This window comes from Fulvia fulva, chromosome 11 (genome assembly GCF_020509005.1).
Source record: "Fulvia fulva chromosome 11, complete sequence".
NCBI lineage: Eukaryota > Fungi > Ascomycota > Dothideomycetes > Mycosphaerellales > Mycosphaerellaceae > Fulvia > Fulvia fulva.
This window is the reverse complement of record NC_063022.1, coordinates 2,795,220-2,850,599: the sequence shown is the minus strand read 5'-3', so window position 1 is coordinate 2,850,599 and position 55,380 is coordinate 2,795,220. Positions and strand designations below refer to the sequence as shown.

At 47.4% G+C, this 55,380-nt stretch overlaps 12 protein-coding genes across 12 annotated transcripts; 6 read left to right on the top strand and 6 right to left on the bottom strand.

Annotated features, from left to right (window-relative positions):
- Positions 1–21,252: 21,252 nt before the first annotated feature.
- Positions 21,253–22,480, bottom strand: CLAFUR5_13231 (NADH-ubiquinone oxidoreductase; the record flags this gene model as incomplete). Its single annotated transcript, XM_047912379.1, has 2 exons — positions 21,253–21,351; positions 21,404–22,480. 2 exons carry the CDS (start codon positions 22,478–22,480, stop codon positions 21,253–21,255), a joined length of 1,176 nt encoding a protein of 391 aa, XP_047768309.1.
- A 301-nt stretch (positions 22,481–22,781) lies between these two features.
- Positions 22,782–23,985, top strand: CLAFUR5_13230 (putative 26S proteasome regulatory subunit rpn9; the record flags this gene model as incomplete). The annotated part of the gene is made up of 2 exons (XM_047912378.1): positions 22,782–23,058; positions 23,108–23,985. The coding sequence occupies 2 exons, from the start codon at positions 22,782–22,784 to the stop codon at positions 23,983–23,985; spliced, it is 1,155 nt and encodes a 384-aa protein (XP_047768310.1).
- A 577-nt stretch (positions 23,986–24,562) lies between these two features.
- CLAFUR5_13229 (Nuclear import protein MOG1) lies at positions 24,563–25,197 on the top strand (the record flags this gene model as incomplete). The annotated part of the gene is made up of 2 exons (XM_047912377.1): positions 24,563–24,645; positions 24,702–25,197. 2 exons carry the CDS (start codon positions 24,563–24,565, stop codon positions 25,195–25,197), a joined length of 579 nt encoding a protein of 192 aa, XP_047767956.1.
- A 498-nt stretch (positions 25,198–25,695) lies between these two features.
- CLAFUR5_13228 (Endo-1,4-beta-xylanase A) lies at positions 25,696–26,203 on the bottom strand (the record flags this gene model as incomplete). Its single annotated transcript, XM_047912376.1, has 2 exons — positions 25,696–25,786; positions 25,842–26,203. 2 exons carry the CDS (start codon positions 26,201–26,203, stop codon positions 25,696–25,698), a joined length of 453 nt encoding a protein of 150 aa, XP_047767955.1.
- A 591-nt stretch (positions 26,204–26,794) lies between these two features.
- CLAFUR5_13227 (Acetylxylan esterase 2) lies at positions 26,795–27,581 on the top strand (the record flags this gene model as incomplete). The annotated part of the gene is made up of 3 exons (XM_047912375.1): positions 26,795–27,307; positions 27,361–27,433; positions 27,481–27,581. 3 exons carry the CDS (start codon positions 26,795–26,797, stop codon positions 27,579–27,581), a joined length of 687 nt encoding a protein of 228 aa, XP_047767958.1.
- A 444-nt stretch (positions 27,582–28,025) lies between these two features.
- CLAFUR5_13226 (uncharacterized protein) lies at positions 28,026–28,908 on the bottom strand (the record flags this gene model as incomplete). Its single annotated transcript, XM_047912374.1, has 2 exons — positions 28,026–28,492; positions 28,542–28,908. The coding sequence occupies 2 exons, from the start codon at positions 28,906–28,908 to the stop codon at positions 28,026–28,028; spliced, it is 834 nt and encodes a 277-aa protein (XP_047767957.1).
- A 544-nt stretch (positions 28,909–29,452) lies between these two features.
- Positions 29,453–30,673, bottom strand: CLAFUR5_13225 (tRNA (guanine(9)-N1)-methyltransferase; the record flags this gene model as incomplete). Its single annotated transcript, XM_047912373.1, has 1 exon — positions 29,453–30,673. One exon carries the CDS (start codon positions 30,671–30,673, stop codon positions 29,453–29,455), a length of 1,221 nt encoding a protein of 406 aa, XP_047767960.1.
- A 245-nt stretch (positions 30,674–30,918) lies between these two features.
- Positions 30,919–32,550, top strand: CLAFUR5_13224 (T-complex protein 1 subunit zeta; the record flags this gene model as incomplete). Its single annotated transcript, XM_047912372.1, has 1 exon — positions 30,919–32,550. One exon carries the CDS (start codon positions 30,919–30,921, stop codon positions 32,548–32,550), a length of 1,632 nt encoding a protein of 543 aa, XP_047767959.1.
- A 716-nt stretch (positions 32,551–33,266) lies between these two features.
- Positions 33,267–34,049, top strand: CLAFUR5_13223 (uncharacterized protein; the record flags this gene model as incomplete). Its single annotated transcript, XM_047912371.1, has 1 exon — positions 33,267–34,049. One exon carries the CDS (start codon positions 33,267–33,269, stop codon positions 34,047–34,049), a length of 783 nt encoding a protein of 260 aa, XP_047767962.1.
- Positions 34,050–34,169: 120 nt separating this feature from the next.
- Positions 34,170–35,714, top strand: CLAFUR5_13222 (Altered inheritance of mitochondria protein 6; the record flags this gene model as incomplete). The annotated part of the gene is made up of 4 exons (XM_047912370.1): positions 34,170–34,328; positions 34,376–34,643; positions 34,702–34,749; positions 34,801–35,714. The coding sequence occupies 4 exons, from the start codon at positions 34,170–34,172 to the stop codon at positions 35,712–35,714; spliced, it is 1,389 nt and encodes a 462-aa protein (XP_047767961.1).
- A 411-nt stretch (positions 35,715–36,125) lies between these two features.
- On the bottom strand, positions 36,126–37,595 carry CLAFUR5_13221 (DNA-directed RNA polymerase II subunit RPB1; the record flags this gene model as incomplete). The annotated part of the gene is made up of 1 exon (XM_047912369.1): positions 36,126–37,595. The coding sequence occupies one exon, from the start codon at positions 37,593–37,595 to the stop codon at positions 36,126–36,128; it is 1,470 nt and encodes a 489-aa protein (XP_047767964.1).
- Positions 37,596–38,472: 877 nt separating this feature from the next.
- CLAFUR5_13220 (uncharacterized protein) lies at positions 38,473–40,169 on the bottom strand (the record flags this gene model as incomplete). The annotated part of the gene is made up of 3 exons (XM_047912368.1): positions 38,473–39,394; positions 39,952–39,984; positions 40,084–40,169. 3 exons carry the CDS (start codon positions 40,167–40,169, stop codon positions 38,473–38,475), a joined length of 1,041 nt encoding a protein of 346 aa, XP_047767963.1.
- Between the last annotated feature and the right edge of the window lie 15,211 nt (positions 40,170–55,380).

The following is a 55,380-nucleotide window of genomic DNA, read 5'->3' as shown; positions in this document are numbered from 1 at the left end:
GATAGATAACCTAATAACGGTAAGCGCTTTATTTTTAATTTCTTTATCGTCCGTAATAGGCTCCTCTATAGCCTTATTTAGGCCTTCTTTTATAAGGTACGCTTTTATCCTTAGGGCCTAAAATTGATAATTAGATTGGCCCCTTAGACGCGTAATATTAAATGTCTTATCGTTTAAAGACATCTTGAAAAAAGCGTCCTTTAGAAAGTAAAGAGCTTTATTTCAAAATCGCCCTTTCCTTTTATAGAGAGATAGGCACAATACTTTCGCTACTTTTGCAGGCTCCCGCCCTCAGATTTCGCTATTTTTCGTCCTAGCGTATTAGTATACGGATTGCTAGTAGGTTCCTCGTAAGGATTTTATACTACTAGTAACGCTGAAATTCCTAATTACTTAGGATAGCGCTCCGAAGGAACTTTGTAACGCTATAGGCTCTCTATAGTTAGATTTGTCGTATATTCCCGATCCGGAAACAGGTTGGTTTGAATTTTGAGGTCGTAGGGTTGTCGAGTTATCGAATTTACGAAGTTGTAATAATTATAGTAGGTCACAATCCTCGTAGCTTCGAAATGCGGGGTACTTCCGTAAACGGAAGGTTTGCCGAGACTAGCGCTGATTTTTCGCCGGGATGTTAGGATATCCGGGGTGTTTCCCTTTTTAGTATAGCCCGCTTATTTATAACGCGGGGAATCCCTGTCCGTGTCGGACCTTCTAGTAGATTCGCGCGATTTTGGCCGTTTCTCGTTTGTTTCCTCGGGTTTCTCGGTCGCTACGCCGCTTGTCGTATATATAGGGCGTAGTTATCGTTCCTAATCGGTAGGGGCGACTAGGTTCCGTAGGCTAAGAGCTAATCCGGGCTCATAACCTATTAAAAGGTGTTCGTAGCGGAAGCTAGCCTTAGGATATTCGTAGACAGCCGTAATGAGTCGAGTATAATAGTCGAGGTTATAGTAGTTAAAAGTAGTAGACTTGCTTTGTTGCTTATCCTATCTAGAGGGCTTATTCTACTCTTATTTATATTCGATTATAGACTCCTAGAACCTTCTATACTACGTAATCTATTACGTAGTATATCTATAATAAGAAGCGGATTTGTAAGAAGTTATATCTCGTAGATTCTATTAAATTCTATAGCTTGTCTTCTAGACTACCTAGAGTGTTCTAGAAGAATACGCCGAAAAGAAATAGTACGTAGCTACGGATAGAGAAAAGCTCTTAATATAGATAGATAGATTTGTCATTCCCCTGTTCTAGGACCCTATCCGGCCTATATAGGTATATATCTATTGTTATGTACAAAGGGAAACCCGAATAGGTGAAAACCCTTCCCGCCCCCGACTACTCCTTGTCTAGATTAGCTTTCCCTCTAAACGTACGTAGTCTATATCACTACCCCGTTAGCCCCCGCTCCTAGCCGGTCTCGTCGCGCTACGTCGTGTCCTCTCTTCCTATACTACTCCTACTAGGCGGTACTATTCTAGCTAGCCCTTCTCTAGTATCTAGTTCGTAATGCGCCGTAGGTCTTTAGCGTTGTTAAGAAGTGCCCTAATCGTCCGGTTCCTCGCCTTTACTATCTACTCCCCCCTTCCTAGCGACCACCTCGGACAGACGAGGAGTACGTACCGTACGTTCTAGGAGCGATAGCCGTAGGGGTAGCTAGTATTCGTGTATCCTAGAACCTTCCTCTATAATAGGTACCCCTAGAGGCCGATATATTCGCTTCGTAGTTAGGTTGCTATACTACTCTATACCCTCGTAAGGCGGTAGTAGATAAGCTTCGGGGGGTGCTTAACCGTAGATTTTATAGCTAACTATTCCTTAGGTTGTCCCGCTAGCTAAGGGCGTCTACTATGCCCTACAACCTAGTTGTTCTACCTCTCTTTCTATAGTTACTCTATAAACGATTTCTTACCTTCCTATTATATTACTAGCTGTTCGTCCCTTACCCGGTAGTTCGGCTCGTTTCCGGGTCGAATGCCCTTATACGCTAGTACTAATTCGCGGGCCCTTACGACTATACTAGCGATGACCTTCTATACTAGGTACTGTGCCGACTTGCCTATATAGGAGGTCCGTAGTCCCTAGATATATAGGTCGATCGGCGGTATAGCGGTCTCGTGCTTAAGCATCCTCGTTAGTATCGACTTATATACCCCGGTAACCTTCCTTAGGCATTAGTTTTAGATCTTTGCTAGCGGCGCGACGAGTCCCTTCGATAGGTAGGCCCTCTCGCCTAAGGACTACACTTAGCTACTATAGGTAAGGACTGGCCGTATAATAGCCGTATATAGAAGTCGTAACTACCGGAAGTCCGCCCCCTATATAGACGTAGTAAGCCTCTAGTATAATGCTATATTCTGTTTAGCTTTCCGTAGTATTACCTATACGTGCTTCCTCTACCGTAGCGCCGGGTCTACCTATAGTCCGAGGATCCTAAGCTGATTTACCGGGTTAGTCGTATACCCCTATATCTAGATAGAAGCTTATATATTATAGAACCGTAGCCGGCGCGTAAAGTATATCAGATTATACTTTTCTAGGGCAAACCGAGCCCCGTACCTCCTAGCCTAGTCCTCGTAGATTTTGTGCTTCTCTTCTAGTAGCCTATAGTTCTCCTTAGTCGAGGAAGACTACGCTAGGATGTTTATGTCGTCTACGAAGCCGCTCGTAGCGGTGTTCTAGGATTCTAGGGCTAGGAGTAGCGTCGCTATAAAGAAGAGGAACAGAATAGGTACTAGCGTTAAGCCTTACGGGATTCTAGTATAGACTACTTGAAATGGGCTTCTATACTAGCCGACTAGGATCGACGTACTACGGTTTTAGAGGTAGGACCGTACGAAGTTAATAAGCTACTTAGGGAGTCCTTTCGACCTTAGGATATAGAGAAGCCGCGGGTATAATACGTAGTCGAAGGCTCCCGATATGTCTAGGCTAAGTAAGGAAGCCACCTTGTCCCTATTCTTATACTAGATGGCCTTTACCTAAGAGGTGATAAGTTCTATCGCGGATAGCGTCGATCGCTATAGGCGCGTACCTATCTAGGTGTCCGGGAGTAGGGAGTGTTCCTCTACCGCCTCGGAGAGTCTCGTTATAACTAGCTTCTTAAGCGCCTTCCTAAGAGTGTTAAGGAGCGCAATTAGGCGGTACGACTTCACCTACGTATAGTCTTCCTTCTACGGCTTACGTAGGACTACTATCGTCGATTGTTTAAAAGCTATCGGGTAGTATCCGGTCTATAGGCAGGCGTTAAAGATCGCTATAACTACTAGGGCTAGTTAATCTCTATACTTCTTTAGTAGCTCGTTTAGGATCCTATCCGGCCCCGGGGCTTTCTTCGCCGGTAACTTCCTTAGTATAGCGGTAACTTCTCCCTCGGACACCTCCTATTAGACCGCGATACTAGGGGCTAGGGGAGTAGAGCTGTTTATGTCGCTTAGATTAGCCTCGACTAGGGGTAGGAGGAACTTGCTAGCTAGTAGACGCGCCTTAGCCTCGGGGTCGCTAACCGGGCTACTAGGCGATTATAGCGCTAGGATAGAGCTCTGAATATATTTACGTATATTCGAAAGACAAACCGCCGGAGAGCTCCGAAAGGAGATAGGGAAGATAGAAGCTAAAAGGGTAACTATAAGTACCTTCTTCTAAATCAAAATCGGACACGGCTATATCTAAAGCTACCTCTAAAGATTCGGCCTTACGATAATAGATAGATACCGCTACGGGTAGCGCAAATCCCCTAAATACCTTCTCCTTTACTACGAGAAATAGATAGATAGATTTGTTATTCCTCTATTCTAGGACCCTATTCGGCCTATATAGGTATATATCTATTGTTATATATAAAGGGAAACCCGACTAGGTAAAAACTCTTCCCGCCCCCGACTTCTCCTTATCTAGATTAGCTTTCCCTCTAAACGTACGTAGTCTATGTTACTACCCCGTTAGCCCCCGCTCCTAGCCGGTCTCGTCGCGCTACGCCGTATCCTCTCTTTCTATACTACTCCTACTAGGCGGTACTATTCTAGCTAGCCCTTCTCTAGTATCTAGTTTGTAATACGCTATAGGTCCTTAGCGTTATTAAGAAGTGCCCTAATTGTCCGGTTCCTCGCCTTTACTATCTACTCCCCCCTTCCTAGTAACTACCTCGGATAGGCGAGGAGTACGTACCGTATATTCTAGGAGTAATAGCCGTAGGGGCAGCTAGTATTCGTATATTCTAGAACCTTCCTCTATAATAGGTACCCCTAGAGGCCGATATATTTGCTTCCTAGTTAGGTTACTATACTACTCTATACCCTCGTAAGGCGGTAGTAGATAAGCCTCGGGGGGTACTTAACCGCGGATTTTATAGCTAACTATTCCTTAGGTTGTCCTACTAGCTAAGGGCGTCTACTATACCCTATACCCTAGTTGTTCTACCTCTCTTTCTATAGTTGCTCTATAAACGACTTCTTACCTTCCTATCGTATTACTAGCTATTCGTCCCTTACCCGGTAGTTCGGCTCGTTTCCGGGTCGAATGCCCTTATACGCTAGTACTAATTCGTAGGCCCTTACGACTATACTAGCGATAACCTTCTATACTAGGTACTATACCGACTTACCTAAGTAGGAGGTCCGTAGTCCCTAGATATATAGGTCGATCGGCGGTATAGCGGTCTCGTACTTAAGTATCCTTATTAGTATCGACTTATATACCCCGGTAACCTTCCTTAGGCATTAGTTTTAGATCTTCGCTAACGGCGCGACGAGTCCCTTCGATAGGCAGGCCCTCTCGCCTAAGGACTATACTTGGCTACTATAGGTAAGGACTGGCCGTATAATAGCCGTATATAGAAGTCGTAACTACCGGAAGTCCGCCCCCTATATAGACGTAGTGAGCCTCTAGTATAATGCTATATTCTGTTTAGCTTTCCGTAATATTGCCTATACGTACTTCCTCTACCGTAGCGCCGGGTCTACCTATAGTCCGAGGATCCTAAGCTGATTTACCGGGTTAGTCGTATACCCCTATATCTAGATAGAAGCTTACATATTATAGAACCATAGCCGGCGCGTAAAGTGTATTAGATTGTACTTTTCTAGGGTAAACCGAGCCCTATAATTCCTAGCCTAGTCCTCGTAGATCTTGTACTTCTCTTCTAGTAGCCTATAGTTCTCCTTAGTCGAGGAAGACTACGCTAGGATGTTCGTATTGTCTACGAAGCCGCTCGTAGCGGTGTTCTAGGATTCTAGGGCTAGGAGTAGCGTCGCTATAAAGAAGAGGAATAGGATAGGTACTAGCGTTAAGCCTTACGGGATTCTAGTATAGACTACTTAAAATAGGCTTCTATACTAGCCGACTAGGATCGACGTGCTACGATTTTAGAGGTAGGACCGTACGAAGTTAATAAGCTACTTAGGGAGTCCTTTCGACCTTAGGATATAGAGTAGCCGCGGGTATAACACGTAGTCAAAGGCTCCCGATATGTCTAGGCTAAGTAAGGAAGCTACCTTGTCCCTATTCTTATACTAGATAGCCTTTACCTAAGAGGTAATAAGTTCTATCGCGGATAGCGTCGATCGCTATAGGCGCGTACCTATCTAGGTGTCCGGGAGTAGAGAGTATTCCTCTACCGCCTCGGAGAGTCTCGTTATAACTAGCTTCTTAAGCGCCTTCCTAAGAGTATTAAGGAGCGTAATTAGGCAGTACGACTTTACCTACGTATAGTCTTCCTTTTACGGCTTACGTAGGACTACTATCGTCGATTATTTAAATACTATTAGGTAGTATCCGGTCTATAGGTAGGCGTTAAAGATCGCTACGACTACTAGGGCTAGTCGATCTCTATACTTCCTTAGTAGCTCGTTTAGGATCCTATCTAGCCCCGGAGCTTTCTTCGCCGGTAACTTCCTAAGTATAGCGGTAACTTCTCCCTTAGACACCTCCTATTAGACCGCGATACTAGGGGCTAGGGGAGTAGAGCTATTTATATCGCTTAGATTAGCCCCGACTAGGGGCGGAAGGAACTTACTAGCTAGTAGACGCGCCTTAGTCTCGGGGTCGCTAACCGGGCTAATAGGCAATTATAGCGCTAGGATAGAGAGGGAGGGGCCCTATATAGGGTCCTATTGGGCCTATTTTACTAGCTTCTATATCCTCGCTAGCTTGTCGGCGATTTCTTCTACTATAGCTCTCTAGCCGACTACTTTCTCCCTCCGTATTATAGCTTTCTTCTATTAGTATACCTCCCTATATACGTTCTAGGCCTCCTCGCTATAGCTACTCGTCTATACCCGGCGGGCTCTCCTTACTTCTCTTACTACCGTAGTATACGTCGGCGTCTAGTATAGTTTAGACTATATCGTTAGTTAGGTAAGCGGAACGTAAAGTAAGGTCGCTTTTCTTATTTCGTCTATTAACCCTTAGACTGCCTCGTCTATCTCGTCTTTATAATTGTATTACTACTACGCGATCTAGACTAGCCTCTCGGAGTTATTGAGGTACGCCTAGATATTAGCCTAGTAGGCCTTTCCCTAGTTTAGCTTAGGGGTTCTCGCTAGTATACGTTATATCTATATCGTAATAGAGGTCCTAACTAGTATATAGTCTAACGACGCCTCGAGTTTATGTTCGATCCTATAGTAGGTTACTATATAGTAGTGGCTATCTAAGATCTAGGAGAGGTCGATCGTGCCTTAGAGTCCCCCTCTCTTCTAGGTGCCTAGGTCCTTCGGGGCATTAAGGGCAATTACGTTGCTCGCTATCAAGTCGAGTACTTCGTCGGCTATAGGGTGCGGCTACATAAGGCTTTCCTAGGAAGGGTAGTATATATTGAAGTCTCCTACTACGATGTGGCACCCTTGTCTCTTAAGCGTACTATCTAGGTGTCTATAGACCCCTAGGTCGCGGCTAGACCTCGAGGCTAGCGGTTGTATATATAGGTTGTGTATCTAGGTGCTACCTACGTAGAGGGAGGTAATATCGCCCCCGCCTTCTTCGTCTACGTAGTACACTACCTCCCAGTCGGATTCTAGTATATCCTTACTAACATAGAAGCACGTACGGGGTCTGCCGTCGCCTCGTAGGCATATCGTGTAGCCTAGTAACTTATAGGTCGTTAGTCTCTTATAGTACGGGTTAATCTATAGGTTCTATAATATATAAATACTAGCTGCCCCTACGGCTATTACTCCTAGAATGTACGGTACGTACTTCTTATCTATCCGAGGTAGTCGCTAGTAGACATCATTTTACCATTTCGAATACTATTAGTAAAGGTACCTTCTTACGGCCGAATATACTTTAGGAAAGCGTAATCGACCTTACTTTTACAAAGGGTAAACTATAATAAAACATAAGGGACTAGTAAACGATACCTACGAATAAGTCGGACTATAAATAGATCTTATTTACCCTTATAACGTAGGAACCGACAACCCGAGAACAAACTAAAAGGCTCGATTTAAAAAGAGCCGATTAGGAAAATTTAACAAAAAAATATAAGAAAAAGCTATAAGGCTCCTAGACGAGATTCTACTCCGTAATACTACTCTCGAGAGGCTATAAAGTAACTCTTCTTAAGATACGTCGACACTCGATTTAATAATCGAGGAATTTACGGCTATTATCTAGGAAAGTATAAACGAAGCTATATCGGGGATAAGAGCAAGTATAAAATCAAAGGACTAGTAGAAACCGGAGCTAAAAGTACTACGATAAGACCTAAACCGAAGCTACCGTTCCCTTAAAAAGGAACGAAGCCTAGGTAACGCTATAAGATACTAACTAGTAAAGAACCTCTACTTTTAGAAGATAAAAGAGGCAAAGAGGGACTACTAGAACTAGTTCCTCGAGAGTAACGATCCGAAAAGCGTCTTTAAGGTAATGTCCTATACGAAGGATAGGCGGAACGAGTAAATACCGAGTATAAGAAACCCGGGAGATAATAAACTTAAAGATACGTTTCTAGGAAAATATAAAGTACTCCGGAAAGGACTCTTCCTACCCCCCCCCCCTTAAAAGGACCTACTAAACTAGACAGGATATACGTAAGGAAACTAGGAATGGCCTAAACTCTCGGAACTAGAACTAGCTACGGCATGTTCTATAAAGAAAGTTAAAGGAAAATCCCCGGGACCGGACGCTATTATATAAGATATAATTATAAAAGCCTACGAGGCTATCCCGTAAGTATTCTACTGTGCCTTCTCGGCACTTTTCGAAGCCGGATACTATCCGAAAAAGTGGAGAGAGGCTATAGGAGTAATCCTACGAAAAGCCTCGAAGCCAGACTACTCGATACCGAAAGCCTATCGAGTTATCTTACTTCTTAACTACCTTAGAAAAGTCCTCGAACGAACTCTCGCGAAAAGGCTTAGCTACCTCGCCGAAACGACGTAGCTCCTTTACGACTTATAACTAGGAGGAAGACAAAAGAAGTCTACTATCGACACGGCCTTTATCCTCCGGAATACGATCGAAAAGAATAAGCGGAAGAGATATAAGACAAGTATACTATTCCTAGACGTAAAAGGAGCCTTCGACTACGTCGCGAAAAATCAACTTCTTACGGTTATAAAAGTATACCGACTCCCGGCCTCGCTAATAGCTTAGACAGACTCCTTTCTATCGGACAGGTAGCTCCGCCTACGATTTAACTCGAAAACTAAGGAATTTAGCCCGATAGAGACGGGGATCCTATAAGGAAGCCCTATTTCACTAATACTTTTCCTTATCTATATAAGAGACCTATACGACACCCGAGACGTAGCTATACGTCCACTCTCCTACATTGACGACGTAGCGCTTAGGACGGGTTTAATAAGCCTACGTAAAAATATAAAAACACTCGAAAAAGTAGCAAAAAAAATCTACGACCTAGGAAAAGACAAAGCAATTGAATTCGACCTAGTAAAGACAGAGTTAATCTATTTCACGAAAGGGAAAGACTTAGACAGAGGGATACGACTACCGGGAGATAACTACGTAACCCCGAAACTAGTCGTTAAATAGCTAGGATTCTACTTCGACTAGAACCTCTCGTTTAAAACGTATATCGCTACGAGAACGTTATAAGTACGATAAGTATTCGAAAGGATGTCCCGACTAGCTAGTACGGGCTTTAGACTCTCGGTAAACGCTCTAAGGAGAATATATAGAGCGTACGTAGTAAGTATAGTAGACTACGGGTCTCTAGTATAGATAGAGATCAAAATCCTAAAGGCAAAGATTAGGCCCCTATAAGGACTTCAAAACAATATAACTAAAAAAATACTAGGGGTGTTTAAGACGGCCTCTACGTAAGCCTACGAAATTAAAAGCGCTTTACTTCCCCCGGGTCTTAGGCTAGAAAGATCGGCGCTATTATACGCCGCGAGGACAGGAAGCCTTCGACGAAATCACCCTATTCTATAAGAATTACAAAGTAACCCCGGAAGGAGAAAAGAAACCCTCCTAGAAAAATCGACGCTAGCCCTCGCTACCTACGTTAACGAGGACGAAATCGAAAGAAAAGAATACCTTCTTACCCCGTAGGATAATGCCCCCTTCAACCTTACGATAATAGAGAGCTAAAGCGAAGGCCCTCGTAAAACAAAAAAAGAGATAAAAAAATCATCTAAGAATCCGCCGAAAAGAAATGGTACGTAGCTACGGATAGAGAAAAGCCCTCGAAGTATTTATGTATATTGGAAAGATAAACCGCTAGAGAGCTCAAAAGGAGATAGGGAAGACAGAAGCTAAAAGGGTAACTACGAGTACCTTCTTCTAAATTAAAATCGGACACGGCTATATCTAAAGCTACCTCTAAAGATTCGGCCTTACGATAATAGATAGATGCTGCTACGGGTAGCGCGAATCCCCTAAACACCTCCTCCTTTACTACGAGAAATATAAAACCTAAAGGTAAACCCTTAAGAAATATTCGAACTATATACCCTTATAATCTAACTACTACTCTATATAGAAAAAGGGATAACGTTTACTCTACCCTTCCTAAGGGATATAGGAATAGCGACCTGAAAGAAACACCTTAAGAGAAGGAGAGAAGAAGAAGAAAAAGAAGACGAAGAGGAGGAGGAGGAGGAGGAGGAGGAGGAGGAAGAAAACTAGCCTTTACGGCTTATAAATTCAAAAAACAAAAAGTTTCGTTACGAAGTAGAATACCTCGAATAGGGGACACCCTAACGAGAAGGATACGATTGTTACTACTACGTAGTACCGTATTATATAGTCCCTGACTTTTATATAGCACGAAAATAGAACAAAAAAACAAACAAACAAACAAGAGTAGAATTAGCCCTCTAGATAAGATAAGTAACAAAAGCAAGTCTACTACTCTTAACTACTATTACCTCGACTATTATACTCGATTTATTATAACTATCTACGAAAATCCTAAGGCTAGCTTCCGCTACGAATACCTTTTAATAGTTCTAGTATCTAGTACGATACGACGGATCCCTATAACTCTCTTTAAAACGGAGTAGTAGAAAGGTTAATCTAAGTATCGGAGAATACGATCCGCGTAATACTCGAAGAATCGGGAATGCCGGTAGAATTCTAGCCTAAAGTACTAGAGGTATAGGTAGTTATACGTAACCTACTAGTAAATAGGCCGCTACTTAACGGCGTCTAACTATCGCCGGAAGAAGCGTTTACTAGGAACGTACCGACGGTAGATCACCTAAGAGTATAGGACTATAGGGTAGTCGTTTACGTAGACCCGAAATTATATCTATAAGGGCTACGAAAGGATAAGTTAATAAAACGGGGTAAAGAAGCTGTTTTTGTTAGGTACGGTTAATCGACTAAGTAATAGTTATTCTAGGAGCTAGATATACGACCTATTAGGTAATATAGCTAGGTAGATTAGTTCGAAAACGAGAAGGGGGAAGATCTAGATTTAGGTCTCTCCTTTACGAACTAATCTAGTAAGGTACCCGAACGAAGGCTAGTCGGTAGACTACTAGCGGTCTCGCGGCTACCGGCGACCTAGCGACTAGTAGATATCCTAATAGTAATCTTACGATCCTCGGTTAGTATAATACCTAAACATAACGAACTATACGATAGTAACGTAAGTAAGATAGGATATAAAATACCTACTACTAAAACAACCGAGCCTTCTATAATAGAAAGTTAGGGTATAGAAATACCCTAACTTTCTACTACTAAAGTAGCCGAGTCCTCTATAGAAGAACTAACTCGGCTAACCCCTATTACCTACGTAGAGACCGAACCCGCTACTACTAAGGACAAAGGACTAACTGTCTTAAGACCGCTCTATATCTAACTTCCCGGTAGACTAGATAATATCGCGGACTATAAGAAGATCGAGGAAACCCCGGAGCTACCGGAACTAATTATTCGGAGGAAAAGGACTAGGGATCCTAACGATAACTACGGCTAGGACTAGGACTATAAGGCTAAGCACTACAAAGCTATAATAGCTTTGTTCTACTAACTACTATAGGTAAATAATAGACTTACTAATACCGACGAACGTATATTTATAGCTACGGTAGAGAAACTGTTCGACGAAGTCTAAGAATACGCCTTTACTACATTCGGACCCGGTACTACCTACTAATAGGAAGTACCTATCCCGAAGATATATAAGGCGGCGGTAGGGGACCCTAAATAGGGCTACTTATAGAAGGACGCTATCGATACCGAGTTGCTCTCGTTATTAAGTAATAATACCTAGGAAACAGCTATCGCTCTAAGAGGGGCGAATATAGTTACTTCTAAGTAGGTTTTCGACGTAAAGAGACTTATTAGCGGGGCGATCGAAAAGTTTAAGGCAAGACTTATAGTAAGAGGATTCTTACAGAAGTTTAGTATTAACTTCGAAGAGACGTTCGTATCTACGGTACGCTATAACACCCTAAGAGTCTTTATAGTAGTAGTCTATAAGCGAGATCTCGAGATATACTAGGTCGACGTTAATAACGCGTTTACCTAAAGCTATCTTACCGAGGACATCTATATAAAGCCCCTACTAGGAGTCGAAACCCTATTAAATACGGTCCTTAAGGTACTCCGGAGCCTCTATAGCCTAAAGTAGGTAGCTAGGGATTAGAATAAGCTCTACGTTACCGCGTTAGTTAAGATAGAATTCTACTAGTCCGAGGTAGACCCGTATCTCCTTACTTATACCGAGAGAGACATTATACTCCTTATCTATATAGACGACATACCTATTATAGTACTAAGGTTAGCCGATATCTAGTAGTTTAAGAAGTAGTTTACGTAACACTTTAAGATTAAGGATCTTAGGGAACCGGAGAAACTACTAGGACTAAAAATCACCCGCGATAGGCGTAATAGTATACTAAAGCTCGACTAGGGCTATTATATCCGTAAAGCCCTAGCTAAGATAGATATAGTAAAGGAGAAGGCAAGCCTAATACTCTCGCCGATAGATAGTTACGATAATCTCCGTCCTATAGCTCCGGACGACGAAAGGTATAGTAAAGATAACTACTAGAGCGATAATAGGACCTAGATATAGCTAATAACTATAACGAGACCGGGCTATCTATGTTAATCAGAATCAGAGGCGTGACACGATGATAGCGATCGTAGGAAACGACTAGGAGCAGGAGAGTAACGAGTGGAAGGAGGTCTATAGGAAGGCAGAAACAATGGCAATGGCAGGAGATAGCGAGCACCTAGAAAGAGCACTTAAGGGGATGATTTTGGAGCTCCTTAGAGGGCTAAAGGCACTAAGGAGCCAAACAGGACAGATCATTAACAGGACAGTAGCAGCAGTAGCAAAGAAGAGGACATAGGAAGGCTAGAAACTAAGCCAACCAACCTAGGCAGCAGTTGCATCCCAAAACCCTCCCCCCTAGAAAACAGCTATCAAGGTCTACATTTCCGACCAGCAAGAGCAGAAAGAGATTGAGGGCCTGTCAGGCAAGGAGATTATACAGAAGATTGGGATATAAGGCATCATTGGAGCCAGGAAAGAGAAGGGAGGTGTCCTTAAGCTGTTCATAGCACAGGAGCAAGACAGGAAGAGGCTAGAGACACAGAAGGAGTGGATAGTCAAACTAGGCAAGACGGCTAAGGTCTCACACCAACAAAATATAGTTATTGCCTATAGGATGACCACAAAGTTTGACATTGAAGGAGACCTTAAGAGGCTGCAGGACCAGAACCAGGCTGTATGCCCAGGGCTACAGATCACAAAAGCAGCATGGGTCAACAGAAAGACAAAGGACACAAAGAGAGAGTCTTCTCTAGTGCTCTGGATAGGCACTGTAGAACAGGCAAACACCGTGCTTGACAAGGGCATCTTCTGGGAATGCGAAAGAATGGACACAGAAATCCATAGAAGCACCCACAGACTACTGCAATGCTTCAAGTGCCAACAGTATGGTCATATCTCTACTAGATGCCCAAGCCAAAAGGACACTTGTTCCCACTGTGCTGGTAGCCACAAAGTACAGAATTGCACAGCCCCAAAGAGTGAAGCCAGATGTGCATGCTGTGGAAAGAAACACCCTTCCTGGTCCCAAGACTGCACAGCTAGGATTGAGGCAAAGAGGAGGGCAAGAGAAGCCAGGATCAACACCCCTATCAGATTCCAGACAGGGACAATCACCCAAGAACCCCTAAGGACTGTCTACAACCCTCTGAAAAGAGGCAGAACAGAAGAGACCACACAGGCCCAAGGCCACCCTGCTATGGGTAGACCAAAATCAATTGTGGTTGCAGGAAGAGACCCGTCACAAAGCAGGCTCAACCTTACCACAATCCCAAATAGCAGCCAGCAGCAGGAAGCACGAGAAGACCAGCAGGAGACCAGCATGGATGAGTCATGATTGAGACACCTAATCTTACCACTATCCAGTACAACGTCAACAAAAGCCAGCACAAGGTCCAGAGAAGCTTTCTCCAAGCACTGGACCCAAAGAAACACCTAGTTATTGCAGTCCAGGAACCTTGGATCAACAGCAAATCTAACAGACCATCTACTGCTAACGACCCAAGGTATCACACACTCCTAGCCAAACAAGGCACCCCAAGAACATGCATGTACATCAGCAAAGAGATGGCAACAGACAGCTGGGAACAAATCCAACAGGAAGGAGGAGACATCACCTCAGTCAGACTCAACACCAACCAAGGCAGCATCCACATCCACAGTGTATACAACCCACCCCCCAGCTCCAGAAGCAGCACCCAGCTGGGCACACTACAACAGCTGCCAGACATCCTGCAGAGTGACTCCCAACACATCGTGCTGGGAGACTTCAACTTGCACCATCCTACATGGGGATCAGACTTTGCACCTGCCCATCACTTCCTAGCTAACAGACTCCTCTCCACTACCCAAAGCAACAACATGCACCTAGTTACCCCAAAGGGCCTAACTACCTGGTCACAGAGAGCAAGCTCAAGCACCATTGACCTGTGCTTTGCATCACATGACCTGCAGCAGAAGGTCACCAGATGCTGGGTTAACCAGGACTTGGAGTCCTCATCAGATCACCTCCCAATTCAGGTGGAGTTTGAAACACAGACACAGCAGGAAGGAGACCTAGAACCTCAGCTGGCCTGGAAGGCAGCCAACTGGGAACAGATCAGACAAGACCTGGAACAGAAGCTAGCTGGACTAGAGACCAGGAGACTGGAAACAGCCTTAGACATAGACCAAGCAGTGGCAGAACTGGTTAGAACAATGCAGGAAACTGCGGCAGCCCACACTAGAGAAAAGAAACAGTCACTGTACCAGAAGCCATTCTGGACAAAGGAATGCTCAGAGAAGGTCAAGGCAGCCAGGCAGGCCAGGAGAGCCCTTACCCAGAGCCACTCCCAGGAAGCATGGGACAGATACAACCAGGCAACCAGAGACAAGAAGGCCCAGATCAAGAGGGACAAGATGCTGGAGTGGAGGTCAACAGTTGGATCCATTACCCAGAATCCTGAGAAGATGTGGAAACTAGCAAAGTGGGCAAGACAACCCACACAGGACAGAAACATGCTGCCCCAGTTTCCAAACATTGAAGACCAGAAAGGAGTAATCCAACACACTCTCCCAGGAAAGGCACAGGCATTGGGGAAACATTTCTTTGGCACACAGGTAGAAGCTGACCTGCAGGATCTGGAGGGCAGTGTGTATCCAACACCACTAGAGCAATCCTGCACAGTGGGAGAGGGAGAGATCAAGAGCATCATTAAGACACTCTCAGGAAACAAGGCCCCAGGACCAGATGGTATCCAAACTTGTTCATTAAGACATGCAAGGACCAGATCTCCCCTGCACTGTCAAACATCTTTTCACAGTGCATGGCCCAAGGACACTGCCCTAAACACTTCAAGGAGTCACTGACTGTGGTCTTGAGAAAACCACAGAAAGAGGACTACACAAAGCTAAAGGCATACAGACCTATTGCCTTGCTCAACACACTAGGCAAACTCCTGGAAAAGATCATAGCAGAAAGGCTGACAAACCTAGCTGAAGAACATGGAATCCTTCCTGAAGAACAGATGGGAGGCAGGAAACAAAGATCAACACTAACAGCTGTGGAACTTATCACAGAGCAGATCAAGACCCTATGGCACTTTGGGAACAACAAAGCAGCCACACTCCTCTCACTAGACATATCAGGAGCCTTTGACAATGTCTCACACCAGAGGCTGATCCACATCCTGAAACAGAAGGCTATCCCTAACTGGACAGTCCAGTTTATCGAGTCCTTCCTCAGAGGCAGAACCACAAGACTAAGACTGGGCAGATACAAATCTGACAGCATGCCTACAGAGACAGGAATCCCACAGGGATCAACAATGTCTCCAATCCTGTTTCTCCTCTTTATGGCAGACCTGCCAGCAAAGCTAAACTCCAGAAACACATCAGCCTCAGGGTTTGTAGATGACACAAACATCCTAGCCTGGTCAGACAGCACAGAAGAGAACTGCAGAATCTTGCAGAAGAAACACAAGGAATGTGAGGAATGGGCCAGGAAACATGGAGCCAGATTTGCCCCAGAGAAGTATCAACTCATCCACTTCAGTAGAGCCAGAAACAGACACAATATGCAAGCCCCAATCACTATTCAGGGACACACAACAGAACCCTCAAGTGAATTAAGGGTGCTAGGAATATGGATGGATCCAAAGCTCAGCTGGGGACCACAGGTCAAGAAAGCACAGGCAAGAGCAGACAACAACAGGCAATCAATTGACAGGCTTATAGCCTCCACATGGGGAGCCACATTTGCGAAAGCAAAGGTTATGTACAAGGCCATTGTGAAGCCAGCCATGCTATATGGAGCCCAGATCTGGTCAGCCCAAGACAAGATCCCAAAGAGAATTGCAGATCCCATCAGCAGAGCCCAAGCCTCCTGTCTGAAAAAGGTGCTTGGAGCATACAAGTCAACTCCAACAAGGGTGGTCGAAATGGAGTCTGGCTCCCCACCAGCCAAGCTCTACCTTCAAGGGTTGAGATGCCAGTATGCAGGAAAGACGTCTGCATACCCAGCCCAGCTAGCAATCCAGAAGGCAGTCAACAAAATCAGGAGCCAGTGCACAAGAAGGCACAGACAAGCAAGACCCAATCCAGCCCCACAGAAGCAGCAGGACCTGCAGAAGTTCAAAGAACTAACAGAACAGCTGCACCTAGCCCAGCAGGAACAGGACAGAAGGGCTCAAGGGAGAGGATCAGCAGCCAGCTAAGGGAAGAAGCAACAGTCTCTAGCTGAAAGGATGGCAGGACTCCTCTGGAAGACTGAATGGACAAGAACCCCACAGAGGCCAGGAACCCCAAAGGCACTCCAACAGTTTGGTAGCCACAACTACCTACTGTACTCAGACCTGACCAGGTCAGAAGCAAGCATAGCAATACAAATCCGCTCTGAACACATCGGAGTCAGGGCATACCTGCATCAGAGAAAAGTCCCAGGTATCGAAGACAAGAGTTGCCCATGCGGCTACCTGTCCCAGAATGTCGAACATAGACTTCTGGTTTGCAAAGAATGGAGTACAGGGAGAGGTGAATGGAGGGCAAGGGCAAGGAACAGAAACTTCCAAGCCATGATCAGCAATAAGGGAGACCTCCAGAGAATTACAAGGTGGATCATCCACCAAGGATTTTTGGAGCAGTTCTCTCTTACTAGGGAAACAGAGAGATGGATTGAGGAGAGAAAGAAGGAGGAGGAGAGCAGGAAGAGGGGGACAACTCTAGGGTTGCAGACAAGGTAGTCAGAGGCTAACCACCATGACACTAGTGCACCCTAATGGAAGGAAAACTGAGAACTCATGGCAAGGAAGCTATTAGAGAAGGAGAGGAGGTTTTTACCTAGGAATAGGTTTCCTACCTTATGCAGTAACATATATAGACATAAACCCGCATAGGCCGGAGGGCACCACAACGGGTAAATGAATCATCTATCTATCTATAACGAGACCGGACCTAGCCTTCCCGCTCGGGAGAACTAGTATATATGTCGCGGATCTAACTAAGCGGTATATAAAAGTACTAAATAAGGTCTCGAGGTACCTAAGGTCGTTCCCCGACCTAGGGTTAATATTTAGGCGTAGCGGCGGTGTCCTAACTAGATACTCGGACTCCGACTACGCGATAGATCGAGTAGATAGAGTCTTAATCCTAGGATATGTCTAGCTAGTATATAGCACCCCTATATCTTAGATAAGTAAGAAGTAGAAGTCTATAGTAACCTCGACTATAGAGGTAGAGTTTATAGTAATGAACGCTACTATAAAGTAGTCCTAATTCCTAGCGGCCGTCCTCCGAGAAATAAAATACCTAGGCTTAGTAGGAGACTGCTCTTTCTAACTAATAGTCTTAGCTAATAAGAGTACCGTTGACAAACTACGGCCAGTACGTCTTATAGGGGACAATTAGGCGGCTCTAACCTTAGTTAAGGACGCCTATATCTACGAAAGATCTAAGTATATTAATATTACCTATAACTATATTAGGTACCTCTAGTAGTAGAGAAAGATTAAAGTGGAGTACTACTATACTAAGGAGATAGTTATAGATAGTTTAACTAAACTACTAGCCGGTCCCTAGTTCTAGACCTTCGTATAATAGCTATAGCTAGTATAGTAGGAACAATTGTTTTCTACCTTACGCCCTAAGTAGGAGTGTTACAAATATAGGTCGGTAGGTATATCGTATTAGTCGAGACACTAGTATAGCATTAGTACGAGACTACTATAGAGATCGTCGTCGTATAGTAAAACGTAGGTAAAACCGCTAAGGCGTCGGGAAAGGAGTAGGGACTAGAGATCTAGATTCCCCCTATATAGGTATAAGAGACTACGTCTCTAATCCTAGGGAATAAGATACCTTTATAACTAAAAGCTATTCTACTATTTACTATCGAATACTATATTAGTCCTTCCTCGTTTCCTATTACCTATCCTAACTTCTATACGAATATATACTATACCTATATAACAATATATATAATATATAGTCTGCTTTTAAAACACTCTATATAAGCCCGTATAATAACTTCCTATATTAATAACGTAATATCTCGTAGTTCCGGAGCTCTGATATTTAGATTTTGTATATACCTCGTTTATATCTTTATATTCTCGGAGTTATTGTCGCGTCGTAGTAGGTCGTAGGAATAGGCGTCGCTTTACTTCGTCGTACGTAGAAGTACGAATCTAAGAGAGAGTAGGAGAAGGGGATCGACGACCCTTCTAGCCCTACGGTTCGAGAGACTTAGTTTCCCTTCGTAGGAAGGTACTTACGTCGTCTGCCGCGGGAAGGCGCTCTCGAAAGGACGACTTTTAGCCCCTCTAGATAGACTAAGTAATAATGATTATTCTACTCTTTATACTTACCTACTACTTACTTATTACTCTTTTACCTCTAGGTTCCTTAAGGCTCTTCTACCTCTATCTCTATAGCTTAGCTATACGTCCGATAGATTTTAATATCTAGAAGCTAGTCTAGCATTAGTATCTCGTCCTAAAGTCTCAAAACATAAACCGTTAAGTCCTCGCCTAGCTTGTTCTTTAGGGGAGGTAAGATGAGCCATACGGTTGAGTAGATCGGCCATCGTCAGATAATGCTGCGAGGACTCGCGGGCAGATACAAGGACGGCTTTCCACGTTAATTCCAGACCGGTCTCGTATGCTGCACCCTGGAGAGCTACCAGGGTCACTCCTGCGCCGCATTCGGGGCCGAAAAGCGATCTTCACAGCACCCCTGCAATTTACACTGCCTCGAGGCAAGCATATCAGCTCTGGCGGAGTCTTGATGGGGCATTTGGACACTACAATGGTGTAGGAGAGCCGCCGTTTAGACCCTATTGTGTTATGAAACATCGAACAGGGCACTCTCGCACAACTCGAGCGCGTCTCAACCTCTACGCTGCTCATTGGCGGAGGTGGGGAGGAAGCTCGTCCGCATAGGGGTATGCCGGCGGGAGGACCGGAACTTTCTGACGCATGTGCAATGGATGGATACTCTCGTATTGCCTCAGCATTACCTTAGTGAGTCCCTCAGGCTACCCACCCCAGTAGTCTATGCAATTCCACATGCACATGCAAGGCTTGAGTGAGGTGAATAGATTTACACGGTCGCATTAGCCTGCATGGAGCACTGATGTGACAATCATATGCCAACATGCGTTCAAGCCGGATTTGGACCCGTGTTCCCCGGCATGTTCGATGTGACTGCATCATCAGCAGGCCACATGAGGAAGAAGGTGCAGATACTGCTCTGCTTCCAGCTCGACAGCTTCACTCTCGGTGTGTAGCTTGGCCACCAACATGCCCTGCTCACGAGCTGAACGACTTTGTCTCGCCATGCTCCGGCATGCTTCAAGAAGACAGCCGCGAGTCCAGGCTTCCTAACCCTCGTGGTATGCAAGCAGCCGGATCTAAAGACTGGTGAGTTTGTACTTCCGGACAGTTTGAGCACCACTCACGAGCACGTACCTCCTCGACCAGAACACCAACATGAAGTACCCCATAGCACTATCGCTAGTGCTGTTGTCTGCCCGCACCGCCTGGGCTGTACCAAGTCCAATCATCAAGCGTCAAGATCAAGCTGTGAAGTGCGAAGGTGGGGTGTCCTTCCAAATCGATCCGTCGAGGGCTGCAGTGGTTGAATTCCAGACACCGAGTACAACATATACGCGCAGGACGTGGCCTACAGCACCGGGGCCGATCACAACAGACACGGGGATTTCGTGTATTCCCACGCCGGTAAGAGCTTTGTCGCTCCACTCTATCCGAGACAGTCGCTGTAGGCTGACAGGAGTGTCGATCAGGTACCCAGTTACCCACCCATTCAACAACAGAGAGGGGGTGGACTTGTGTAACGGATCAAAGGGGTTGATTGAGTTCCCAATCGTTGCCGGTGGTGGAGCTTATACTGGCGGCGTTACGCCTGGGCCCGATAGAGTGATCTATCACACGCCCGAGGCAAATGTATTTGAGTTCTGTGGCACTATTACTCACACAGGTGCGCCTACAAGGGGTGCATTTGTGGCGTGCGAGAGAGTCTAAGTGTCGAAACACTCATGAAGGGTTTGTAGAGACAGTGAGAGAGCATGCCGCCGGCACCATTGACGACGACTGCCTCCAGAATCATGATCTTGTGATGACTTGAGAGCGGCATCCTGGGTGTTCTGTAGAGGACCTTCGTCTCGATCGCACCCATCGTTGTCCATGCGTACAGAATTTCCTCAATGCACCGCGGTCTTCGTGCCATCATTAAGTTCCTGGTCTTTGGCATCCGCTCCAGGTCTAGGGGTCATGCCCATGCCGTTGGTCTTTTGAGGTCTGGTCTCGAGTGATTGAGCAGGCGATGGCGCTGGCCATGGAGGATTCGTGCTTGTACCTGCGAAGCTCTCATGTATCACATGAATCTGATCAGGTCCAGTATACTGAACACTTTCCTGAGCTCGGGACACAAGTCGTGAGAGCACTGGGTCGGCGTTGCTAAGAAATGGATACTTCGTTCCCGGAAGATCAGTGCATGGCAAGTCGACCTTTCGTGTCCAGCAACGTGTCGCTTACCTTTTAGCTTGAGGCAGGTCCAGCCACGATGCTCCGATCGTTCGCACTGGGTCTGAAACCACAAGCGGTTAAGCTACACGGCTCATCGCTCACCCAGGAACGCTTTCGGAGTAAAGTGTAAGGCAATGTCAACAGCTTGAGATGATCCGAGGACGTGCCAGAAGGGCTGCGACAAAAGGGACTTGCTTCGGTATCTTATATACAGTTGGCTCATACGAGCCATCAAGTCCTGCCTAGGCTCCTCATCTATTGATCGTCGAGAACGTGCAGGTACTTCTTCTCTTCCCGCTTCTCTTTCTCGGTCATTGGTGGCAGATCGTAGTATGATGAGCTTCGGTATCCTTGCTGTCCAGAAAGTCAGTATCTGTCTCGTGCGCTTGCAATTATTCCCACTTACCAAGTACTTGTATGTGAAGTTCGCAATGTCACCCGGCTCAATGTCAAGATCCTTGAAGGTCTTGGCGTTCTTGTCGATGAACTGGTCCATGAATTCCCTCTCAACCTCATCTGCGCTACCCACTGGCCACCACAGCGCCTTGTTCAAGATGCCCATAGCGAGCTTCAGGACTGGCTTTGGCACATTGACGTGCCGCCTCTTGTGGAAGATTTCCCTGTCAACCAACTCTGAGATCTCGCCCATTGTGTATTGCTTTGGGCCAAACAGCTCGAAGGTCTGGCCAGCAGTGTTGTCATCCAGGCCGATCGCCTCAAGCGCCTTGCCGACATCAATTGAATGCACTGGCCAGAATCGTTCTTGCAGGTTGTTTGCAGTCAGGATGTTGGTAGCCTTTGCCAGTCGGTGGAGCAGGCGATCTTCAAAGCCGAAGAGCGGTGAAGGGCGCACAATGGTGGTTTCTGGGAAGATCTCGCGCGCGACCTGCTCACCCTGCCACTTCGTCCTGAAGAACTCCGAGGGTGATTCTGGGTGGACGGAGTGTGATGAGACGTGGATGAAGCGGTCAACATCGTACTTGGCGACGGCGTTCGCTATTCTCCGTGTTCCCTCAACGTGTACATCCTCGAGATCGAAGTTCTTGGTAGGGTAGTCGCGACCGACGAGGTTGTAGACGATGTCTGAGTGTCGCACAGACTCCTCAATCGAAGCAGTGTTGCGCAGGTCGTACTCGATGAAGACGACACGTCCGAGATCCCCAGTGACTTTCAAATGCCGCTTCGCCATCTCTTCTCTGTATGGGATGACCACAGTGCATCCTGCCTTTGCCATGCGGTTCACGATGTAGCGTCCGAGCTGTCCCGTTGCTCCGAAGACAGTCACACAGTGTCCTCCCAAACTGCTGCGACCACCAGAGACTCGGATAATGGGCTTTCCAGTGCGCGTGATAGCGATATCTGAGAGGTTCCGGCGATATTGTGAGGTTGAGAGGGTGGATTTGGCGAAGGTGGTTGCGAGGGAGGCAGACGGGCGGCAGAGCTGGCGCTGAAGAGCCATTGCGCTCGTTGGGAGGCCGGCCATGGCCACGGAGCGGGGAGTGGTAGGGGTGTGGGTGCGTTGTGAGGCAATGCCTACTCCATTGACGTGTGAGCGAAGGGTCGGAGGTGGTGGTGGTGGTGATGCGGATGGCGTCCCGTCGTCTTGATTGGAAGCGGAAGCTGCCGAGAGCTTGTTGAGCCGCATCACTCTGGTCGTGCCTGCCATCTACTCAGATGCCATCACTGAATACACACAAACATCGCACATTGTCTCTCCCGCCCACTGACACTCCCACAACCACATTAAATCCGCGACTCGCCCTCCATCGACGACCACCGCCGCGATGGCACACCCCACCAACGAGCAGATGCTCGACTTCCTCCAAGAACAGCGGGATTCAGCACCGGAGGAGCTCCAACACTACTTCATCAGCTTCGAGGACCACTGGGAGAGGAAGCTATGGCACGAGCTCACAGACAACCTCGTCCACTTCTACTTCGAAGAGCAGAGCGCCAAGCAGCGGTTACCTCTGTTCGAGAAGTTCGTCAAGAGCTTCGCAGGCAAGATCAACCAGTTGAAGCTGGTGCGGATAGGACTACAGACATCGAAGACATGCAAAGGTATCATCAATGGAAGAGCTATGGAAATGCGTTTGTTAACATATCTCAGATGACAACGAACGCCTGTCCTTCCTCTCGGCGTTGGCCACGCGCGTTGATAAGCCAGCATCACAAGACGCATACGTCTACGCCCTCACATCAGTCGCAAACACCAGACTCGACCTCAAGCAGACCGTCGAAGCGCGGACAGATCTCGACAAGTGCGAATCGATCCTCGACACCTTCGACTCCGTCGAGACAGCAGTTCACGCCAACTTCTACCGCACAAGCGCTCTCTACTACCAATCGCAGCACGAGTTCGCAAAGTACTACCGCACCGCCTTGCTATACCTCGCCTGCGTCGTGCTCAAGGATCAACCCGAGTCCGAGCGCCACCGCATCGCGTACGATCTGTCCATCGCCGCACTCGTCAGCGAGAACATCTACAACTTCGGAGAGCTGCTCCTTCACCCCATCCTCGACAGTCTCAACAAGACCGAACACGCATGGCTGCGCGACCTGCTTTTCGCTTTTAACCGAGGCGACCTCCAAGCCTACAACATTCTCCAACAACACCTCGAGGCGAACTCTCTACTCAAAGCGCACCAGCAGTTTCTCTACCAGAAGATCTCGCTCTCTGCACTCACACAGCTCGTTTTCTCCCGAGCACCGCAAGATCGCAGCATGACATTCAACGCCATCAGCCAAGAGACAAAGGTCAGCCTCGATGAGATTGAGCACTTGATCATGAAGGCACTGAGCTTGGGACTACTTCGAGGAAGCATAGATCAGGTTGCGGAAGTTGCGCGGATAACTTGGGTACAGCCAAAGGTGCTAGATAAGGGTGGCATCGAGGCCATGCGGTCCAGACTGCGCGAGTGGGATGGCGGTGTCGAGCGGCTGGGCAACTGGATCGAGGGAGTAGGAAAGGACGTCTGGGCATCGTAGACGAGCCTAGGGGACAAGCGCAACCTCGAGATACTACGAGGGCACCAACCTTTGATCGTCCTCGTCCACAAGGTCCTCCGCCAACACCGCCCGAGCGTAGGTCCGGTTGGGACTTTGCGGACGAGGCTGATCGGCCAACGGGTGACCGAGAGGCACGAGACTTCTTTTCCGATACGACGCCACCGAACACGCCAGTTCATGGACCGTGGCCAGGCTGAGAAAGTGGCAGCCTGAGGCAAGCGGGAAAAGTGGGGACCGAGCTTGCGACCTTTGAACGTCGCTTCAAATAGCTCAGATGAGCATGATGAAATGTAACATTACAACCACAGACTTGGTCCTTTCTGCATATGTCTGCACCTGAAGTGATGTTAAAATAAGCAGCTGCACATGCCAGGCAGCAGCGGTCGTAACTGCCTAATTCGGAGCCTGGTGTTGCCTGCGTGAATCTTCGTTGACAAAACTTCCTTTCTCTGCGTCTTAAACAACACAACTCCGCGCTACTACAAAAGGCTTCACATTTCGCCAGCAAAGCTCAACCAGTTACGTTCATTGCCCATCGCGAATAGTCGAGCACACCATGTCTCAAACGCTATTCAAGCAAGTCGACCTCTTCGGTGGCGCCATCGTTGCCGAAATCCCCAGCACATTTCAGGACGTCAGGCAAGTAACACCCCTACCACCTTCAACCAAACTCATCAAACTAACCCATCCAACAGCACCATCCGCCAAGTCCCCGACAACCAAGAAGTCTTCCTCGACCCCGATGGTTTCACCTCCATAACCTTCGACATCCTAGAACGCGTCGAAAAGTCCACCGACATTGAAGCACTTAAATACCACCTCTCCGACATCGTCGACGAAGATGCCGCTCAAACGAAACTCCACTCTTCCAGCACAGCGGTCTTGGCGAAAATGCCGCAGACTACGTGCTTAACATTGTTGGCGACGAGTCCACCGGGGGAGAAGATGAGGGGGAGGCCGAATGAGCCTGAATTTGTGGGGACTTTGATGGTGTTGGTGAGGTTGGAGGCGCAGAAGACGGATGTGGTGGTTACGGTTAATGTGCCGCATTTGAAGGGGCAGTATGAGGAGGGTGCGGTTAAGCTGGAGGAGGGGAGGTATGGGTTGCTGCTGGAGGCGGGGCAGGTGGTGAAGGATAGAGTGTTGGGAAGTTTTGAAGTTAGGGATTGGGGGTTGTTTGTGAATGAGTGAGTGAGTGGGCTTGCTATGCTATGGGATGCATTTCTCTCGTCAACCGAAACATCAATATGGTGGCGACGACAGTACGTAGAGGCACGACCAACGATGCGAAACGCCCCAATCCCCTCCTTCTCTCCTTCCACGGCCCTCACGAAACCGTAATACTCGAACTCCCACTACTCTGATACCCCTCCGTCGCCACGATCTGATGATTAAACGTCCCCAAATCCAGCCCCAACTTTTTCCACGCCGCAAAATGGTTCGCCGTAGTCACCGTCCCTCCGACTTTCTTCGTCGTACGAATGCTCCAAAACTGCTGGAACGTCGCCGTGCCCACGATGGAAGGAGCATTAGTTTGAGTGGCTTGGTAGATGTTGTAGGTGCCGCCGTCGGAGGTGATTTGGCCTTTGTAGTTCAGGCCTGTTGCTGGGTTGTAGGTATCGTAGGATTCGACGGATGCTGGGGGGAGGGAGAGAGAGTGTGAGGGGGGAGGGAGAGGGGTTTGACGGACTAGTATTCAACCAATGGACTTGTGGTCCAGCCGTAGACGCTGAGGTAGGCGTTGCCGGAAGGGGAGAAGGTGGCGGAGTATCTGATAGTCCTGTTACTGTGTCAGTCATGTGCTGAACATGCCTGCATCGGAAGGCTGATCATACCTCCCCCTTCCAGGATTCCAGCCTTTGCCGGCCACGAAGCTACCGCAGTTGCTCCATTGCGTGGTGTAAGAACCGCCTGCACTGCCGTTGTACGTTACTGTACCACTGGCGTTGTCGTTGTAGAAGCTGTAGAAGTAGCCATTATTTGTGCCGGTGCCTGGTGCTGTGGACCGAGCTTCAAAGCTGGTGATGTTGGCGTCGATGACTTCGATGGGGTTCGTGACTGGCGCAGCGAGGGCTCCTAAGATGCTTGTTGTGAGCACGATGAGGGAGGATATGAACAGCACAGTGACGGCGTGAAGTCGTGAGGACTGTCTGTGTCTGTTGATACGTTTCTGGCTTGCCGGGTCAAAGCTGTACATATATAGTCAACGTCTTCAAGCTGACCACGTCTCGGCTGACGTCCTTCAGTCACGGTATCTATATGGCAAAGCCTGCGTCGTAATACTATACAGGAGTGACGGCTCCAAACCCTACAGGCTAAATGCTTAGCTTGACTGCATGCAGCGGGTATTCACCTAAGCTTACTGCTCCATTCCACACAGTTGCCGAATGCGGCAGGTCATATTCAAGACTTGTCCTCCAGGCAGGCTGGGAGCTAGGTTATTGATCTAACGACCAAGATTCAGAGGAAGCTTCTGCATACTTCGAATGTCGATCACTTCTCGGCAGTGCGGAAGTCTTTCAGGCTGAAGTCCAAGGCTATGTCGACCATGTGCATTGTATACCACAGAGCATGCTCGAGGGTGGGTGTAGAGCCAAGCAAGGTCGTGAGAAGTAACACAAGTCAAGCTGTCGGTGTGATCTAGAGCGCTCGCTTAGCAAGTCTTGCTTCAGGCTGATTGTCGCGTTGCGAATAGATTGCACGAGGGCAACGGTGTACATAAGGCCGCAACCTAGGCATCAAAATCTGTCTACAACAGTATCAGCTTCAATCAAACCATATTCCCATCATGCATCTCACCTCAAGCCTGATCACCGCCGCTGCTCTCACAGCAAGCGTCCAAAGCACACCACTGCAGGAACGGCAAAGCTGTCCAGGCGTCCACATCTCCGGCGCCCGCGAGACAACAGCTCCAGCAGGCTATGGCTCAGCCGGTACCTTCGTCAACCTGATCCTCAACGCCTACCCAGGCTCGACCGCCGAAGCCATCACCTATCCAGCTCAAGGTGACAGCGCATATGGTTCGTCCGTCCAAACTGGCACGAAGAATATTGCGAACCAGATCAATGCTTTCAACCAAAAGTGTCCTAGCTCGAAGCTTGTTGTTGTCGTGTACTCGCAGGGTGCTCAGATTGGCGACAATGCGCTGTGCGGAGGTGGTGACCCGAATCAGGGTATCACCTATACGAACACGCTGATCAGCTCGACGGCTGCTAGTGCGATTAAGGCTGTGATTTGGGCCAGCAATCCGAGGAACTCGCCGGCCGAGACGTTCCACTACGGGACCTGTAGTGCGGGCGGTGTAAGTGAAGCTACCACGCTGCATTAAATGTGATATGCTGACCATGGGGACAGTTTGATGCTCGCCTTAGTGGCTTCACTTGTCCGACATACCAGTCTCGTATTCGTTCATACTGTTATGCTCCAGGTGAGTGGCTCTCCATTGAACCGGTGATCCTTTATTGATCCTTCCAGATCCCTACTGTTGCAATGGTAGCAATGCCGCCACGCACCAAGGCTACGGTAGCGAGTATGGCCAGAATGCCTTGGCTTTCGTGAAGAGCAAGCTGGGATGAGGCTTGCGTTGCCATAGCTGATTGTGGCAATCATTTCCTGAGGCATGCTTCTAGCCATTCTATCAATGTGCGCCAAGAGGAATATCTCAAACACCTCAGACGTCAGTTGCAATGTGGCCACTTGCTCAAGCCCGATCTCATTTTCTAAATTTCAACACAAAAATTCGGTGAGCGACAAGCTCGACAAAGTCGCTGGTCGTCACCGTGCCCTGTGAGATACTTCTCTCGCGTTCAAGCGTTAGATGTGGTCTCGCTCGACTCCAGCGCTTGTATCAATGGCTGTAGAGCAGCCTGCGCCTTGTTGTGTCTCTGGAGACTCGCTGCAAGAGCCTTTTCGCACTTCCGGTATTCATGTTCAGCAAGCTGTGCTTCTTCGAAGATGGCGTCGAACCTTCGACGGCATTGCTGTACCCAGAGACCCGTGTAGCGGACGGCCACATCAGGTTACGCTGGCATGAATGGCGCACTTTGCTGATCTTGGCTTTCATCCTGGTGAGCAAAAAGCAACCTGTCGGCCGTGTTCCTGCCATGAATTGGCGTTTGACCTTCATCGTCTTCGTCCGAATCATCGCCACCAGGAACGACTTTAATGGCGTCCGATCTCATGAGGGTTGGTGATCGGTCACGAGAATGGTTAGGCCTCGACAAGACACCAATTATAACTTTGACGTCGCTAGCCGTCATCGGTCCATGTGTGCCAGCCATGATATTCTCGATCGCATCTTGCAAGACTTCTTCACTGATCTTTTGTGTGCACTTTGCGAGCTGTGCCACCTTCTCGAGTAATGCCTTGCTCCAGTCAAGCGGGGGTGGGGTATGGTTGTGTTTGCTCAGGAGCTCGAGAGCTTTCAGAATAAACTGGACTGTGGGCGTAGGTCGGCCATCATGTGTGATCTTCGCCCCAAACCTGACTGATCTTCTCAAATAGTTTCTGTCGCTGTGCTTTGGCTTCTGACTTACAATTTGCGAAGAGTGCGGGCTTTCGGTTCTTAGCTGTGAGCTTGCTGACAAGTGTGCTGTCCTCGTTCAGGCTTGTACGCTTCGAGTGGGATTCCTCTATGCTGTCAGCTGCTCGTTTAGACCCACCCGGAGTGTAGTCGGAATCATTGTGGTCTCGTTGTTCTTGCTCCCGATCAAAGCGCTCAAAGTCTTCGGGGAGCAGTTCGCCGTTGCTGCCAGGCATGGTAGAGCTTTCTCGTTGCACGGCGGCTTCGCCACCCATGTTTGCGACCGGCGCATGGGGCATATTCAAGAATTCCTCGGGGTCAGGGGTCAGTGAGTCCCGTGCTGATGTGAAGAAATCAAACGAGTTTCCAAGTTGTGTCATGGAGTGCAGTCAGTGTGTGACGAATTGCATGCTAGGTATGGTTGCGATAAGGTGGCAAAGAAAGAATTCATCTGGCTGATGCGATGGCAGGAGATTATCGGGGTGGACCGTTGGGCGTACTTATACCGCGAAACCCCAAGTCCAGTCGGTGGAGACATTCCGCGGAGGGCGCAGTCGACATATGCAAGACTAAAATGTCAAAACTGGCATGGGTGCCTCCATGCACAATCAGTCGTCGATTGCGTCCAAGGGCCAGAGACGTACGGATATGTGCAAACCAATGCACCATAAATTGGCGTGATTGAAGCCAGCGACAAGATTCGCAGGTATGGTGATCAAGTTGCAGTCCGTGAGTTGGAGTGAGGTGGCTTGGCAGCTGAGCTCCATGCACCTAGTCGCGGCACAGCGTTCCACTTTCGCTACGCGCTGGTCAAGACTGTCGTTGATTTGCTCACTGGAAAAGGTGCGAGGAAGTCGGCAGTGCATCGACATGGCGTGCAATATTTATGGCAATCTTTATGCAAGACTGGGTTCGCTGGGTCGGTCAGTTCGCACTCGACGTCTGTTCGACCGCTTCGTGTTCGCCCTCCGCCTGCTCTGCAGATGCCCCATTCTGGTCATCTTCATCGTTTTCACCTCTCAACTTCCCGCCCTTTCGCTTCGGTATAGCCTTCATGAAAGCTTCGCCCCAGTCACCACACTCCAGCCACTTCACCATGATCTCATTCACATGGTTCGTAGCCAGCACCTTTCGGCTCTGCAGCTCCATGTACTCTCCGATCGGCAGCTTCGCAGTCCTCACACCAGCCTTCGTTGCCCTTTTATGGCAAATGCCCTTCTCACGGTTCTTGTCCACAAGCCCGCCGATGATGTACGTGCTGAAGGGCTTGAGCTCCATCAAATCCTCGTCAGCTTCAGACGACAAGTACACCACCTCGCCTTCGTCCTTGAGCTTTTGCAATGCGTCGTCATCGAGATTAGCATACTTCGAGAATGAGCCTGTCATCACTCCACCGTCTTCAGCCGCCATCCATTCCTTCGCTTTCTCAGCGGTCTCCAAGAAGTTCTCGTCAAACACCCTCACGCCTCTCCAGGAGTCATAGTTGCGCTCCAGTACAGTATCGAACCGCTTGCGAAGCTCACCTTTGAAGCTGGCAATGGTAATGTGAGCGCGCTTTGTGGAGTTCTTATTGTCAGAGTAGCATCTCGTGATCTGACTAGCAAGCGAGATCCGTTCTCCATCATGCATGAGCTCATCGAAATCGCAGTCAATGATAACGGTCACCGGAAGTTGATCGGCCTTCTCACGCTTTTGCTTGACTGGGGGAGGGACACCTTCAGCAATCTTCTGTTGCTTCTCAGCCTTTTGGCGTTCGCGTTTCTTGTGGAGTTTGTCTTTGCGAAGAACTTTGCGGTCCTCTCGTTTTGCCTCCCATTCGGCTTTCTTTTTGAGCCTCTTTAATGCGTTCTTGGAGATTGGTGGGTCGGTAGAAGTGCCCGGTATCTCCGTTGCACGGGGAGCCATGATGCTCGGTGTTGGCAATATCACACCGCCGTCATCACCGTCACTTTCGTCCTTTGCCACTGGCTCTGAACGCTGCTCACCGGCTTGGCTGGGCTTTTCTTGGTCGGCCATTTTGGAGACCTGGCCATTGCCGCTCATAGCGTCATGCTGTGGCTGGGTCGGTGACTGCTCTACCCCTTGTGGCCCAGCATTGTCGTGACTGAGCTTGCGCAGCTTGGTGGGCCTTTCTGACTCCTCCATGATGTGTGTTGTGGCTATTGAAGTTGAGGTTGAAAGTGGCATCAAAATTTGGGCGTCACTCTACAGAGTCTACAGTAGACTAGCTTTAGGTTTCGGAAACTCGGGCCGCGTGAACCCTGCAAGACACATTTTATCAGAACGACGCGGGACACAAACGCGACTGCTGCAAGAAACACCCACACGACCAACACTTCCCTCACTTACCACAATCTTCACGTGCTTACTACACTGTATAGAGCGTCAAGATGTCGGCAGCACAACTCCTCAACCCCAAGGCGGAATCGAGACGACGAGGGGAGGCTCTGAAAGTCAACATCTCTGCAGGTGAAGGTCTGCAAGATGTGTTGGCCTCCAACCTGGGACCCACTGGCACATTGAAGATGTTGGTCGACGGTGCAGGCGGCATCAAGCTCACAAAGGACGGTAGCGTGCTGTTGAAGGAGATGCAGATCCAGAACCCCACGGCAGTCATGATCGCGCGAGCAGCAACAGCACAGGACGAGATTTGCGGAGATGGCACAACGAGCGTGGTGCTTATGGTGGGAGAGCTCTTGAAGCAGGCAGATCGATACATCAGCGAAGGTCTCCACCCCAGAGTCATCACAGACGGCTACGAGGTCGCAAAGAACGAGACACTGCGCTTCCTGGACGACTTCAAACTGGCGAGAGAGGTGGACAGAGAGCTTCTGCTTTCGGTGGCCAGGACATCGCTCTCCACCAAGATCAACAGCACCCTCGCCGAACAGCTCACACCAGATATCGTCGATGCCGTGCTTGCCATCTACCAGGCACCTGCAAAGCCAGATCTGCACATGGTCGAGATTATGACGATGCAGCACCGAACAGCGGCAGACACACAGCTCATTCGTGGCCTTGCACTAGATCACGGCGCCAGACATCCCGACATGGCCAAGGACGTCAAGGACGCATACATCTTGACATTGAACGTCAGCTTGGAGTACGAGAAGAGCGAGATCAACAGTGGTTTCTACTACAACAGCGCCGAGCAGAGAGAAAAGCTGGTCGAGAGCGAGCGGAGGTTCGTCGACGACAAGCTCCGTAAGATTGTCGAGCTGAAGAAGGAGGTCTGTGGCGACGACCCAAAGAAGGGCTTTGTTATCATCAACCAGAAGGGCATCGACCCACTGTCTCTTGATGTCCTTGTCAAGAACGGCATCTTTGCACTGCGACGAGCGAAGAGGAGGAACATGGAGAGGTTACAACTCATCTGCGGTGGTACAGCACAAAACAGCGTGGACGACTTGACACCAGATGTGCTTGGCTGGGCAGGCCACGTCTACGAGCACCAGCTTGGTGAGGAGAAGTACACATTCATCGAGGAGGTCAAGGAGCCAAAGTCGGTCACAATCCTGATCAAGGGACCAAACGCACACACCATCACACAGATCAAGGACGCAGTAAGAGACGGTCTCAGATCAGTCTACAACATGATCGTGGACAAGAGTGTCGTGCCAGGAGGAGGTGCTTTCCAGGTTGCTGCTGCGCGACAGCTAAACTCAGACGACTTCCGCAAGCAAGTGAAGGGCAAGGCGAAGTGGGGTGTGTCAGCATTCGCAGATGCGCTTCTGATCGTACCCAAGACGTTAGCAGCGAACAGCGGTCACGACATCCAGGACTGCTTGGCAACACTACAGGACGAGCACGCAGATGGAAACGTTGCTGGACTCGATCTGACCACCGGCGAGCCAATGGATCCAGTGCAGCAGGGTGTGTACGACAGCTTCAGAGTACTCAGGAACGCCATTGCAAGCTCGACAGGTATTGCATCGAATTTGTTGCTGTGCGATGAGATGCTCAAGGCGCGGCAAATGGGCAAGTCAGGGCCTCCAGGAGGCGGTGATGGAGGCGAGGAGTAGCCTCCCGATCGGCGCATACTGTAGAGGTACTCATGACCAAAAGACTAGTAACGATGTAGAGGCTCATCGCCTTGTAGACTTCGATGAAAGACATGAAACGCACACATCGCTACCTGATGGACAATGACACCAAGACAGACCTTGGGTTTTGCTTGACGGGCTCGTCAGAAGATGGTAATAGAGGGCGCGCACAAAAGTCATGTCGTTTCCTCAGGTTGAAGGTCGATCACAATACGTCCATACTTTCGGCGGAGGAAGGAGCGCAGGACGTAGGAGCCGGAGATGCCAATAGTTGGCACTCAACCAAGCTTTGATGGATCCGCATCAAAGTGCCGTGCTTGCTTGGCGCAGGATTCCAACTTCATGGCGTGGAAGGATGGCGCCGCTTCGCCGCAGCACTATCCACTGCTGTGCCACAAATCAGTCATCAGATCTTCTCCAAAGTTCATGTCTTCCGACGGGGGGCCTGCATCCTGTCTCAGCGGCTGTACGGCATGCAACTCAGCCTCATCAAACCCATAAGAGGACGCTTCTCGCTTGACCCCGTGTGATGGGCTATAACTCGTGCTTTACACGGTTATACCAACATCAGAGTCCTCAAGCCAGATAACGCCTACACACCTTCGTCCCAGACTTCGACATTCCGCCTAGGCCTGCTAATTGGCTAGTTAGAGGCATAACATAGCCATCACGACACCCAACCATCCTTGGACACCATGGAAAGACACAAGATCAGTCCTGTGACTTTCAGAGTCCGAAAACAGCCATACGAAGACCTATTGCCCTTCATACACGCCCTGACCATCGCCGTTCTATGTCTACCCTTCATCTTCTGGCGAGGTAGATCATGGCAACAGCGCATTGGAGACATCAATGCCTGGGCAGGATGCCTCAACTTGTACTACCTTCGACTACCACTACTGGCTCTCAGCCTCGCTGTCGGGTACACCGTATTCACCTGCATTCCGGGCTCCTTCAGCTCCCTGAAGCTGCCAAGCCACACGACTTTCATGCGCGGGCTTCAAACCGTCGAGCCTAAAGACGACGAAGATGAATGCAAAATCTGCCTGGACAGCGATCAACGCCTTACCGAGCTATCTTGCGGCCATCGCTTTTGTCTACTATGCCTGGACCTCATGGGCAAGGCGTATCAAACAGCATGCCCGATGTGTCGCATGCCACTCTTCAGCTGTAATGATCGTCTTGTCCTGGTGTTCATGAAAGGGAGTGTCGCCATTACTACGGCGAACACCTTTGTGTACTTCCTGAAGGGCATCGACGAGGTGCAACGGTACGGCTGGTATGTCGGATGGCTTGCACTTTTCAGTGCGGGTTTCATGATGGTCTTCCTTCGCCTCTGGTGGTGTCTCTTCATGGAGCATGGGGATGACTGGTGGAGAGGCTCACCTAACAATGGGATATCAACGAAGCAATTGATGATACACTGCGGCGCTTGTGCGTCCGGTGCTGTGTCTCTGTCGCTAGCGTTATGGTCGTGAGCGTCTCACGTGGAGCTCGCGGTAACGTGATGAGGCCATGTGAACGACCGCTTAGGAGACTTCACTGCAACATCACTGGTCCGCGGCTGGTCCGCGGGTCATGTGCTTGCAGAAGGGGCGATGGTCATCTCAAAAGCAACGCCTACCTGCAACCTTCTCATCTTGATCTTCCACACAACACAACGACCATCCACATCAGGCCCGCTGCAAGATAACAGCGACTTGGACACCCATACGACAAGCACCACGGCCACTCTTGCGAAGTTGACAGCATTACTGGTACAAGGCATGATGGGCTCTTGCAGACTTCCGCTGATATCAATCAGATGATCGCACGCATCCAATGCGCACCTCTCGAGCATCAGACCACCGACGCAATCTCAACATGTGGCCCGCAATGGATGCCAGCATCCGAGATCTCCATCGGCAACGGCACCGATATCCGTCCTGGATATGACAGCGCTGTTCAGAGGTTCTGCGACGCGGCGGACGGACATACCGTCATGCCTGACGAACATCTTTCTATGGCCACAGAAGTGTACTTGAACGGCGGTAAAGATGCCTCGATTTACGGTGTTCAAGGCTTCGCTTACTGTAAGTATTGTCTTGAGTCTGCTGTTCAATGCCAGTCAGAAAACCCACCACATCTCAGTCGAAATTCTTAACAAGGACCAGGCAAGTCCAGGTCACGAGGTAACAGGTACGTATCAGTATGCTACCTACTGAGGACCTGGTACTGATAGACTCCCAGCCGAGAAGTGTTCAAAATACTTCCTAGCACTCTCAGCAGAAGGCGGAAAGTGCTCAGGCTCCATCAATCACGACACCAAAGGTGGAACTTTCGAAGTCGGCAACGAAGAGCAATCGTACACCGCACTTGGCGGCGAAGTACCACCCGAAGAGCCCGCGGTGAATAGGATCTTCATTGGCACGCTGACTCCCCAGACACCCAACAAAGGCTCTGGGCCTTCACTCGATCCATGGCCCTTAGACTCTTTGAATGACATCAAACCAACACGATGCCACAGTCACAACGACTACGACCGCAGCATACCTCTCTTCCTGGCAATGAGTGCCGGCTGCATCTCATTCGAAGCAGATGTCCACCTTCTTGAAGGCGACGCGATCATTGGCCACGACAGTCCTCAGGCAGGAAGATCGCTGTCCGCACAGTACATCCACCCACTGCGAGCAATCCTCGATCACAATAACGACGACAAGCCGGGCACCATCATGCTGTACCCTGCTCGGCCTGGCCAGAGCGTTACGCTGGTGGTCGATTTCAAGTCATCCGAACCGGAATTGTTTGGCGTAGTTCTGGAAGCTTTGCAGCCACTACGCGATGGTGCATATCTCAGCACCTCTAAGTCTGGCGAATTCGTCCAGAAGCATGTGACAATTGTGCTCGGCGGGTCAGCTCCATTCGATCGTATCGACTCAGATGATGACAATCCAAACCGAGATGTCTTCTATGGCGCACCTTCGGACCACTGGGACTCCAAATACACGAGCCTGAACTCGTTCTACGCCTCGCAGGACTGGACAACAGTGGAAGGGTTCGATTGGCTTGGCGCTGCGATGAATGGCGGCGACAATCCCGTCAGCAAGCAGGCAAAGGTGGTTCACGATGCGGGGCTGAGATTGACGTACTGTAGGTCGATGTAATACACAATTTGCGGATCGCATGTACTGATGGTCTTCCGTAGGGAATCTCCCCTCTGGATATTGGATCGGGTGGGTACTTGAGAGGCTGGGAGTCGACAGGTTCTATGCCGATGACCTGTATCTCACGGCACAACTTTCGATGATATAGTGAAGGGGCTGAACTGAGACTTTCAACAAGGGGTAAGTTCACAATATTCAAATTGGTCAACCGTTGACAATTGGGAAGCTGAGAAGTCGTGCAATACCAGCTTATGCCATGATACGTACATCATCCGTGCTTAGAAAGCACTCTATCCCATTCATTACTCCTTGGCCAATGGCGAAGCGTATACAGAACCAGTCGACATTCTCCTCGAAGGCGTTCATGTCCCATCACCACCGTTGCTCCTTCGATAGATGCATTGCCCAAGCCTACATGTCTAGCAGCTCCTCCTCAGTGAAAATACGGAATGTTGAATGCTCACGTTCCACCTCTTCCTCGTTGCTTGACTCGTGGCGTGGCGATGTTGCAGAGTATCGTGGAGATATCGGTGCGAGTGCCGGTGAAGTGAGCGAGTACTGTGGAGAAGTTGGCGAGTACTGCGGTGAGGCTGACGAATACTGCGGAGAAGTTGGTGAGTATTGCGGTGATCTGGTTTGCCATCCCGGTGAAGTAGGTGAGTATTCTGGTGAGGTGGGTGAGTACTGAGGAGGAGCTGCTGATCGACGTGGACCGAGAGCCTCTCTGTCCGGGCCGGTAGCTGAAATCGTTTGTGTCTGGGGACGATGGAACTCGAGACGTGCTTGTGGTCGTGAGGCTGGGGACGAAGGCTGCTCGTGGTCTCGCTCTTGGGATGTCCTCTGTTCGTAGTCTCCCTTATCATCGTCCTCTGACTCCGGCCCATTGCTATAACCCAGTCTCAGGTCCTCGTCGTCGGAGTATCCAGCTTCGTGGTCATGAGACGGGTACCTCTCCACCTCCTCCTGTACTAGTGCTTGCTGGGCTTCTCGATCTCTGGCACTCTCTTCTTCTCGGCGCAGACGTCGCTTTTCACGGCGGAGAATGCGCTTCTCATGAGCGCGCTGCTCGAGCGAACGGCGATGGATCAGGACGGGATCAGATTTCAGAAGTGGAACTGTAGTTTCGAAGATTACTCCGTGGCATCTGCAATTGGGGTGCTTTGCAATGATCTCTTTTGAGACTTGATGTAGCTCGCCAAGGGTGAAGCCGACGGAAGAGGATGATGTGAGTCCGTACCGGGCTCTACTAGGATGATAACTGTTGCCGACTTGGTCGCAGTTATATGCACAACGCGTCATGGCCGAGATATTCTTGACAGGTGGATCACAGATCAGCATGGACTCGATCCGAGAGCCAAGCTTCATACTGGTGGTCCACTCAATGTTAATCTCGAGCTTTGTGGGATCTTCGGTGACTGGCATATGGTTGATAGTCCAGAAGGAGTACTCAGAATCCTCGTCCCATCTGAAGTTGCCGTTTGAGTCGTCGTAGGTACCGCCAGGCATATTATTGCCACCTAATCCCCACCCAAAGTTTCTCTGGTTCAACAGACTGTATGTACCGCCATAGAAGCGCTTCGAGAATGGCGAGTAGTAGATGCCGTCGTCGTAAGGAAGAAGACCTATTGCTTTCTGCAATCGAGTCGAGCCCAGGATAGTGTTCCGCCAAGTGCGCTGCACTCCCATCACCTTGAGCTTTCCAGGTGTGTTGAGGTACGAGATAATGTCCTCGAGAAGCTCGGGCGTGTCGAAGACCTGCTGAGCTTTGGCGGCGGACTCTTCGGAGACGTGCTTAGCAGGTGGTATGATCTTCCAGAGACGGTCGAGGTGAGTCTTGAGAGTAGCAGTGTGTGTGCGCGCATCTTGCAGTGCTTTATCCATCTTCTGCGCTTCTGGCTGTCGATGAGTTTCTTGGTCGTGTTGTAGTCTACGGTGAGGACAGATTTGCGCTCGGAGCCGAGTGGATCGCCAGCATACATGATTTCGAGGCATCGCTCGCGAGAAACTGCATTCCTTGGACCGGGGTCGGGTGCAGCTTTGGAAGCGCCACTGGACACCATTGTAGTCACCGCACCTTTGAGAGTGTTCATCTTGCTTCTTGTGTTCGAGTGTGAGAGAAGCTTGGTAACGAGAGAAGTGGAAGATTACAAATACTTATACAAGAGACGCAAGCAGGCACGGACCCGATTTTGAGGAACGTCATGTGCGCTGATGAATGAGACGAGAACAGGATTTGCCGCGATGTAATCACATTCACTTACCGTTCACGACAACCATTCACGTTTTGATTCCGATATTCAACCACGTAGGTTCAACATTGAATTGTTAAGCGCTCCACTGTTGCTAAAAACTTTCACCCAGGCTAAGATAAGTACAGGAATATCCACCAGTCATGAAGGTATCAAAGATGAGCGCATCGGGTAGATCAGGCGTATTGTTCAGCAAGAAATGCTGTCCCTTCGCTGTCTTGAGCCTCTTTCGCCTTTTCCTCGCTCTGCTCATCTCCTTCAGGTACCAATTGACCCTCAATTTCTTCATGATCCGAGTCTCGGTTTCCTGATACCGCTGTTGATGGCTCCTCAACATCCTCACATGTTCCGTCCGCATTTCCTCGCTCCGATAACTCTTTGCTGCTCAAAAACACGCCGCTGCTCACGACGAGCTGTACGTTCCTCGTCGGCAACTTGCTGAAGCTTCCGCCGGTGAATCATCATAGGGTCGCTTTCTTGCATCTTGAATAAGAGCGCGTACTGAACTTCTATGAACTGATGGCAATCCGCATGCTCTTCAGCAATCGCCCGCGTCGTTTCGACGGCATCGCCGATGGTGAAGCCATCGGCCCCAGCTGCTTCAAATACTCCGCAGAGTACTGCCCATAAGAACCCTTCCTGAACTTCTCAGCAATACGTTTCTCAACCTCAGCACGACTATTACGTTTGTGTCGTCTGTCAATGTTCATCTGCATCATATCAGCGAAAAAGTAACACGGTCCATGTAGCCTCAGATCTTTGATCTCTTGTTCTCTCACAATGTCAGCATATGGCTCACTTCTCGAATAGAAGCCCAGGACGTGTTTGTAGTGCTTGTAAGTGTCTGAGCTTTCAGACATACCGATGGCTTTCATGAGGTCCAAGGCGGTCCAGGACGGGTCAGACCAGGCTTTCATGCAGAGTCCGTCAACTTCGTCTTCGGGAGTATCGTTGCAATATGTCATGAGACTTACTAGCAACCGAGTCCAAGCAATGACTTCAGGTCCACGCAGAGTACCCGCATGTTGACGAAACTCAATTGTATTCTTGGTCTGCTTGTCGTTGCTTTCAGGGTCGTACTGTCTCAGGTTATTGAAGTTTACTGTGCCATCCTTTTTTTCTTGCTTCTCTTCGTCCCGCTGCAAGTCTTTCAGATCATCGACAGTCTGTACATGGCGAATGATCTTCATCCAGGAGGGGACATCGGTTCTTGCCGAGAGGTCGCGAAGCTCCGGAAACTGATTGAAACGATTGATGGGGAATTGAGCGGTGCTCCCCCGGTCCTTTCGCTGTTTCAGAGCAAGCGACAGGAAGAGGGCGGACCATGGGGTGTTGAAGCCTTCTCCGTTGAGTTGCTCCAGTGTAGGGTTGAGAGTATAGTCGCGGAGTGTAAAGGGAAGGAACCCAGTAATTCGGTCGACGGAGTGTAGACTGTCGATCGCGGGCTCGTTTGCGACCAGCAGACAGAGTAGATTGCGGAGACATGGCAATGTAAACCCACGAGGGCCGTCTCCAATGTGTACGTGAGACCCAGTAGTCTCGTTGACAAGGAGTTTCCATCTAGGGTCCGTGTTGCTCGCATTGAACGCCTGGCCGAGCCTGTGATATACTGCAAGAAGCTCGTCGTAGGCTGTGACCTCGTGCGTGTGGCCTGGTCGTCTTTGGCTAGGTCCGATTACCAGGCCTTCAGAAGCGGTAAGAACCCTTGATACTACTTCAATAGAGTGCAACTTATAGAGGACGCAAAAAGCATGGAAACCAACGATCAGCTCCCATACCGGTCTCTCCAGGTGATGATCACTCAGCTGCGCACGGCGCTAGTACTGTCGTATCACCGAGGGCAACAAGAAATGAGGACGACGTCTCAGGCGATTAACAAGGCCACCCGGATTCAACACCCCTATAGCTGGGCATCGGTCGCGGCATCGACACCAGGCCCCCGCCCAACGCACGATGCAGTTACGATCCGTATTGCAGCAAAGGAAGACCAGGCCGAAGTTGCGAAGCTATCGAACAAGGAGCTCGCCCAGCGAATCAATCAACCAGGGGTGGTCGCAGTGAACCAACAGTCCAACGGTACTCTACAGATCTATACCAGCTCTGCTACTGCTAGGAGGCACCTAGAGGCACAGCCACAGTGGGCATCCAAGGTTGCGGCATCAGCGAAGGTCTCAACGAAGCAATTCACGATCCTGGTCCACGACATGCCCAAAGAGTTCGACCCAACCAACCAAGGTCACCTACGTGCTCTCCAAGAGGACAATCCGGTCACTCTTAACTCTCCAATCCAGAAGGCGACTTGGCTCCACAGGGAATGGCCAGAAGGCAAGAAGGCCTCGGCGCTAATCGTATGGCTGCAAGACGCGAAAGCGGCGGATCTAGCAATAGAACAAGGCCTGATCTGGCAATACAGCCTTAAGACAGTCGAAAAGTACTCCTCATCCTTTCGTGTCCTCCAATGCTTCAAATGCCAACAGTATGGACACCAAACCTACACGTGCACAAACGAGTAGGCCTGCTCGAACTGTGTAGGAGACCACATGTCTAGAGACTGTACATCGGCTACGAGGCGGTGCGCGAACTGTCCGGGGCACTACCCATCGTATAGCGCGGAATGCCTATAGCGGAAACTAGCGAAAAACAAGGCAATCACAAACAGAACCCTCGCCCTAAGATTCTACGGCGACCGTAAGGCTAGTCCACACCGGAACTAGCTAGCGGCGGTCGGGCACAAGCGCCCTAGGGCCGAGAATGATATAAAGGATGCGTAACCTAGGGCGTACGGGAGGCCACGTGCTCTACTAGTTGCGGCGAGGGAGTCTAACTAGGCCCGGCTCCCCTTTAGTACATAACCGATAGGAGTAGACTAGGACGCGCTAGGTAGTAGGACATAGGACATTATAGAGGAAATGATTGTCGATAACGATAACTAGCCTCGACACGCTTAGTATTATCTAGTATAACGTTAACTATAGCAAGGATATAGTACAAAACCATTTTATATACGAGGCGGACCCGTACGTCCACTACGTCCTAGCAATCTAGGAGCTATAGATTAACCCGTACTATAAGAGACTAACGACCTACAAGTCACTAGGCTATACGACATGCCTACGAAGCGACGGTAGACCCCGTACGTGCTTCTATATTAGTAAGGACATACTAGAATCCGACTAGGAGGTAGTATACTACGTAGACGAAGAAGGCGGGGAAGACATTACCTCCCTCTACGTAGGTAGTACTTAGATATATAATATATATATATAACCGCTAGCCTTAAGGTCTAGTCGCGACCTTAGGGTCTATAGATACCTAGACAGTACGCTTAAGAGACAAGGGTACTATATCGTAGTAGGAGACTTTAATATATACTACCCTTCCTAGGAAAGCCTTATATAGCCGCACCCTATAGCCGACGAAGTACTCGACTTGATAGCGAGTAACGTAATTGCCCTTAATACCCCGAAGGACCTAGGTACCTAGAAGAGAGGGGGACTCTAAGGCACGATCGACCTCTCCTAGATCTTAGATAGCTACTACTATACGGTAACCTACTATAGGATCGAACATAAACTCGAGGCGTCGTTAGACTATATACTAGTCAGGACCTCTATTACGATATAGATACAACGTATACTAGCGAGAACCCCTAAGCTAAACTAGGGAAAGGCCTACTAGGCTAATATCTAGGCGTACCTCGATGACTCTAAGAGGCTAGTCTAGATCGCGTAGTAGTAATACAATAGTAAAGACGAGATAGACGAAGCAGTCTAGGGGTTGATAGACGAAATAAGAAAAGCGACCTTACTTTACGTTCCGCTTACCTAACTAACGACATAGTCTAAACTATACTAGACGCCGGAGTGTACTACGGTAGTAAGAGAAGTAAGGAGAGCCCGCCGGGTATAGACGAGTAGCTATAGCGAGGAGGCCTAGAACGTATATAGGGAGGTATACTAATAGAAGAAAGCTATAATACGAAGGGAGAAAGTAGTCGGCTAGAGGGCTATAGTAGAAGAAATCGCCGGTAAGCTAGAGAGGATGTAGAAGCTAGCGAAATAGGCGCGACAGGACCCTATATAGGGCCCCTCCTTCTCTATCCTAGCGCTACAATCGCCTAGTAGCCCGGTTAGCGACCCCGAGGCTAAGGCGCGTCTACTAGCTAGTAAGTTCTTCCCGCCCCTAGTCGAGGCTAATCTAAGCGATATAAACAGCTCTACTCCCCTAGCCCCTAGTATCGCGGTCTAATAGGAGGTGTCCGAGGGAGAAGTTACCGCTATACTAAGGAAGTTGCCGGCGAAGAAAGCCCCGGGGCCGGATAGGATCCTAAACGAGCTACTAAAGAAGTGTAGAGATTAACGAGCCCTAGTAGTTATAGCGATCTTTAACGCCTACCTATAGACCGGATACTACCCGATAGCTTTTAAACAATCGACGACAATAGTCCTACGTAAGCCGTAAAAGGAAGACTATACGTAGGTAAAGTCGTACCGCCTAATTACGCTCCTTAATACTCTTAGGAAGGCGCTTAAGAAGCTAGTTATAACGAGACTCTCCGAGGCGGTAGAGGAATACTCTCTACTCCCGGACACCTAGATAGGTACGCGCCTATAGCGATCGACGCTATCCGCGATAGAACTTATTACCTCTTAGGTAAAGGCTATCTAGTATAAGAATAGGGACAAGGTGGCTTCCTTACTTAGCCTAGATATATCGGGAGCCTTCGACTACGTGTTATACCCGCGGCTACTCTATATCCTAAGGTCGAAAGGACTCCCTAAGTAGCTTATTAACTTCGTACGGTCCTACTTCTAAAACCGTAGTACGTCGATCCTAGTCGGCTAGTATAGAAGCCTATTTCAAGCAGTCTATACTAGAATCCCGTAAGGCTTAACGCTAGTACCTATTCTATTCCTCTTCTTTATAGCGACGCTACTACTAGCCCTAGAATCCTAGAACACCGCTACGAGCGGCTTCGTAGACGACATAAACATCCTAGCGTAGTCTTCCTCGACTAAGGAGAACTATAGGCTACTAGAAGAGAAGTATAAGATCTACGAGGACTAGGCTAGGAGGCACGGGGCTCGGTTTGCCCTAGAAAAGTACAATCTAATACACTTTACGCGCCGGCTACGGTTCTATAATATATAAGCTTCTATTTAGATATAGGGGCATACTACTAACCCGGCAAATCAGCTTAGGATCCTCGGACTATAGGTAGACCCGGCGCTACGGTAGAGGAAGTACGTATAGGCAATATTATAGAAAGCTAAACAGAATATAGCATCATACTAGAGGCTTACTACGTCTATATAGGGGGCGGACTTTTAGTAGTTACGACTTCTATATACGGCTATTATATAGCTAGTTCTTACCTATAGTAGCTAAGTATAGTCCTTAGGCGAGAGGGCCTACCTATCGAAGGGACTCGTCGCGCCGTTAGCGAAGATCTAAAACTAATGCCTAAGGAAGGTTACCGGGGTATATAAGTCGATACTAATAAGGATACTTAAGTACGAGACCGCTATACCGCCGATCGACCTATATATCTAGGGACTACGGACCTCCTACTTAGGCAAGTCGGTACAGTACCTAGTATAGAAGGTTATCGCTAGTATAGTCGTAAGGGCCCGCGAATTAGTACTAGCGTATAAGGGCATTCGACCCGGAAACGAGCCGAACTACCGGGTAAGGGACGAATAGCTAGTAATACGATAGGAAGGTAAGAAGTCGTTTATAGAGTAACTATAGAAAGAGAGGTAGAACAACTAGGTTATAGGGTATAGTAGACGCCCTTAGCTAGCGGGACAACCTAAGGAATAGTTAGCTACGAAATCCGCGGTCAAGCACCCCCCGAAGCTTATCTACTACTACCTTACGAGGGTATAGAGTAGTATAGTAACCTAACTACGAAGCGAACATATCGGCCTCTAGGGGTACCTATTATAGAGGAAGGTTCTAGGATACACGAATACTAGCTACCCCTACGGCTATCGCTCCTAGAACGTACGGTACGTACTCCTCGTCTATCCGAGGTAGTCGCTAGGAAGGGGGGAGTAGATAGTAAAGGCGAGGAACCGGACGATTAGGGCACTTCTTAATAACGCTAAGGACCTACGGCGTATTACGAACTAGATACTAGAGAAGGGCTAGCTAGAATAGTACCGCCTAGTAGGAGTAGTATAGGAAGAGAGGATACGACGTAGCGCGACGAGACCGGCTAGGAGCGGGGGCTAACGGGGTAGTGACATAGACTACGTACGTTTAGAGGGAAAGCTAATCTAGATAAGGAGAAGTCGGGGGCGGGAAGGGTTTTCACCTATTCGGGTTTCCCTTTATATATAACAATAGATATATACCTATATAGGCCGGATAGGGTCCTAGAACAGGGGAATAACAAATCTATCTATCTATCTAATATAGCTATTTGCCTCCTACCGGTATTAGTCCTCGCGGCTACCTCTTCTTATAGTCTAGAATTTGCTTAACTTCCTATTAATCGGGTTCGGCGGGATCGGTTTCGTATTATTCGTCGTCGATAATTCGGATCGGTAGTAGTACGGGTTATATCTGTCCTATAACCGGCGGATGAACTAGTATAAGTAGGTATAAGTAGAAGCAATTATCGATATTTAAAGTAGGTAGGAGCTCCACTTTATAAGTATTACCCGGTAGTACCTCCGTAATCGCGTACGGTCTAGACTACTTTATGTCTATCTTACGAGAAGGTCTCTCTATCGTCTAGTTCTTAGTGCTTACCTATACTTCGTCGCCTTCGGCGTTCCGTAGTATAGGTATACGCGTCTAGTTTACGTACTTAGCTTAGACTACTTATACTAAGGCTATCTACTATCGTAAGTATTAGTACATTTCTTATATCTTAGCCGTAAACTTGTCCGCGGACTCGGCGTCTAGTCGCTATTTATATAGCATTAGTAGTATAGGTAAGTCTAAGTCGAACTTAGAGAACCTTAGATTACGCCTAGTATTAGTATAGAACGGTAAGACGCCTATTATTACGGACACTATATTATTTGCTATAAACTTAGCTAATAGAGTCTAATCTAGCTAGTCGTCCTAGGTATAGTTAATAAAGATGCGTAGGTATGACTCTATTACTTTATTCGTGTTCTCCAACTATCTATCTATTTCTAGGTAGAACGACGAAGATCGCTTTCGACTAATACTAAGTAGCGCGTATATCCTACGCTAGAATACGGAAACCTATTACGTACTACGATCCGAGACAATAGACTTCGGGAGCCTATGTCTACTAAATACGTACTTAAGGAATACTAGTACGTAATGCTCTACTATTATCGAGGTGATAGGAATGATGTGTCGCTCCTTAGTTAAGCGGTATATAACGGTTATAATGTTCTCGTACGTTTGTCCGTCGACTACGCTTATTCCCTTCGGCAGTTTAACTACGAAGTTAATAGAGATATCCTCCTAAGCGCTAAATAGTACTAATAGCGGTCTTAATAGCCCTAGGTACTAGATATTAGTGTTCTTATTTATACGGTAAGCGCGGTAGGCACGTATATAGCTCTTAATAAATCGTACGATACCTAGCTAGGTATAGTTATAAGCTACTAATTTATACGTCTTCTCGTCCCCTAAGTAACTAGCTACTATATAGTCGTAGAAAGCCTATACGATACGAGTACGTACCGGGATTTCACCTTTATCTAGATTGTCTTCTAACTCCGGAGGAACGAATAGGCTATAACTACTATACATATTCTTAATATATATTATACCTCCGACTAGGACTATATAACGGTTATCGATACGGTGCTTCCTTAGTAAGGTATATAGATCATCTCGTTCTAGTTATTCAACGGCTTCCTTAGCCTCTAGTTACGTATAGAGTCCTCGAATAGCGGTCGTAAGCGGGGTTATAACGTTATTATTATATACCGACAACACTCTAGTAGATAATAGGTTTAGGATGCGATCTAGGCCTAGTAACACCTAATACTACTATTAGTTACGTAGGTTATCTAGGTCTCTAGGCTTCGGCAAGTCCTATAAACGTCGGGTTAAGCTGTCTAGCTTAGTACCTTAAACTCCTAGCCTATAGACGATCTTAAAGAAGAACTAAGAGAGAAACTCGGCCTAGCGAGCTTGTCTACGGTTTAATTGCTTCGTACTTATAAACTATTCGAGGTTCTTATGATCGGAGTATATAAGCGTCGGCTTGTCCTTAGATTCCGGGTCTAGTAGATTCTTATAATCGTCGGTACCGTATTCGTTAATAGTTAGCTCCGGCCGCTATTTATCGAAAGCTTATATAATAGCTAGGAGCTCTTTATCGTAGATATCGTAGTTATATTACTAGGGATCTATCTTCTTAGATATATAAGCGATAGGATATAACGCTCCTCGCTTATTACGTTATAAGAGTACTACTACTATTACGTAATCTAAGGTATCTGTTTCTAGAATAGTCTCTCGCCCTAGGTAGAAGTGTTTTAAGGTAGGCGTACCGATAAATACTTACTTTAATACCTCGAACGCCTATTAATATACTAGAGACCAGTCCTATAGGATATTCTTCCTCGTAAGCTTCGTTATAGGTAAGCAGATCTTACTAAAATCCTTTATAAACCTACGATAGAAGTTAGTAAACCCTATAAACGATAAGATGTCGGTAATATTCGCGGGTATAGGCTAATTATTAACGCATTCAATCTTAGCTAGGTCTATCTTAATGCCCTTATTTGTAATAATAACACCTAGATACGTAGTCTCGTGTCTAAAGAACTCGCATTTGTTAATATCTAACTAGAGCCCGGCGGTATCTAGCTTTCGTAGGACCTTTAGGATATATTAGGCATACTCTTCTCTTGTCTTACTAAAGACAAGTACGTTATTAAGGTAATATAACACAAAGTTATCTAGAAACTCCCCTAGTATATCGTTTATAAATAACTAAAACGTTCCTAGTATATTATATAGTCCAAAAGGCATAACTACGTACTTAAACTACCTATATCTAGTAGTAAAGGCCGTTTTCTACTCGTCTCCTACTATAATACGGATGTAATTAAACGTAGCGATAACATCTAGTTTAGTGAACTATTACGCGCTAGTAATGCGATCTAAGGTCTCTTAAAATAGTGGAATCGGGTAGCGACTCTTCGTCGTAAGCGCGTTTAGAGCTCTATAGTCTACGTATACTCGTAGCCCTCTACCCGGCTTTTTAACTATTAGAATAGGTGCTACTACTAGTGATACGCTTCTCTAAATAAAACCTTTCTTAAGTTGGTCGTCGATCTACTTCTTAATCACCTCGTTCTCTCGTATAGAGAAGGAGTATAGTCTTCGAAACGGCGGTGTCTAACTATTCTTTAGCTTGATCTTATAGTCTACGCTAGGCCGTCGCGGTAGGACCTTATCTACTTCCTTACGGCTAAACAGCCTAGCCATTTCCCTAAACTCTACTAGTAACAAAGGGATAGGATCCTAGTCTTTGTCCTTACCGTTTATAAAACGTTAATAGTCGTTAGCTAATATAGTAGAGGCGTTAAGTTACCGCTAGGTATAGTCACCCCGGGGCTCCTCCTGTCTATCTATTATTTCTTAAGTGTTAGTATCTACTAATATCGCCGCGCTACCTCCTAGTATAGGCTTCGCTCTTATACCGAAAGCCTTTAGTATATACGCGGATAGCGGGTCTCGCGCGACTTACTTATTAGGATTTTCTTTCGGGTTAAACATCTATATTATATATACTTTATAGCCCTTCCTCCGGCTTATACGCCGAAGTGCTTCTGTATTAATAGGCTTGATATCGATCTCCGGCTCAGTCTCGACCTTTAGTTCTTTCTTCGTTCGACGCGCTAGGCGCTTAAGTGTTTTAACCCTATTAACGGGTAGTAGCTAGCGGACGTAGTAAGACGGTTCCGGTTTATCGTAGGTATCGACGGTATGTCGTATTACTACTTTCGTTATATACGTCTCCTATACTACTATAGGTTCGTGTTTATCCTCTACGTAGGGTTTAGCGTAATTAGATAGGGCTTGAGGTTGCGAACTCTCTAGTACTAGTATCTCGGTCTAAAGAACGCCTCTTAGTATAATACCCTTGTCGTTAATAGACTATACGTTTACTAGTTCAGTTCCGAGTATATAGTTCTGTCGATAATATAGTAAGAATAGGGTTATAGTTCCTAACGTATAGTAGAACGTAGGTTGATACTCGTCGTACTAGGGACGGCCGAGGACTATATTATATTCTAGTAATACGTAGTAGCTAGACCTAGTCTCTACGTAGTTACCGATCTAAGTTTATGCCGTTGTTCTATAAGTAATAAGGTCACTAGTAGGTCGGCTATCTACTAATATTAGCCCTAACGGATTAGGTAGCTATATTATATTAAGGTTATTCTTATACGTAAAGTCGATATCAAAGTACGTAGAGTTAGTACTATTATTATAAAGAGTTTAAGTAGGGATCTTTCTATTTACTATATATAGTATAACTAGATAAGAAGCTATTACCGGATTATGTTTATCTATAGAGTAGTTTATAGCTAGTAGGGAGTATACCGATATGCTTAGAACCTTACCTCCCTTAGGAGGTTTATGTTTATATTTATACTTTTTCTCGTTTTCTCGTAACTCTAACTCGTACGGTCTACTCCGTATTACGCTTACGGAGTAGACTAGGCGTTTCCCGCGCCGCCGGTATTATTAGCGTTACTACTATTACTACCGTTACGGCGGTTATTACTTAGGTTATAGCCTAGCGTAAATAGGCGGCGGACGACATCTCGAAGGGGGTACTAATCGGTATCGACACGGCGGTAACCTTCTTATTTGTATTTTAAGTACCGATTCTAATCGATATATTCCTAGGCGCGAGTAGTATCTAAAGGTTAGATATACTGAAATGCCTAAGGTCGATTAGCCTACTTAGTCTTAGCGTTCGGGTTAGTGTTGTTGCCGCTACTACTCGAAGCTATATCCTTCTTATCGTCGTTGCCTTTAGTAGTCTTCTTATTACCTTAGATCTTATTACTATTACCGGTCTTACCGTACTTAAGGTCGAACGCCTTAAACTTATCCTCGTAGTTATATAGCGTAGACACGACTTACTTAAGGGTCATGTTAACTATGTCCTCGTTTATGATACGGTTGTTATAGCGCGAGTTTAACTTACGGAGTAGGAAGTCCTTCTCGAGTTTCTTTTCCTTTACGCCGTTATTAAGGTTAACGATGTCGGCGTTCTTACGGAAGGATAGGTAGAAGTTACTAAACTTCTCCTTGTCACCCTACTATAGACTATTAAGCTTAGTTATAGTATTAGTATAGGCATTACGGGTACCGTAGCGCCGGGCTAGATCTTCTATTATCTTATCTATAGAAGCGTACTAAGTAGTCGTACCTTCTATAGACTTAGTAAGACTAGGGATCTTTAAGTCGATATAGGTCTATATACCGTTCTTTAACTAGCTCTAGACGTTCTAAAGGGAGTCCTTTATAGTACGGTACTTCGAGGCTTAGAGCTTAGCTTCGGTAGTACGCTACTACGAGCTTAGTCTCGGTCTCTACTAGCTTGCTCTCCGCTACTTTATACTACGTACGATATACCTTCTTTATATCTTTGGCCCTCGTAAGCTCGTCTAGGTCGATAAGGATAGTATTATCGCGCTTAGCGAGCTCCTCCTTTAGTCGCGTAACCTCCTCTTCTAGGGACTATCTAGTCGCCTATTCCGTATCGATTATATCCTCGAGTCGGTCTATTTGGTCCTTAGTATCTTACGCCTTACGGAGGTTAATACGGTTAGCTATATCGAGCGTAGTTTTAAGTTTATACGTACGTTAGTAATCGGACTCGATATTATAGAGGATCTTATAGATCTACTAGGGATAATCATTGACCGTCTTCTTGAACTTATCTATATTTAACCCGTTTAACAAGTCGAAGGCTTCCTAGAAGTTATCGATAGTAACCCTCCTCTTCCTCGGTACCTTAGTACCCTTATCTTCTATCTTATCCTCGATAAACTCCGCCCTATATAGGTTAGCCAAGTTCAGCTCTATCTCGACCTCCTCTTCCTTAATCGCCTTAAGTTAGTCGAACACCTTCTTATACTACTTATAGTACTAGTTATTCTCGTCGAGGAGCCTATTTACGATATCCTCTTTACGTCCTTAAGTCTATATCGCCGGGTTCGCGCTGTCGTTATCGGGTAGATTAGATAGTAGGGTAAAGAAGGATGATCTATTAAGGGACGCGCGATGAACGCGTCTATCGGTATTCTCTATACTTACGCCTAGTACGCCGGTACCGGTCTGTCTCGCTATTATTACTATATTAGCTATAATCTACTTTAAGGTACGACTTAGCGAGTACGACACCTAATCTTAGTACTTCCTCGTATACTATCGCGGTTTCTCTATAATCTCCCGAATATAGCTTCTCGTATCTCTCTATACGTTAGTAACGATCTATTCGAAGTGTTATAAGTAGGTATAAGTACGTAGTCGGGTAAGGTACAAGTCGAATAGATACTCTATCTAAGGGAGGCGCGGAGGGCGCGAGAGTTATATACGGGCGCTAAGCCGCTAGTCGGATTAGTTAGCGGGCGCGAGGTCTAGGTACGTACCCGTAGGTTTAAGTAAATATACGCTAATACGGTAATATATTGTTCCGCTACTTACTATATAACCGAGGTAATCTATTCCGCTACTTAATCTAGCTAACCTATCGTCTCGAGTTCTCTATACCGCGGTAGGTTCACTATTAGGAAGCCTCTTATATTGTCCTAGCGTGCCTTCTTCTAGTTACGGTATAGTTCGCTTATAGGCTCCTCTATCGCCTTTACCCCTAGCGTCGTTTAAATAGGGATATAGTCTAAGGAGGCCTCTAGCGCGTAGTTCGATCGGTATTAGACTAGTCTCTCTTTAAGTTCTCGTAATAGAAAGTATAGGTCGATTATACTTATACTTATACGGGCCTTCTACGTCTCCGTTCCCTTTAGTATTACTAAGGCTATTCCGTAGCGTACGGTTATATCTAGTAGCTTTCCCCCTAGAAACGCGTACGGGGGAGTAAAGTCGAGTCCCTACTATAGGTAGTAGAGGTTAAAGTTGCCGAGGAGTACTTACTTCGTGTCTTAGCTTAGGGTCCGCTCTAGGTAGGCGAGGGTTCCTAGTTCCCTACTCGTCCGACCCCGCTATAGCGGGTTATAAACGTTATAGATCTAGATATAGCCTTATGTCGTGTCGATCTAGATTAATATTATGTCTCCTAGATTACTCTACTACGGTAGTATAACCTTCTACGACTTAAGGTCTATAGTCTTACTTACGTATATATATATATCCTCGGGATAACGCCTCGTTCGCCCGCGATTACGGTATAGTATCTCCGGTCATTATAAGTAGCTAGGAGTCCTACGTAGGGGTTGATCTATAGTTCCTATACCGTAATAACGTAGTACCGTAGCGAGTCTAGCTCTTATAGAAAGTGGCGCTAGACCTTATCCCTACTTTTGTTTACGTTATACTATACAATAGTAATGTCGTCGTATAGTATTATTCGTTATCCGTAAGGTCTATTTCCGTACTAACCTACTATATCCCCTAAGCCTATATCCCGCTATCCGGCTAGCCCTAGGGCCGCTAGGGCGCCCTAAAGATTCGTATTTAGCCTAGTTCGTTAGTAGCCCGGTTAAGGTGTCGAGGCCTACCGGGAGGTAGATACGTTTAAGGTTAGGTTCCCTTATTCGTCTCTTCTATCCTCTTCCTCTTACTCGGCTCGAAGCCCTTATATACGGTAGGTCCCTCCTACTATCGTTAGGGGTACCTAGCTAGTATAGAGATCCTTACTTATCTCGCTCGTTCTTGTACTACTATTCTAGGTAGGTATTAGTTTAAATACGCTAGGTACCTTCTACCGTAGTATATATACCTACTCTCCTTTTTTAGGCATTCCCTTCCCTAGTATAGGCCTATATAGTAAGGGTACCTTAGGGTCTTCTCCCCGTATTTTAGGGCTATATAACCGTACTATTAGTATTAGAAGTATTATAGTACCCTATAGCTACTCTAGTAGATCTCCGTGTCTATTCTCGCGTAGTTCTAGAATAGCCTATTATCTAGTATCTAGTTAGCTTGTTCTGCTGTCTCTACCTAGATAATAAGCGATAAATACGTCTTCTCTTAGTCTACTATCTTATATAACTATACCGCCTTCGTTAGTCGTACTCCTAAGGATGTGTTCTAGTTCTATACTTAGAGGTAGGGAAGGTCTTCGACCTTAAATGTCCTAGGGACCCCGTAGGCGATGACGGTATACTATTAGTAGGAGAATCGTACCGACTTCGCGACTTTAGTAGTCTACTCCTTATAGGTCTCTAGCTTTCGTCTATTAGACTCTTATACGGTAAAGAGTCTTACTACGCCTATTGCCTCTACCTTCGCTCTAACTACCTCCTTTTAGCCAATTCTATCGACAATCTCCTTACTTATTAGGGCTACGATTTCTTGTTTCTCCGCCGGATTAGTAATATATAGGCGTACCGTATTACTTGCCTTTATAGGGGGTTAATTCTTACCTACTACTACTATTGCCTATATAGTTAGTCTCTAGGCTACCTTCTATATTGCTTATTAGATTGTCTTCGGGATTTGGTATAATAGCGCTTTTAGCGCTCCTAGTAGCTATACTATAGTATTCTTATATACCCGGGCTAGGTGTTTATTATCCCTTAGCAAATTTTCCGCCTCCGTATATAGGGTCGTCTACGCTATATTATTTGTCGTTAGCCTCTACTTTCTATATAGTAGGCCTTAGCTTATATCCTAGGTTTTTCCTTAGTTTGTTCCCCGGTTTAGCTCTTAGTATAGAATGTTTATAAGGCTATAGCTCTTATTAGTTACTATTCTTCGCTACTATTCGGGGTAAGGTCGCGCTTCCTAATTAGGTAGTTATCCTCCGTAACTCCGTAACTCTAGGGTCTGCCGTTAGGGGAACAGAACCTTAGTTTTAGGGTTCTTTATACTACGATTACGCCGCCGCTAGCGTAGGCGGGTCGCTACTACTTAAGTAGATTACTCGCCTTATATAGGTGTTAGTAGGCCGATTACTAATATACTATCGCTATTATTATCGTCGATACGGCGCCGCTTATTGTCCTATTGCTACTACTATTGTTTCTCGGCCTAGCCTACTAGCGTAAGCGAGGGATTCTTCTTCTAGTACTCCCCTTTATAGTACTTACGGTAGTATATATATTTAGGGTAATCGAAGCGCCTCTTACGGCGGCGCTAGGTACGGCTATCGTTATTATTATTATAGTAGAAGGCGGTATTCTATTATATACTTAGCTAGAAGTTAGCTACTACCGCTATTATATTATTTAGTAACTAGAATCTCGTAAGGCTTAACGCTAGTACCTATCCTATTCCTCTTCTTTATAGCGACGCTACTACTAGCCCTAGAGTCCTAGAACACCGCTACGAGCGGCTTCGTAGACGACATAAACATCCTAGCGTAGTCTTCCTCGACTAAGGAGAACTATAGGCTACTAGAAGAGAAGTACAAGATCTACGAGGACTAGGCTAGGAGGCACGGGGCTCGGTTTGCCCTAGAAAAGTACAATCTAATACACTTTACGCGCCGGCTACGGCTCTATAATATATAAGCTTCTATCTAGATATAGGGGTATATAACTAACCCGGCAAATTAGCTTAGGATCCTCGGACTATAGGTAGACCCGGCGCTACGGTAGAGGAAGTACGTATAGATAATATTACGGAAAGCTAAACAGAATATAGTATTATACTAGAGGCTTACTACGTCTATATAGGGGGCGGACTTTTAGTAGTTACGACTTCTATATACGGCTATTATACGGCCAGTCCTTACCTATAGTAGCTAAGTATAGTCCTTAGGCAAGAGGGCCTACCTATTAAAGGGACTCGTCGCGCCGTTAGCGAAGATCTAAAACTAATGCCTAAGGAAGGTTACCGGGGTATATAAGTCGATACTAATAAGGATACTTAAGTACGAGACCGCTATACCGCCGATCGACCTATATATCTAGGGACTACGGACCTCCTACTTAGGCAAGTCGGTACAGTACCTAGTATAGAAGGTTATCGCTAGTATAGTCGTAAGGGCCCGCGAATTAGTACTAGCGTATAAGGGCATTCGACCCGGAAACGAGCCGAACTACCGGGTAAGGGACGAATAGCTAGTAATACGATAGGAAGGTAAGAAGTCGTTTATAGAGTAACTATAGAAAGAGAGGTAGAACAACTAGGTTATAGGGTATAGTAGACGCCCTTAGCTAGCGGGACAACCTAAGGAATAGTTAGCTACGAAATCCGCGGTCAAGCACCCCCCGAAGCTTATCTACTACTACCTTACGAGGGTATAGAGTAGTATAGTAACCTAACTACGAAGCGAACATATCGGCCTCTAGGGGTACCTATTATAGAGGAAGGTTCTAGGATACACGAATACTAGCTACCCCTACGGCTATCGCTCCTAGAACGTACGGTACGTACTCCTCGTCTATCCGAGGTAGTCGCTAGGAAGGGGGGAGTAGATAGTAAAGGCGAGGAACCGGACGATTAGGGCACTTCTTAATAACGCTAAGGACCTACGGCGTATTACGAACTAGATACTAGAGAAGGGCTAGCTAGAATAGTACCGCCTAGTAGGAGTAGTATAGGAAGAGAGGATACGACGTAGCGCGACGAGACCGGCTAGGAGCGGGGGCTAACGGGGTAGTGACATAGACTACGCACGTTCAGAGGGAAAGCTAATCTAGACAAGGAGAAGTCGGCGGCGGGAAGGGTTTTCACCTATTCGGGTTTCCCTTTGTACATGACAATAGATATATACCTGCATAGGCCGAATAGGGTCCTAGAACAGGGGAATGACAAATCTATCTATCTATCTACTTCAATAGAGTACAAGGCATCGTACGAGGCATCTTCTTCAGATGGCTTCAATGCTTGGCATTCTTCAGGGCCCAACTTGAGGCTATCGGTGAACACGTTCCACATGTCGTAACCTTTAGCGGTGTAGCGTGCCGCGTCATGAAGGGGAAGATTGAAGCTTACAGCCTTCGAGCCGCAGGCGTTGCTGCAATTTGCCGCCAATGGTTGGCTGAGCTTACTGCGGATGATCTTCCTGCCGCGCATGGCATCATATGGATTCCACTCCTGGTCCCGGACGTCTTTGACCAGCATACATTCTATTTCGTTTCCAAATGTAAGCTTCATTGCAATGCTGTTCGATCTGAGATTGAATAGAGGGGGGTAGTGAGTTTTCGAGGCGTCTCCTCAATGTCTATCGTGTCAATGGCTCACCTGCTAGCAGACCTGCTGCTGTAATGGAGAGAGATGTGGCCGTGTGGTGAAGGTTCTCACTTGAGTAGATCATCGAT